Source organism: Falco punctatus (assembly GCF_963210335.1).
Source record: "Falco punctatus genome assembly, contig: scaffold_27, whole genome shotgun sequence".
NCBI lineage: Eukaryota > Metazoa > Chordata > Aves > Falconiformes > Falconidae > Falco > Falco punctatus.
The window spans coordinates 1,120,788-1,191,846 of record NW_027660117.1 but is presented as its reverse complement, the minus strand read 5'-3'; the positions used below and the strand labels follow the sequence as shown (position 1 = coordinate 1,191,846).

Genomic DNA, 71,059 nt, shown 5'->3' with positions numbered 1-71,059 from the left:
GTCTTTCCGAGTTCGGATGGAACATGGGCTAACTTCCCTGTCTCTGATGTGATTTGTTTAACTCCCTCACCATTGCCATCAATTTTCAAATAACAATTGGAAACATTTAATTTACCACAAACACTTCCTTCTTCGGCTAGCAGGTAATCGAGAATCATTAGAATAGTTTGGCTCCTGATCTGTACTTACAGTTTGGATTTTACCATCTGGTATTAAGGATAATTCCTTCTTTCCTACCTCCTCTGCTGCTGCAGAGTGTCATCTGCACATCCCATAACAAGTCACCGTCATGGTAAAACACACAGATTTACATTAGTAGAACTGCTACAGAGTGTATTTTATTTGAGTTTTTCTGCCAATATTCCCCATAGCCTTGCTGAGCAAGGGATATTGTTTTACCTGAACTAGGCAGACCTTCCCCTTATCATTTTTACTGTAACAGGTAAAGCATTTTTTCCTTACCTGGAATTTATTTCCAGATATGCCTGGTTAAAGATTTCTTTTCCACTTAAAGATTTTGGTGAATTTGGCATTCTTACTTGTTTTCTTAGTTTGTACTTTAAAGGTTTCAGGATGTTTTCCTGGTGGCCAGCAGCTCCCACAACTGTAACAAATTCTTTTCACTGAGGTTTAACACCAAATAAGTTGGTTTTGTATTCACCAACTTTTCTACATCACGATTACCTTAGTAAAAATCAACTCGAACCTTTATCCAGTCCTATTCACAACTGACTTTCAAACATCTAAATTTCCCCATCAGAGATTCACCTTTACTCTCCTCAGACCCGCTGCCTGCCCTAGAGGGGCCGTTACCGGTCCTATTGTGCTGCAAATGCTGCAGCAATCGGGGTGACATTGTCAGGTCCTTCTGCTCAATCGTCAGCAACAGCAACCCCCTCCTCCCCACCAGCAGAAGGGTTCGGGGCAGGAGATGCTCTTCCTGCTCTGCAGGTTACACAAGCCTGCCTCTGCAGCAGCACTTCTGTTTTAACTCTTTCTTACCCTGAATGCACATCTGCTACTTGTTGCTTTAAGTCTGTGTTATTACATATCAGCCTTCGCAGGCAAACAGCAAACACCCTGCCATGCGTCCAGCGTGACTCAGCCGCACCTTCGAGGGGGTACGGGGCTTTGTACAAACTCACCCCAATACTTTAACACTTTCACAGGGTTTTTTTACTCTCCACACCCCACACACCCCCCCCCGGCTTCAGATCTTACATACATTAGCACAAGTTTTTTTATCTTACAACGTGTTTCATTCTGGTTGCTCCATAGAAGGAACCACAACCTCCCCTCTGATCCTTTTCCATTGCTAATATTAAGGGATCTTGTGGAGCTAGGTTAATACCACACTCTTTTGCCACTCTGGGTGATTCCTCAGAGTGAAAAACATACCAGCATACATTACTTCATCCCATTTTTCCTCTCGCCTTAAAAATAACATTAATTTTAGCAAAACATTATAATTCAGTGTGCCGTTTAAGGGCCATTTTCTCTGTCCCCTAACTTATACAGGGGCCACCACTGATTGCAGTACTTAGCCAAAGTTCTCTTATTCACGCTTCCCCCAGCTGCCCCCCCCATTTCCTTCCAGTGACCTTTCTTACTATTATCTCAATCGCTATCCCAGCCACAGAGACTCTAATTTCACTTACAGCTCTCTCTCTTATCCCAAGGCGTCCAAACCTTACAGTCAGGGCGTTCAATTTCTTGTCGCCACCATACATATAATAATTCTTTACACCATATACACTTTAAAACATACAGAGGTTCACATTCACCCCTCGGATGTTCAAGACAATAACCACATACCAACATTTGTAATATACTGAATACAGAAATGTTCTCACATTTCCAGCATAAATGAGTATAACAATTATTAATAACCTTGTAATTATTAATTAAAAGGCCACTTTTCTCCACATTCCAGCTTATAAAGCGGCCACCATTGATTACAATATTTTATCAATGTTTTCCTATTCACATTTCCACCAGCGGATCCTCCAATATCCTTCCAGTGACTCAAAACACACCCTAGCGGATTTTTCTTTAAAATCCCACCACTCTGCTTTCCTCCCATTTTTCCCAGCTTACACTCACAGAACACACTTATCACTTACAGAATTACTACTTACAAAATGCAACACACAGGTATCTTTCTACAGCAACACCAAGAGCTCACTATTATTATCAAAAATATAGCCAAAATCACAGTAACAATTATCAAAGTCAAATTCCACATTCCATAAATCCGGTAACCAAAATAAGCAACACTGCAGCAAATAAGCTTGAAACAATGAATATTCCATTAACGCCTATACATATTCATTACCTGAACCCGCCTACCCTCGCTTCGTATGCTAATTAGCTTATCAGTCTTTCACGCTTGCGCAGATTCTTCCAAAAATTGTGGGCCGGGGTCTTTAGAATGTGTGCAGTGGTCTATGGGAGGAAGGCTGTAGGTCTTCCTCATGGTGTACTTTTCACCTTTTGCTCATTTGCAGTGTTCTTATCAGTCTAAGGTAATTTATGCCCTTGCTGGCCATCTGCTTTTCTTGCTTAATTATTTCTTTCACCCTTATCTGTCCTCTCCTGCTGAAGTGTTCCGCTAAAGTTTTTCCCATGATTTTGCCACAAACTGAGTTTTGAGGAGCGCTTGCCCTAAAGGGTTGTCTGGATTTACCCCAGAGTACAGCTGAAGGGCTTTCCTCAGTCGTTCCAGCCACTCAGTGGGGCTCTCATCTTTCTTTTGCATTTCATTAAATGCTTTATTGATATTCTGGCCACGGGGTACTGCTTCTCTAATCCCCTGAATTACTATAGTTCTCAGGTCCTGCATGTGAGTTCTATGCGCTGGATCCTGATTATCCCAATTAGGTCTTTGGAGTGGCCATTTAATATCTGCTTGGGGTCCCTGGGTTTCCTCGGTAGTAAATAATTGACAAAGGATAGATTGCATCTTATCCCAAGTATAAAGGTTTGGTCCCAGAAATTGATCTAATCTTTCTGCCACTCCGAGTGGGTCCTCAATTAAGTGTCCCATCTCGGTCCTTTTAAAATCTCATAGGTCAGCCGAATTTAGAGGCACAGAAATATATCCGATCACAGGTTGAGGTCCCCCCCCATGGGCTTTTCTCTTAGGGGGTATATTTGAGCTGCCCCTTTTTGACTTCTAGTTACGCGTTTAGGAAGAGGGGGAGACCCTTGTTCCGACTCTGGTGGGGGAGTGGGCGCTCTGGGGACCTCTGCAGGAGCAGGAGGAGGAATGTAAGGAGGGGGGGTTAGAAGGGTTTCGTCTAACTCTCCCTTCTTTTTCTTTTGTTTAGTTTTTTTATTTCATTCAGCAGGTAAAGTCTAGCTCCCGGTTTTTTAGCCACACCTCCGCATATTGACTCTCCTCCGGGTTAAGTGTTTTTTTTTTTATTATTAACCCAGAGGTTTAATTGCTGTCTTACCCAATCTTCTTCTGACCCATAGACTGGCCAAAAGACATTTTTAGAAATCTTCTTCCCTCCCCATATCTTAGTACAATATTCTATCACTTTCTGCTTATCTTTCCCTAGGGTTCCAGGGAAATATCTCCAATTGTCCAAGATATATGCCAGAGGGGTATTCTTAGGTACAGTGGGTACCCTTCCCATGGGAGTCGAAGGCTTGCTGCCCTTCGCCCCCATCTTCTGGAATATCCACAAACATACACTCACTCGCTCCCCTTGTTCCTGGCCCAGTCCCTCGCGGGAGATGGGAGACGCAGTACTTAAGAGTCCGCACTCGCTTGGTTCAGTATATCGAACCTCTCACTCGTTATATTCCAGGAAACCCAATCCCGCCCGAACGGCAAACCTTGCGAACAAATTCGCAATATACTTACGCGTCCTGCGTCTTCGTCCGGACTCTCGTGCACAGAATTTTTATGGGATTTTACCGGTTTCTCCTTTGCTCATTATTCTAGAATTTAGGTTCGTCGGTAAGGTTGGAGTAAGCTGTTGGTCGCGGGGCCGCGAAATGTCGCGGGGCGCCTCCCCGGAGGACCAAAGCCCACTGTTCCTTATCCGAGTCACGGCACCAGAAATTGTTATAAATTGAGACCACAACGGATCATAATCCAATTAAAATTTTATTAATTATAGCAAGTAGAATATGAGCAAAGACAGCGCTGGACGGCAGGGGAGTCTGCGCTCCGCCAACTGCCGCCCTGAGCAGTTCAAACAGTCCCTTTTTATACATCTTTACCCGTGTTCATGAAGTAGTGGAGGTATTGACCCTTCACTCATATATCCTTATGTGGGGTTGTCTGTCTTGTTTCTGGACATCTGGCGGTTATCTTATCTTTCACAAGAGGCATCCTGGACATCTGGCGGTTATCTTATCTTTCACAAGCAGTGTCTGGTAGCTGTTTGCATAAGCGTTTTCATATATTTTGTTGCCTAAACTTTACATTGAGCTTAACATAAATCTTAATAAACAATACCCTAGTCCATAGTTTCTCACACCCACGGTGGCCACTGCCTCCCAGCAGTGCCTGCCAGGTGGCCAGGGACACTGGCCCTGAGGGATGGAGGCCAGACTTCCCAGCCCAGGGATGGATTTCACGCTCTGAACACTCCGAGGTTGCTTTTAAAGAGGACACTTCCTCAGCAGAGAACTGGGATTATTTATTGTTTATTTTCCTCCACAGCAGCCTCCTGCGGGGACAGGCACAGCCATCCCTTGGGGTGCGTGGGGATGCCACCTCCTCAGCCTGACAGAGATGAAGTGTTGTAGGTTGCTTTCTTCAGGGTGTCCAGGAAGAACTGCTCCTTCTCTAAGAAATCATGGTCCTAAGAGAGGGATAGATGGCACGGATATCAGAGTGCCACAGAAATGGGGTCACAGGCCAGGGTGCTGCTCACGAGTGATGGGAGTATCCCAAACCCTCCTCCGTGCGGCGAGCAGCGGGCAGGTACCCATCTGTGGTAGCCCCCGGGGTGTATGGGCTCCCCACAGAGCCCATAACCTCACACCGAGTGAGGCCCACAGAGGAAGGCTCAAAGAGCATCCCTGCCTGGGGAAGGACCCAGCAGGGAAGGAGGGGGCTGAGGATGGGGACATCATGAAGCCAGAGCCCAGCAGAGCTGGCTTCTGCCACCCAGGGATGGGGCAACGCCATCAAGCCAAGGATGTTATCAACCAGCCTGAAACAAGCCGTGAGGACGCACCAACCCTTGCTGCTGGTATCACTCTTCTAGGTGCCCACGGCTTCTGCGAGCCCACCCAGCCCAGCAACGATCTCACACCCACCCTGTGGCCGTCAGGCTCAACCCAGGCTTCACCCAGCCCTGCTCCCACCCAGCTGGTCTGAAGCCCTTTCCAGCCCTGGTTTCCCACCACCTCACCTGCTGGGCCCTGTGCTTCAGCAGCAACAATGTGGCGTAGAGCTCGGTGGGGCCAGCCCCAGTGTCCCTGCTACCGCCTGGGCTATGCCAAGGGAGCGCGCTGGTGGGAAGTGGAAAACCTGGAACAAGAGCCCAACCGTGTGGTACCGCTGCCGTTAGAGGAACAGCAGACGGACAAGTGTCCCTTTTTTTGCTGCCTGCATGTCCCTGCAGCAGGGTCCTCCCCAACCTCCCACTGCAAACGGCCTTTAACCCACCTGCCTCTCCCTTCCTGCCCCCTCTGCCCCCTCCTGGCACTGCCCTGGCTCAGAGGTCTCTGCTGAGCTCCTTCAGAGGATGTGAGGAGGCCAACTCACATCTGAGTGTGTGATGAGCCCCCAGGAACATCCCAAGCCTCCTGAGAAGTGGAATACAAGTGCAACTGGCCCCCAGCATGTCCCGTCCCCCCCCTCCCCCAGCAGCGTGCAGGAAGCCTTACACGGTGTGCTGGAGAGGCCTCTCCTAGGGGCACTGAGGCCCTGGTTTGTGTTCAGCAGCATCGCAGAGTTGGTGGGCAGTTCCTCACGTATCTGTTCGAGCTGTCTCCTCTGGCGAGCCATGCTCAGCCGCTCCTGCCCCATCCCCGGGAGAAAGAGAGAGAAACTGTTGGCAAAGGTTCAGGCCCTTGGCACAGCGGCCCCAGGCCAAGAAGGAAAGGCAAGGGAGTCTTTGCCTCGTGAAGACGCTGTTCCTGCTGCTTCAGCTGCTCCAGCTGCTGCTCCATGACCTGCAGCCTCCTCTGGTGCTCGGACTCTATCCTGCACGCCTCTTGCAGGGCTTGCTCCCCTTCCTTGTACTTCTGGGACGAGAGCTGCAAGGCAGAGCAGCTGAGGAGGCTGGGGACAGGGACCCTCGCTGCCCTGGGGCAGGGCTCCTTTGTGCACCCCCTGTTCCCCTCCCAGGACAGCGCTGGGATTCAGCACTCAAGGAGGGATGTGAAACCCCAGCTGTGAATTGCAGCGCAGATGCTTCACTTACCTTGGTCGTGCTTTTAATCTGCTCCTCCTGCTGCTGGATGCGCAGTGTGGCCCTGTCCACCTTCTCCTTCTCCAGCCTCAGCTCCTGCCAGGACTTGTCCAGCAGCTCCCTGTCCCTCACCAGCTGCTCCTCCCTGGTTTTCAGCTCATGGCTCCAGATCTTCAGCTCTGCCTGCTCCTAGGATGGGCATGGGGAAAATCAATGCACTACCTGCCCTATCCTGGACACTATCTCATGTCCCCCCAAGTGATGGGAGAGATCTGCCCCTGTTTTCCTTCTTGTGTTTGCCAGTTTGGGGTGCAGAGCAACACCACCAGGTACCCAACCAATGCTCTCATCCACCCACCCTTGGGCACCAGGGTTGGCAGAGCTGGGATTGTACAGGCACACACACACACACACACTCCTTCCCCAGAAAGGACGGAGCCCCTCACCCATGCTACACACTCTAAAACATGCTCAAGGCTTGGCAGTTTGTCAGCAGTGCAAACACCCAGCCTGAATGGTTATTTTCCACCCTGGTAGCCCTCAGAAATGCAGCCCTGCCACAGTCTGTGCCACACATCTCCTCTGGACAGCTCCAGGGGGGAGAACTGGCTCCAAACATGTCCCCATGGCATGGGGAGGTTCTGTTTAACCCACCATGGGGGTTTCCTCTCACCAGACTTACAATGGAGGCGGCTGTGCCTGGTCTGGCTGCCCAAACTCCTCACAGGCAAAGGGGAGAGACAGAGGTGACTGATGCTTCAGTCAACATCTAAAACAGGCTGGTGGAGGCTGCTCCTGGAACAGCCCGATTCTCACCACCGCAGTGATGTCTCTTAAAACTTGTTTTAAACACCTGAAGGCAGGGCTGAACATCTCCCCGGTGGGCAGGACCCATCCGTGAGCTGCCAGGTGGTGCTGGAGGCCATGGAGAGGGGCTCTACTGTGGTACCTTGGCCAGGCTCATGATGGTGCCCTCTCTCTGTGAGTCCATCTTCAGGGCTCGGTCCATGTTGCGCTCCATCTGCTCCTTCCTCAGCTGCTGCTGGGTGTGAAATTCAGCCCACTCGGCTGCCAGCTTCCGTTGCTCCTGCGAGCACTTCTGCATCACGGACTTCTGCTCTTCCAGCAGAGCACTCTGGGGAGCGTTGCCAGAGAGGGAGAGAAGAAGCACTAAGTCCCATTCACCACAGGATTTTTCTCCTTTAACCCATCTCTGTCGTGCAACATCTAGGGGCTGGTTCAAGCCCACGGTGCCTGGTGTGAACCCTGTCACCGTGAGCTCTGGTCCCGTGTTCCTCAAGAACCAGCACGTGCCATGCGCACACACCGCGGCCTCCTGCATCCGTGAGCCAGAGGGCTGGCCTGACTGCGATTCCCCCTGTGTGAGGCTGAGGAGGCAGAGAGCTGCAGAAGGATGCTGCAGCCCAGCACCCAGCTCTTGCCTCCACCACACAATGCAGTGCAGCCCTGGAGATGTCTGCCCCACCTCACCTTCGCCCTCTCCAGCTCTGCTCGCTCCATGGACAGCTGCTGGGTCATGACTCGCCGCTGCTCCTCCAGTGAGTGCTGCAGTAATTCCACTTTGGATTGCTCTGCCGTTGCCCTCCATCGCTCCTGCGTTCAGACACAGAGGTGACAGATGCTATTCACAACCTCCAGGCCAGGAACCTCCAGTTGGTGAGACACATACCCCATACCCAGACAGGAGGGCCGACCCGGGCAGAGGACACAGTGTGGGCTCACCTGCTCCAGCAGCCGAGTCTGCTCACTCAGCCTGGCCTCCATTTTAGCGATCACCTCCTGGAGTCGGCTCCGCTCCTCCTCCATGTCCCTCTGCTGCTGCGATAGCCTGTCCTGGAGCACTTGGGGAGAGGCACGAGCAGCATGAGGCGGGAAGTTCTTCCCTTCTATCCACACCATGTTCACAGAAAAACTGTGTGTTTGTGCTCATCACCCCTGGCACATCCCCAGGACACTGCTTTGTAAAGGGAAGACCCCGAGATGTCCAGTGACCAAGGCAGGCAAGGCTTTGCCAGCCTCAGCTCCCAGCCTCTGGCTGACTCAGAGCAACTTCTCCTTGTTTTCTGGGTACCCCCAGCTCCGGTGGAGACCCCGCAGCCGTTCCGGCACAGAGGAACAGCAGACATACCCTTGAGCTGCTCGTCCCGCTGCCGTACCCCCATGGCCAGCTCCTGGGAGGTGGTGTGGTGTGTGGCCTCCACCTTTCGCGAGAGGTCATGCAAGTTGCTGGAGAACTTCTCCATCCGCTCGATGATGCCATTCAGAGACCTGCAGAGAGAAGTGAGGGGAGGGTCACCCCTGTGGGACACACTTCATCTCACCGCAATGGAGAGGGGGATATTTGGTGGCCCAAAGGCCGGGCAGCCCTGCCCTGAACCTCTCTGGGTCACAGCAGAGCAGTAGGAAGATGCAGCTCCTGCTTCCGGGGGGCACTGACGGGTATTACACAGCTCAGCATCCCCGCAGGCAGTGGGTGGGAGAGGGGATGGCCCCTGTTGCCATGGTCCAAGCCTGGTTCGTGTAGGACAGGGAATGCTGTGGCCAGGGACCAATGTGGGAACACAACTGTCAGTACCTGGTGTACGATGTGGCGCTGGTCACTGCATCGATCTCCTGGTCTTTCAGCCGCTTCAGCCGCTGGAGCTGCTCTTCGTGGTCTTTGCGCATCTCCTGGACAGACACCCTGCGGGACACGGGGAAGGAGCCTGCCACAGGCTGGCACAAACCAGTGCTCCCCATGATAGGCATTGTGGGAGAGGCTTGGTTGTGGGGCTGAGAATCAGGTGCCAGGAGCTGAGCTGGCATGGGGGTCTGTCCTGGGGCATTCCACCGACAGGCATCCACATTTGGGATGGGCCCAATTTTGGGGTTATGAGCTCCTCTACCAAAAACTGATTTGTCATTGACCCAAACTATGTGGACATCAGTGACTCACTGAACTCACTGACCTGAATAAAAGAGATTTGGGGGAAGATAAAACATTGGGTTCAGCATCTTTCAAAATACAATGCATTCACTCTGAAACCACGTCTCCAGTCAGATCTCCCTGTGTCCACCTACAAAGCAAATCCCCGTTCCAAAAGGCACCAAGCTGCCCACAACCCAGTGCTTCTGGAGTCTGGTTTCTCCTTTCACCATGTCCCCAAACCACTCCCTGGTTCCTTCGCTGAGACTGTGGGTACCAGCCACACGTGTGTGCCACTCGTGCCACTCTCACCTCTGCAGCTCTTGCAGACGCTCCATCTCCAGCTTGTTCTGCTGCTCCAGCGTGGCCAGGCGCTGCTGGTGCTGCGCCAGCAGCTCTGCCCGTGCCCACTCCGCATCCTGGCTCTGCAGCAGGAGCTGAGCCATCAGCTGCTCCTTCTCCAGCCGCAGCCTCTCCTCCCGCTGCCCGTAGGTGTCCTCCACCACCTTCACCTGGTTCCTGCCCCGAGAGGTCACAGCCAGGAAGAAGTGTTGCTTCCACAGCAATACCCAGCACTCCCCCCCCCCCCCCGCAGAGCGCACACAGGGGTTTGCGAGCAGATCAGTGTTGCTGTGTGCATGGCGAAACACGCAGACCTGAGCCTTGAACCCTCCTGCTACTGCCCACTGTGCTGCCTGGTTGGGGGTGCGCTGGCAATGGGACCAGCCCCTCCTCCTTGTCACCCAGGGGACAGTGGTGGTGAGAGTGGACTCCCATGTTGGCTCACCTGTGGGGCTGCTCTCTGCCCCCACCACGTCCACATCGACATGGCTCTGCGCCCACCTGCCCCAGGGGCGGATTTGGGAAGCATCCCAGCACTCCCACCCCAGGAGAGACAGAGCTGTAGGCGAGGAGGGAAGCACAGGTGAGAGGCTGGTACCTGTGGGTGCTCTCAAGGAGATTCAGTTCCTCCTGGTGCCGCTGCTGGAGATTTTCCAGCAACAGTTTGTGCTGTGTCTGCTCCAGCTCCAGCATTCGGACCTGCCAGGCACCCGGAGAGAAAGTCCTTGTGCTGCCCTGGGGACAGAACTCCCACAGCAGCACTTGGTGGCCATAGGCGTCTCTGGACAGGGAGGTTTCACCTCTCTCCCCTGTCACCCTGATGCTATTGGGACAGGATATGGCTCCTTCTCCTCCCTCTGGGTCACCCGTGGTCCCCCATTCAGCAGGCAATGGGGCTCACCTGGCTCTCCAGCTCTGCCACACGGGCCTGGGCGCTCAGCAGCGCTGCCTGGCAGGCTGATGCATCCTCATGGAGCTGGGCTGCGGGAGCCCCCTGCCTCGTCTCATGCTGCAAGCCCGGGGCTGAGAACTCTGCCTACAAGGATGGAGAGAGAAGATCGAGGCCCTTCAGGATCAGTGGCTTTGTGGTGCGGCCATCAGCCTCCAAAAGAAGGCACCTGCCTTACCTGCAGCTGCGGGGCAGCCTGGACATGTGCCCTGGGTGCAGGAACCTGCGGAGACACAGGGATGCTCTCAGGGAGGTAAAGCCCTGGGGAGAACATCTCCTCCTAGCCTGGAAACGGCGATCCATCTCCAGCCTACTGCAGTACCACCCCCACCCCCTCCCCAGCCCAATCCCCGTGCTGGCGTGGGTCCCTTCTCCCCAGGTGACACTCGGCAGCCCCCACCCCAGACACAAGCATGCTGCGCTCTTCCTTCTCTGGGGGCAGAATCAAGGCTGAGACCACAAGCCCTCTGGGAGACAACATGTGTCCCACCACCAGGGCAGGGCGAGGAGCCCAGCTGGATGAGAAGGAGAGGCTTCAAAGACCAAGCAAGAGCTGCCTTCTCTGTGAAAGGCTTCAATTCTCCTTCAGTTGTCTAGAAATAATCTCAGAGCATCTTCAACACTATACTGGGGAAAATCAACTGAAGAAAAAGTCCTTTATCACCTGGAGCCTCTGTTGTCTAGTTAATATAATATGTATATATGCCTGGGGAACTGTGTAAATGCTGCTCAGGCCATGCAGGGCTATAAACACACATGATTTACAAAGCATCCATAGCACCCATGCTTTGGCCTGATAAACGCAACTTGTGGCACCTCGGGGAGCTCCAAACTCTTTGCCTCCATGGACACGGCTTCCCAGAGATGCAAAGTGGGGCACATCCTTCCTCAGGCCGAGGGAGCACGGACAGAGCGGGATGGCGGCGAGTCGGCAGCGGAGGGCTCGCGATCGCTGCCCTGATCCTGCACCGCTCGGGGCACGGACCCAGCACACCTACCTGAGTGAGCGGGGCAGGGCCTGGTGCCTCCTGCTTTCCTGGGAATGAGCCTGTAGAGGCTGAAAATTGGACAAGTCCATGATTTGAATATAGCAATGGGAACCATCCCCTCCCAGCAGGATGAGGGCCTGGGTCTCCTGGGCACAGCGATGAGGGTCGCGCTCCGCTCTGGGAGCTGGCAATGAGGGCAGAGGGTCAGACAGGCTTGTCCGTGTCTGCATCCCCACTCCACACACAACGGTGGGACTCTGCTCTGCAGAGTAAATCAAGGGACAAAGCACAGCTCCTCCTCCATCTCCATCACCTAGGGAGGAGACTGGGTCCCCTAAGCCACTTTCAGCGGCCTCTGAACCGGCGCACAGCCACAGCCCAGAGCAGAAGGGGGTCTTTCCAGCACATAGCACTGGTGGGACAAGTGTGGGGGCAGCAAAGGGAAGACAGATGGGGCAGCGTGAACTTATGCACACCCATTGCTCCGGCAAAGCGAGTCCCTCACAGCCTTCCGAAACCCCAAAGGCAGCACTGCGGAGCTCAGTGTGCCCCAGCACACCAGCTGACATGGGGATGGTGGGATCCTGCAGCTCAGCAACCTGCTCCGACAATGGCTGGTCAAAGCCTGGGCAGCATTCATGTGGCCAAGGGAAGTGCTGTGGTTCCTGCCTTTTTTTGGGGGGTTGGTTTTGGGTTTTTTTCAGGGCAGGGAGACCCTTCTCCGCATACCAAACTGTACAAATCTCTGCTGCCCGAACCGTACAACCACAGGAAACGCACCCAAGGCACCGGCATTTCTGGAGGGATGCCCCTTCGCAGGATCCAATGGTTGAACCGAGGCTTGTTTCGTGGTGCTGAGCCAGGGGACCGGCTGCCTGCGTGGGCACAGAGACACAAGTGACGCACAGCAGTGTCACAGCGCAGGGAGAGGCACGCAGACATTATCCCGCTTGGCATTTTTGCAAGTTTAAAGCTTGGCTGTCGCACTGCGATCGAACAGGCAAGGGCCCGACGATCCTTCAGCGCTGCCTTCCTTCCCGGTTACACAGGTCCCAGACCAAAGTGGTCACGGCTGGCTACCAGCCCTCCCCGCTCCCCCACCTACACATGCAGCCGCTTCCCACAGGAATTCTCCCTTGTGGAGGTGTCTGAAAGGTGAAGGAGGCCTCACCTGGAGCCATCTGCACTCGCTGCCTGGTCCTGCGGGACAGCTGCCTGCTGCGGTGCTCCTGTGGGGCTGGCTGGCTGGCTGCAAGCAAAAAACATCCCATGGGGGAGAGCCCAGGAGGCAAGGAAAGACAAGATCCTTTCCCTCAACACCAGTTCCTGCCTTGCAGGTGAAAACCTATCCCACTCAGCTGCGGCAGGATTCAACCTGTTGGCTTCAGAGGGAGCAAAGACACCTCAGAACCTCCATCTCTGGAGGAACACCAGTTCCTCCTTGCTGCATCCACCCCCTTCCCCTGGGCAACATGCCCCTGCCCACGACACACGCGGCTGCTTCTCTGCAATTCACTTCTGAGTCCCATCCCAATGGCACAAGCCTGAACCTGTCTGTGCCAACTCAGCTGGAGGAGGTGGTTTTCCTGGAACTAGGAGGAACGAAGGGGAAAGAAGGCAGGAATGAGGAGCATGCGTGGAGCTCGTGGGGGTATGCTGATCCAGGACAATCCCACAGGACCTGGGGCAGCACGTGCAATCTCAGCCATGACTAGAAGGAGAGCCCAGAGGTGCGATGGCCCTGCAGGCTGCACCAGTGGGAGAAACCTCTGCGTTATTAACCCAACCCGAGGCAAGAGAGCACTTAAAATGGATTTCTTAAATCCGAGCAGAGGATTTCTGAGACGTCCTGTTGGAGCAGCTGCATGATGGGAGCCCTGTGGCCACCAGCTGTGCTTTTACCTGACAGGAGCGTGGGGATCCAGCCCTCCTTCTGGGGACTCCAAGGGCTTGGCACTTTGCTCCTGAGCCTTCGCCTGTGCTTGGGCTTTCTTGCGAGACAAGGCAGCGCTCAGCCAGTTGTCTTCCTCCAGCGGGTCAGGTTTAGCCAGCGCTGCCTCTGCAGCCGGGAGCTGGCTGGTGGGGCCGGGCTGCTGGGCTGTGCCAGGGCTGGGGTAGCTCACTGCAGGATTGGCTTTTGCTGCAGATGTTGGCTTCGCATCCATAAAATCCTCATCTTTCAAGCCCAGCCAGTCACCTCGAGTCCGGCTGCTCCGCACAGGGCTGTGCCTGGCTGAAGGAGGAGATTTGGAGCGGGGTTCTGGTTTTGGTTCGCTGCTGTTCTCGGCTGGAAACCTGCTGCAAGGAGAAGCAGTCACATACGTGCCTGTGAGAGGACCCCGGGGACCCTGCCCGGGGACCCTGCCCGGGGACCCTGCCCGCTCTGCCGCGGGGGCAGCGTGGCTGCTGGCTGGAGCTCCACACGCAGAGCACAATACCTCACAGGCTGCCTCCTCGCCGGCTGGCCCTTGGGCATGGAGGCCACCGTCGGCTGGTACGCTCCAAAGACAAAATCCTCCTTGTCCCAGCCGTCTTCCTTCTCTGTTCAGACAAGCAGCTTTGAGTCAGCGCCTAGAGGAGCGGCTGTTTGCAAAGACACCAGCCCTCCTCCTCCTCCCCTGCAATTCCCACTGCGATTGCTGCCTCTGGGAAGACACAGCTGGAAACATCTTCCCTGGAAACCTGCAAGCAACGTGTCTCCTCCACGTGGCTGGGAAAAGTTGCTTTGCTGAGAATCAGTCCATGTCCAAAGGCAACTGAGTTACAGCTGCTGTGCAAATGCCCCCAGGCTGCCTCGAAGGCAGGGTACAACACTTTTGCATCAGTCACCTTTGCCCCAGAGCTGACTGGGAGCCCATTAGCCACCCTGCTGACCACTACAGAAAGGGTATTTCCCCTTCAAGGACATTAGAAATCAATCTCGCCCTCCCAAGCCAACGCCATCACCTCTGCAGACCTTCCCAGCATCCCTGGCCACGCTCACCTGGCTGCTTTTGGTACTTCTTATCCAGTTTGAACTCTCTGCGCTCTCCTGTGCCTGGCTGTTCCAGGATTTTGGCCACGGAATTTCGTCCCAGCAACTCATCCAGCTTGGAGCGGGCTGGCCGGAGCACCTCTCTGTTGGTGACACAGTGGCAGATAGGTTTCCCTGGGAGGCAGGGCTGTTTCTTGTCACACAGCCTTGCCAGGGTGCTCTGGCTCTTCTCTGTGAAACGAGGCTGCTCTTGCCCCTTTCTGGGACCCACAGGCAGAAGCTCCAGCATCCCCCCCCCCACAGCATGCTGGCACCATCCCAACGCACAAGCCATCCCCTGCTTTACTCTCACTGCCTCTTCATTGCCCTTACTTTTCTGCCTTCTTTCCCTGCTTCTCAGCTCCTTTTGAGCCACTGCCAAGTCCCAGCGCATGCATCAGGTCGTCATCAGTATCTTCAAAAGTGAGCTCAGCCCTCCTCTGGACCGGGGCCACGGTGTGCAGGGGCATCTGGGGTGGAGGTGGCTCTGTGGATGGGATCACACATGGTAAAGGTTTGATCAGGGCTTTTTTTTTTTTTAAACAGGAGATCAAAGCATCCCTGCCTGCTCTTATCTCTCAGGACCATTTAAAAAGTAATTTTTAAGATCAGCGAACAGATCTCACAGCAAGTAACACAGCGGCAATGCACTACTGCCTGGTCTGCAGCCATGCATCCACTGCTGGGACACTGCTGGGTGCCACTGACACTGGGGTTTCCAGCTCTGGATAACGCCAGGAGCTTCTTTAGCTTTGAAAGTTTCCAGTCAGATAATTCCTGTCCCCTTTTGCCTAAAGTCCCTCTCTACCAACACACCTTAGACCTTGCCCTAACCCACCAGCTGCTACTTGCATCCAGAGTAGATTTATCAGGGTGAAAGGTGATTTTAGGGGACCCTCAGACCCATTAGCATCCCTGCTGCAGGAACAAGAGGGACAAGTGCCTGTAACACAGCCACAGCTGGATCCCACCCAGAGGTGCCCCAGTTGTGGTGTGGCACGGACTGGTGCTGCTCTCAGACACGCAAATCCTGACCCAGAAAATTTGTTCTCATTTGGCAATGCGTGCAGAACGGGCTGGATGAGGTCAAAGGTAAGATCAGAGCCTCCATTCCTGGAAAGGAAAGCTCAGCTCCATAATCTGCGGCGCACTGCAAGTATCAAGCACTTGGTGAGCTGTGGCACAATTAACCCTGTTACCAAGCTGCTCTATAAATTACGTTACTGGCTAATAAGAGGTAGGACTAGGTGGCTTTCAATGTAATCATTTTGGATCTCACACAGACTAATCCATGCTGCTGATTTATGTAATACAAAGAGGATGCACTGAGAAACCCCACTTACCTTTCTCTTTGCTCTGTTCTGGTTTTTCCTCAGAGCTGCTTTTAGCACCTGTTGGAGCTGGTTTCTTGGGAGCATCCTGCTCCTCATCAGACAAAAGTCCTGCCAAAGGATCATCTAAATCTGGGAATTACCCAGCAGGTACAGGAAAAGAGAATAACAAAACAAACAAACAAACGCAACGTTATTTAGAAGAAGAGCTCTGCACTACGCCAGCCACTGTTCCCCCAACGTGCACGTGGGGACAGCAGAGTGTATCTGCCCAAAGCCATGAGCGCGGGTCCTGCAGGGACCTGGGATACCCTTGAGTCTCCGTGAACTTCAAACACTCAAAGACTTAGATTTCCGTTCAGTTTTTCCACGTTTTCATCCTCCCGGAAGAAAATAACTCAAAAATTTGGGTGCTTTAATGCCTGAACACAGCTTAGGCAAAGAAAAAGGGGAGAAAGGCCACCTAAATCACCTAAAGCCCATTAGGGTTTTTGTTTTTTTTTTTTTTTTTTTTTAACAGATTTTAACAGATCCTGATCTTTGTTAAAGCACAGGCTTTGAGAACCAGATTTCAGCTGTGCCAGGAAACCACTCCCCTGTTCAGAAGCTGGACAGAATCCCCCCTGACACAGGGGCTCCCAAGTGTTACAATCATTAAAAACCAAAGCACATATAAAAATGCAAATGCCCCCAGGAATCACCCCCCAGTCCTGTCCTGGGGAGGGCCTCGAATGCAGAGGTTTTTTTCCCTTTGGTCACCTCTGAAGGATTACATTTGCACTAGCATCATAGGGGTGAAGGACTCCGTATCTTATTAACCAGTCAAGCCTCCAGCTAACCGAGGAGGCAAAGAGCACGGGCAGATCCCCCAGTGCCCCCCCGCAGCCGCGTGAAGTGAGATCCCACCTTCAAAGTTAAATTTCTTGTTGTGTCGGGGAGCGGCAGGGGATGAGAGCGCCTTCTTTTCCATCGCAGGCACTTTCTCTCCTAGAAAGAGAGGCCACGGCTCTCAGAGACAAGGTACTGCAGAAATGCCCCGGTCCCACCCTAGCTAAGGGTCGCTTTTTGGGTGGCAGCCCCCTAAAAGCACCCGCTGTGATGGACAGACCCCCCCACAGCCCTGCCAGGTGCACATCTCTCCGGAGGGGTCTCCTTGCAAGCAGAGGAGAAAAGGGCCAGGGGAAGATCAGGGCACTTTAGGGGCTGGCAGATCTGAAATGCAGCTCCTCTGGCTCTCCTTGCCCCCAGAGCAGGGGGCTCCCCACCAGAAACACTTTGCACCGCCCCAGGGAACAGCCGAGTGGTGTTTGGTGGGAGGTGGCAGCGGCTGCTGGTGTGAGTGACGTCCAGGGATCTCCTAAGGGATAACACATGGCCAGAATAACACTCCTGCAAAAAGCAACCAGGAAAAGCATTTTAGGGAACAAATCCACTTTTTGCTCCGTATCCCAGATAAGGATAGGAAAATATCCCTGCTCGTTTACAATCAGGGTGTGAAAAGAATAGCAGAATCTCCTTTTTACCTTCCTCAGGAGCTACCAGCTTCCCTGTTTTTTTTACTCCTCCTCCCAAGAAGTCACATTTCCCAGGACCTTTCACAGTTGCCTTCCCTGGCCCAGAACTGGGTTTCGGGATTCCCAGGAGATCAGCTTCCATGTCGTCCATATCCTGGAAAGCAAGAGGACAAGGATGGGGAGCAGGGTGAGAGCTGCTTCTCCCTTCGGAGGCTGGTGCTGGAGGCCATGGCAGCGCGCTGGGGCGGAGATGGAGGGGATGGATGGAGATGGAGGGGATGGATGGAGATGGAGGGGATGGATGGAGATGGAGGGGATTTAAGGACTTGCCTTCAGGGTCTGCAGCACAGCTTGTGGGTCTGTGTCGGAGACACTGGATCCCTGCATGCCAGGGAGGGGAGACATCAGAGGGGAAGAGATTTTTGGAAACTCCTCACCCCTTACCCCATATCCCTTGATATCCGTTTTATGAGATAGAAGAATACATGCCCAACTCCTCCTGGTGTCCTCCTCTCTGGAAACCCCCTGTGCCCCAATTCCTTTGCTGAGATCCTGCTGCCTCTAGGAGAAGCATCAGGAAAACCCAAGGCCGTTGCTCTGGGTGAAGGTCCTTCCTACAACACTTTACCCAAAGTGCACGCAGGAAGGCTGGGCTGCAGCAGCACGTGCCCCCCAGCTTTGCTCCATCTCACCCAAGGCACCAGGAAGCCCTTCTTCCACCACCACCCCCGCCCTGTCCTGTCTTCCCCACCCCACTGGGATGCTGGAGAGGGGTTACCTCTTCAGCCAGACATCACAGCTCATCGCTGGCACGCCACTGCTGACCTGGCTGGGGTGATACCGCCGCAACCTTGGCCCGGCTCAGCCCCAGCCCTCGGGACTCCCAGGCTCTTTCCTGAACCTTGGACTCACCTCTGCAGAATTTATGTCCTTCGCAGGGAGTCTGTCGAAGAAATCATCTTCTAAAATGGACCTATGACACAAGCCCGGGGGTTAGCAGCACCACACGTGAGCTCGGCCAGTGTGTCCAGGGACAGCCAAGCCAGGCCAGGCAGCGGGAGGCAGAGGAGACCACACAGGGCTGCCATACCAGCCGCATCGTACAACGCAGAAAATGAGGCTAAAATAGCACTGGGATAAAGGACGGCAGTGCTGGGACTGCTCTATTTAAGCAACTGTTACAAAGCAGATTTACAGAAGATGTACAAGGCTGGGGGACACCCAACTCTTGCTGGAAAGCTTCGGGCTCTGGGCTCCCAGTTCCCAAAGGCATCACAGAAGATAACTCGCCTTCCCAGGCAATCACTGTTGGGGCAGGGAGGGAGGTGGAAAAGCCAAGGATGGGGCAGATCAGAAGGATTTGGGGAGGACAAAGAGATCTTCAAGTGAGATCTCTCACAGGAGAGGCTGTGTCTGAAAGGCACTCACTTCTTTCTGGCCTGCAAGCCAGTGTCCTGGGCTCTCCTACTGCTGCCCACAGCCGGCTGGGAAGCTTTGGCAGATTTAACAGAGGTTTCATCTGGAAACAAGACAGGGAGAGATGAGGATGATGGACACGGGCATATTCCTGACCTAGGCACTCCAAAGGGGGATCTGCTGTCTACCCCGGGGCCACAGAGGCTTTTAATCAGAGGTGAACTTCACTTTGCCTCCCCAAAAGCTGATGTCCAGCCTATTCAATGGCCTCTGACTCCGAGAAGCCCTGCTCCCTGCTCCATCCCCTCCTCACAGCTGGAGCCCCCTTGCAGATCAATGGCTGTTGCACCAGCACCTCCTGCTCCCAGGAGGGGAGTAAGAATAGAAGGACGCTGCCCTTTCAGCTGAGAAGAAGGTTCGTTTTACCATCATAGCCCAGGAGGTCACCAAGCACATCATCGATGGAGCCTGAAATGAGACAAATTAAGCTGTTGAGGCAGGTGAGCTCACCAAGCAGGCAAAGGAAAGCTCCCAGTTTCAGTATGGCTTGCTCTTTGGAAATCTGCTAGAATAAAGTTTTGGTCTTAAGCATCATCAGCGTCAGGCCTTCCTTGTCAGTCTAGAGAGAACTGCCAGGACCTGATCAGTATTTTGTGGATAAAAAATTTAGCTTCACTTAGCCAGAAATGGGGTATCTTTATCAAATGAACCAGCTGCTTTGTATTCAGTTAGTCACTGGCCACAAGCAGCACTTAACCTGTGAGCTCTCACCCCGCAGGATCTCGAGTCCCTGGGCAACCCCAAAAGCACTGCTTCAGTATCAGGGGCTGCAAGAGGCCTCCAAACAGTATCCCTCCAAACAGGGATAAGGTGATGGGAAGAACTGAAACAAATGCTTATATTCTCCCCTGAATTTGGGAAAGCCCACAAGAAAGGAATGTGGGACCTCAATAAACAAATCCGCTTGATGTGAGAGGCAGGTGAAAATTTCTGGTTCAGGAACGACATGATGATGCACTCAACCATCTGCAGCTTTCAGAGAAGGATCATGAAACATTTCAGTAGCCAGGACTGCCACCTGAGAGTGTGTCCCCCCCCCCCTCCCCCGCCCCAGGCATTCCCAGCAGATCGAAGCACCTACGGACAGCAAAAGGAAAGCCTGCAGCATATGTACGTACCTCTTAAACTTTTCTTGGGTTTTGTAGCCTGGGGAGAAAGAAAAATTCCCTCATTAGAAAATGAAGCAAGTCTGTCCTGGACTTTCTCAAAACACACTAAAGCCAGAGGCAGGTTTCTCCAGAGCATCCCATAAACAGCAGCGAGGCCCTCCTCCTGCCCGTGCTGTTTGGGAAATGACACGTGAAATGCAGAACTACAAAGGTATTTCCAACTTCAGAGACACGGGTGAGCACAGCCCCTCCCGACTGCCAGCTGGGCAGGACCCTCCAGCCCTTGGGATCACTTCTGCCTCCAGGCAGAGCTGCCAGAGCATCAGATCCGGATTTCCCAGCCCCGCCTCAGCCCCGCACCGCAGGGCCACGCTCACCATCAGCGTCCGTTTACGGATTCTTCTTCCACGTTGCAGGGGGACCCGGCACCACTGGTCACATCCACACCCACCTCCTGCCTGAAGGGAGAGGAGGGTTCCCCGATGTGCCACCATGGCCGGAGGCACCTCTCCCACAGAGATGTCCCTCTCCGGCTCGGGGGGCTGCAGCCTGCCAGGCTGGCTCCGCGCCGCGCCCACCCCCCGAGCCCCTCTCAACAAGGCTCCATTTGAGTCTGAAAAACACCCCCCCCCCGCTCCCCAAACCGGCTTCGTGCTCCTGCAGCCCGGGGGGGACATCACACCCCCCCCAGGGAACCAGGGAGGGTGAAGGTTCCGGCCGCCCCCGACCCCAGCACAGCCCGGGGGGTCCCGCTTAGCCCAGAGCCTGCGGAGCAGCCAGGGGCAGAGGGAGGGAAACCCCCCCACCCACCCCCCCTTGGGTCCGGGGCACCCGCGGGGACCTGGGACAAGCAAAGCGCTGCTGGAGGCGAGGGGTGCGCGGCCCGGAGGCGCGGAGCCCCCCACTTACCGCTCAACCGCCCCCCGGCTCCGCCTCTGCGCATCCCGTTGCCATGGCGCCCGCTGCCCCCTGACCCCGGCGCCCCGCGCCAGCGCCCGCCAGACCCCGAGCCCGCAGCCCCCCAGGGCCGAGCCCGCAGCCCCCCGAACCCGCAGCCCCCTCACCCCCAGCCCCCCGAGCCCGCAGCCCCCCAGCCCGCACCGGTAGCACGCCGGACACCCGCCCCCGGAAGGCCGCGGCTCACCCGGCACGGCACGGCCCGGCCCGGCCCCTCCCCCCCGCGGGACGATGGGATGTGTAGTCCCCGCCGGGCCGCCGGAGCTGGGGGTGCCCCCAGCGCTGCACCCCCCGCACGAGGGGCTGAGAGCGGCTGCGGTGCCCCCGGCCACCCCCAGCACGTGCCCTGGCACAAAGCGGGGCTTTAACGCCCTGGCCTGGTGTTTAATTGTTGTTAATTGGCGCCAACAAGGAGCAACGCCAGCCCTCCTTTCGAGACCCCCGGGCACCAGCGGGAGCACAAGGAGCCAGCCCCAGGCCAGGCACCGGGGGATTACAGCCCCCAGCCCCGCCATGGGGCACCCAGCGCCCAGCCCCCTGTGGAGCACAGCAGGCTGGGCGCAGGAGACCCCGGCAGCCCCCCGTTGTTATAAATTGAGACCACAACGGATCATAATCCAATTAACATTTTATTAATTATAGCAAGTAGAATATGAGCAAAAACAGCGCTGGACGGCAGGGGAGTCTGTGCTCCGCCAACTGCCGCCCTGAGCAGTTCAAACAGTCCCTTTTTATACATCTTTACCCGTGTTCATGAAGTAGTGGAGGTATTGACCCTTCACCCATATATCCTTATGTGGGGTTGTCTGTCTTGTTTCTGTCGGTTCCTGGACATCTGGCGGTTATCTTATCTTTCACAAGCAGTGTCTGGTAGCTGTTTGCATAAGCGTTTTCATATATTTTGTTGCCTAAACTTTACATTGAGCTTAACATAAATCTTAATAAACAATACCCTAGTCCATAGTTCCTCACAATCCCCCCTTTTTCTTTTTATCCTATTGAGCTTAACATAAATCTTAATAAACAATACCCTAGTCCATAGTTTCTCACAATCCCCCCTTTTTCTTTTTATCCTATTGTTTATTAGACGCTACTTTCATTCTCGGCACTGCAAGTAAACCTTTTTCCACAATCCCAACATTTATCGTAACACTCACAAGGTAATACGTCACAATTACATTAGGCATAGTTGGGTAATACATATAATAATAACATACAAAACCAAAACTTAAAAATAAAACTTTTTCTTAACACATTCCCTTTTTTTTTTTTTTTTTAACATGTGTCACTATCATGGCTAGACTATAGGGATTTCGCATGCGCGGTCTTTCCAGATTTTTCCAACACATTCTGTGGGGCTTTAAAATCGCGCATGCGCATGTTCAAAGGTATACACGGACCATTCGCGTGATCAACAATGGCTACTGCGTGCCCAGATGAAGTCCCAAACCCATTTCCTGAGCTTACCACTCCGGTAAGTCTGTTAATGGTAACATTCATGGCACTATGGCCAAATGACAGGTCCCTGTTTTCAATGTAAGGTTTTCTTACCACCAGACCACCATGTCACCTGCCAGAGAAGAAGGGTCTAGAGTGGACATTTCGCCCTCTGAACATTCTGTAAGGTGAGTGTTCTCAAAATGTTTAACCTATATGGTTTGTAAGAAACTATGGACTAGGATATTGTTTATTAAGATTTATGTAAAGCATAATGTAAAGACTAGGCACCAGATATCCAGGATGCCTCTTGTGAAAAATAAGATAACCGCCAGATGTCCAGGATGCTGCTTGTAAAAGAGAAGATAACCGCCAGACAGAAACAAGACAGACAACCCCATATAAAGATATATGAGTAAGGGGTTAACACCTCCACTACTTCATAAACACGAAAGTAAAAAGTATAAAAAGGGACTGTTTAAACTGCTCAGGGCGGCAGTTGGCGGAGCGCAGACTCCCCTGTCGTCCAGCGCTGTTTTGCTCATATTCTACTTGCTATAATTAATAAAATTTTAATTGGATTATGATCCATTGTGGTCTCAATTTATAACAATTTCTGGTGCCATGACTCGGATAAGGAACAGTGGGCTTTGGTCCTCCGGGGAGGCGCCCCGCGACATTTCGCGGCCCCGCGACCAACAGCTTACTCCAACCTTACCGACGAACCTAAATTCTAGAATAATGAGCAAAGGAGAAACCGGTAAAATCCCATAAAAATTCTGTGCACGGGAGTCCGGACGAAGACGCAGGACGCGTAAGTATATTGTGAATTTGTTCGCAAGGTTTGCCGTTCGGGCGGGATTGGGTTTCCTGGAATATAACGAATGAGAGGTTTGATATACTGAACCAAGCGAGTGTGGACTCTTAAGTACTGCGTCTCCCATCTCCCGCGAGGGACTGGGCCAGGAACAAGGGGAGCGAGTGAGTGTATGTTTGTGGATATTCCAGAAGATGGGGGCGAAGGGCAGCAAGCCTTCGACTCCCATGGGAAGGGTACCCACTGTACCTAAGAATACCCCTCTGGCATATATCTTGGACAATTGGAGATATTTCCCTGGAACCCTAGGGAAAGATAAGCAGAAAGTGATAGAATATTGTACTAAGATATGGGGAGGGAAGAAGATTTCTAAAAATGTCTTTTGGCCAGTCTGTGGGTCAGAAGAAGATTGGGTAAGACAGCAATTAAACCTCTGGGTTAATAATAAAAAAAAACCCTTAACCCGGAGGAGAGTCAATATGCGGAGGTGTGGCTAAAAAACCGGGAGCTAGATTTTACCCGCTGAATGAAATAAAAAAACTAAACAAAAGAAAAAGAAGGGAGAGTTAGATGAAACCCTTCTAACCCCCCCTCCTTACATTCCTCCTCCTGCTCCTGCAGAGGTCCCCAGAGCGCCCACTCCCCCACCAGAGTCGGAACAAGGGTCTCTCCCCCTCTTCCTAGACGCGTAACTGGAAGTCAAAAAGGGGCAGCTCAAATATACCCCCTAAGAGAAAAGCCCATGGGGGGGGACCTCAACCTGTGATCGGATATATTTCTGTGCCTCTAAATTCGGCTGACCTACGAGATTTTAAAAGGACCGAGATGGGAAACTTAATTGAGGACCCACTCGGAGTGGCAGAAAGATTAGATCAATTTCTGGGACCAAACCTTTATACTTGGAATAAGATGCAATCTATCCTTTGTCAATTATTTACTACCGAGGAAACCCAGGGACCCCAAGCAGATATTAAATGGCCACTCCAAAGACCTAATTGGGATAATCAGGATCCGGCGCATAGAACTCATATGCAGGACCTGAGAACTATAGTAATTCAGGGGATTAGAGAAGCAGTACCCTAATTGTTACTGTGATTTTGGCTATATTTTTTATAATAATAGTGAGCTCTTGGTGTTGCTGTAGAAAGATACCTGTGTGTTGCATTTTGTAAGTAGTAATTCTGTAAGTGATAAGTGTGTTCTGTGAGTGTAAGCTGGAATGTGGAGAAAAGTGGCCTTTTAATTAATAATTACAAGGTTATTAATAATTGTTATATTCTAAAGACCCCGGCCCACAATTTTTGGAAGAATCTGCACAAGCGTGAAAGACTGATAAGCTAATTAGCATACGAAGCGAGGGTAGGCGGGTTCAGGTAATGAATATGTATAGGCGTTAATGGAATATTCATTGTTTCAAGCTTATTTGCTGCAGTGTTGCTTATTTTGGTTACCGGATTTATGGAATGTGGAATTTGACTTTGATAATTGTTACTGTGATTTTGGCTATATTTTTGATAATAATAGTGAGCTCTTGGTGTTGCTGTAGAAAGATACCTGTGTGTTGCATTTTGTAAGTAGTAATTCTGTAAGTGATAAGTGTGTTCTGTGAGTGTAAGCTGGAAAAATGGGAAGAAAACAGAGTGGTGGGATTTTAAAGAAAAGCCCGTTAGGATGTGTTTTGAGTCACTGGAGGGATATTGGAGGATCCGCTGGTGGAAATGTGAATAGGAAAACATTGATAAAATATTGTAAAATGGTGGCCGCTTTATAAGCTGGAATGTGGAGAAAAGTGGCCTTTTAATTATTAATTACAAGGTTATTAATAATTGTTATACTCATTTATGCTGGAAATGTGAGAACATTTCTGTATTCAGTATATTACAAATGTTGGTATGTGGTTATTGTCTTGAACATCCGAGGGGTGAATGTGAACCTCTGTATGTTTTAAAGTGTATATGGTGTAAAGAATTATTATATGTATGGTGGCGACAAGAAATTGAACGCCCTGACTGTAAGGTTTGGACGCCTTGGGATAAGAGAGAGAGCTGTAAGTGAAATTAGAGTCTCTGTGGCTGGGATAGCGATTGAGATAATAGTAAGAAAGGTCACTGGAAGGAAATGGGGGGGCAGCTGGGGGAAGCGTGAATAAGAGAACTTTGGCTAAGTACTGCAATCAGTGGTGGCCCCTGTATAAGTTAGGGGACAGAGAAAATGGCCCTTAAACGGCACACTGAATTATAATGTTTTGCTAAAATTAATGTTATTTTTAAGGCGAGAGGAAAAATGGGATGAAGTAATGTATGCTGGTATGTTTTTCACTCTGAGGAATCACCCAGAGTGGCAAAAGAGTGTGGTATTAACCTAGCTCCACAAGATCCCTTAATATTAGCAATGGAAAAGGATCAGAGGGGAGGTTGTGGTTCCTTCTATGGAGCAACCAGAATGAAACACGTTGTAAGATAAAAAAACTTGTGCTAATGTATGTAAGATCTGAAGCCGGGGGGGGGGGGTGGAGAGTAAAAAAACCCTGTGAAAGTGTTAAAGTATTGGGGAGAGTTTGTACAAAGCCCCGTATCCCCTCGAAGGTGCGGCTGAGTCACGCTGGACGCATGGCAGGGTGTTTGCTGTTTGCCTGCGAAGGCTGATATGTAATAACACAGACTTAAAGCAACAAGCAGCAGATTTGCATTCAGGGTAAGAAAGAGTTAAAACAGAAGTGCTGCTGCAGAGGCAGGCTTGTGTAACCTGCAGAGCAGGAACAGCATCTCCTGCCCCGAACCCTTCGCTGGTGGGGAGGAGGGGGTTGCTGTTGCTGAGGATTGAGCAGAAGGACCTGACAATGTCACCCCGATTGCTGCAGCATTTGCAGCACAACAGGACCGGTAACGGCCCCTCTAGGGCAGGCAGCGGGTCTGAGGAGAGTAAAGGTGAATCTCTGATGGGGAAATTTAGATGTTTGAAAGTTAGTTGTGAATAGGACTGGATAAAGGTTCGAGTTGATTTTTACTAAGGTAATCGTGATGTAGAAAAGTTGGTGAATACAAACCCAACTTATTTGGTGTTAAACTACAGTGAAAAGAATTTGTTACAGTTGTGGGAGCTGCTGGCCACCAGGAAAATATCCTGAAACCTTTAAAGTACAAACTAAGAAAACAAATAAGAATGCCAAATTCACCAAAATCTTTGTTGGGAAGAGATTTATTAGAACATCTAGACGTTTAAAGAAGGGGAAATGAATCCAAAAGTTAAAAATGATCAATTAACTAAAATGTTGAGCTTATCTTTAATTCAACAGAAAAGTGGAAGAGAAGACCTCCCTGAAGTAAAAGAAATCTTTAACCAGGTATATCTGAAAGTAAATTCCAAGTAAAGGGAAAAATGCTTTCCCTGTTACAGTAAAAATGATAAACAGGAGGCCTGCCTAGTTCAGGTAAAACAATATCCCTTGGTCAGCAAGGCTGTGGGGAATACTGCATAAAAAAAACTAAAATAAAATACACTCTGTAGTAGTTCTACTAATGTAAATCTGTGTTTTACCATGACTGTGACTTGTTATGGGATGTGCAAATGAAGCTTTGCATTGACAACAAAGTACAAAGAATAAGGCTGGTCAAGTGCCTCCTACCACAATCAAGGGCAAGACTGGGTTGGCCTCTGTGTTTGCCACCAAGAAGGATCTTGAGCTCTGCTGCTGGCTGCAACCCAGTAGGCGTTGAGCGGTGGGGACATATGCCATGCCAGACCTTGATGTGAGGAAGGGCCCCCTCTGTTATAAGAGGGTCGTCCAGGAAGGAAGAACATAAGATGGCCCATTAAGGCACTGATTTGGAAATTGGAAACCGCCTGGCCGACCATGAAGCCATACAAGTAGCAGAGGAGGTAGGAAAAGAGGAATTATCCTTAATACCAGGCGGTAAAATCCAAACTGTAAGTACAGATCAGGAGCCAAATTATTCTAACTTATTTGAGGGATGGTCGTATAGTGGTACCATCCAATTTAATATGGACCACAGCCGTAATAGAACATAATAAGATGCATTGGGGAGCTGATAATTTATATCAAAGTCTAAATCAGAAATTGATAGGGCAGAAATTGTTTACTGTAATAAAATAGGTGACTCAGCAATGTGAAATGTGTTTGAAAATTAGCCAGGGCAACAGTGGCAAGTTGATTTTTCCAGACTCCCAAGAATTGAGGGGGTACCAATATTTATTAAATGAATGGACACCCCAACGTATCATACAGTATTATAAACCTGCAACTTGGAATCCTAATGAACTTATTAACGGCGCTCGAGAACCTATCTACAACCTGAATCATATCATTCGTCTACAGGCTGTCTTGGAAATTATTATTAATCAAACAGCTAAAGCTTTTGATGTTAAATGCAATTTATCAACACAGGATGGTTCTGGACTACCTGCTAGCCAAAGAAAGAGGTGTTTGTGGTAAAGTAAATGTCTCCAATTGTTGTTTGAAAACCGATGACAATGGTGAGGTAGTTAAACAAATCACATCAGAGACAGGGAAGTTAGCCCATGTTCCCGTCTGAACTTGGAAAGACGAATATTGACTTGTTTTCCTGGCTTCTCGGGAGCCCCTGGGTAAAACGAATCCTATTTTATTTGTTATGTGGATTAGCCACCTTATTGTTTTTGCCATGTGTTGTTCCATGTTTATAAGATTAATTCAACACGTTATAACTAACATGCAATTTGCTATTATGGTTTCACCCGATGGCGTTAAACAAATGCGAGTAGTATGACAAAATGTACACACAAAATAACATTTTAATAGCCAACAAGAATTTGGAAACAATTAACTCTTAACAATTCAGATAATAATGTAAGCTGAGTAAAAAAAAAAATAGAATAGCAATAAAAACAAGCGCCAGGAACGCAAAGACGACGATATGGAAACGCCTTTTATACTTTTTCACCTCCGCCATAAGTTCTTGACGTGAGACAACAGAAAAACGCACCCTCTGCCTAAACAGCAACAGGGAAAAAAAAAAAAAAAAAAGATATATATATAAAATTTTGATCTTCTTTCTAATAAACCATATAGGTTAAACGTTTTGAGAACACTCACCTTACAGAATGTTCAGAGGGCGAAATGTCCACTCTAGACCTTTCTTCTCTGGCAGGTGACGTGGTGGTCTGGTGGTGAAAAAAACCTTACATTGAAAACTGGGACCTGTCATTTGGCCATAGTGCCATGAATGTTACCATTAACAGACTTACCGGAGTGGTAAGCTCGGGAAAGGGGTTTGGGACTTCATCTGGGCACGCAGTAGCCATTGTTGATCACGCGAATGGTCCGTGTATACCTTTGAACATGCGCATGCGCGATTTTAAAGCCCCACAGAATGTGTTGGAAAAATCTGGAAAGACCGCGCATGCGAAATCCCTATAGTCTAGCCATGATAGTGACGCATTAAAAAAAAAAAAAAAAAAAAAAAAAAAAAAAAGAACGTGTTAAGAAAAAGTGTTATTTTTAAGTTTTGGTTTTGTATGTTATTATTATATGTATTACCCAACTACGCCTATTGTAATTGTGACGTATTACCTTGTGAGTGTTATGATAAATGTTGGGATTGTGGAAAAAGGTTTATTTGCAGTGCCGAGAATGAAAGTAGCGTCTAATAAACAATAATAGGATAAAAAAGAAAAAGGGGGGATTGTAAGAAACTATGGACTAGGATATTGTTTATTAAGATTTATGTTAAGCATAATGTAAAGACTAGGCGCCAGATATCCAGGATGCCTCTTGTGAAAAATAAGATAACCGCCAGATGTCCAGGATGCTGCTTGTAAAAGAGAAGATAACCGCCAGACAGAAACAAGACAGACGACCCCATATAAAGATATAGGAGTAAGGGGTTAACACCTCCACTACATGCTGCTTGTAAAAGAGAAGATAACCGCCAGACAGAAACAAGACAGACAACCCCATATAAAGATATATGAGTAAGGGGTTAACACCTCCACTACTTCATAAACACGAAAGTAAAAAGTATAAAAAAGGACTGTTTAAACTGCTCAGGGCGGCAGTTGGCGGAGCGCAGACTCCCCTGCCGTCCAGCGCTGTCTTTGCTCATATTCTGCTTGCTATAATTAATAAAATTTTAATTGGATTATGATCAATTGTGGTCTCAATTTATAACAAACAGTATTTCCAAATTTCTACCTTCTGTAGAACACAGCTTTTGAAGTTTTCGCCTTATGTCCCCTGCAGATTGACCCAGGAATAAAGAAACTAATTGCTGGATCCCTACCTCAGACCCAGGGTCCAGCGGCGTGTTACGGCGCATCACATCCCTCAGCCGATCCAGGAACTCAGACGGGGACTCAGAAGGAGTTTGCTTAACTCCATATAAAGCTGACCAGTTTATAGTTTTGGGAATTGCTCTCTCCATTCCCTTCGAAATCCATTCCTGATATTCCTGTAATCTTTGCATATGTGCCGATCTATTAGCATCCCACTTTGGGTCTTGGAGGGGGAAATGTTCCTTAACATCCCCTCCTGTAATTTTATAATGATCTTCGGCCAAATTTCCTGCTGTTTTCAAAACTAGCTGTTTTTCAGTTTCAGTCAAATATTCCAATACTAATTGTATATCATTCCAATCGGGATTGTGTTGTTTTACGATAAATTGGAAATGCCTGGCTACACTTATCAGGTCACTTCTATAATCCTTTGCAATCTTTCTCCACTCTCCCAAATCAGCAGTGGAGAAAGGCACTTTAATTAGCATTGTTCCACCATCTGGCCCCACCGCCTCTCGGAGGGGTGCTTGTAAAATAGTCAGGGCAGACTTCTGCCGAGTGTGGGAAGATACAGGGCTATCAGGAGGATTTGAAGCTCCTTCCGAGTCCGCATCCTGGTCCCGTGCCCGGGGGGGAGGTTTAAACAAGTCATTTAAGTCTTGTTCTGGGGCTTGGTGGACTTTGTCTGCCTTTGTACACCTCTGCTTAATGCTGCAGGAAGAACAGCATCTTTTTAGTTTACTTCTACCCCCTTTATTTTCTCTCTCCAATGCGAGTACCATAGGGTCCTGTGGGGGTGTTATCCCACAGTCCCTTTGCCACTCTGGATGGTTTCGCAGCGTGAAAAACATATCTGCATATGACACTTCATCCCATTTCCCTTCTCTTCTCAAGAACAGCATAAGCTGTAACTGCGGCGAATGAAGAGACGGGACGCAGCTTGATGCAAGCAAATGTCAATTTATTGTACAGAAGCACGAGGTTTTATAGACTTTCAGAAGCTGCGCGTTTTAAACTAATTGGTTTTGAAGCTAAGCATTGCATACTAGGCAATCCCTGATTGGTGGTTAACTGCCAGCAATTAACAGCAAGGTGTTACCTTTCCTTGGCGCCATCCATCTCCCACTCCCCTGTGCTCTGCAAACATGCCTCATCATGTTAATTGTTGTCTAGACAAGCTCGAGCACATTCCCCTCAGCAAACGGATTGCCACGCATGGTCCTAGTTTCCAGACCGCTCCTGCATCTCCCCCTTCCTGTTGCATAAAAAGAACCTTTGAAACCGAATGAGTAAAAACAAGGTATAAGTAATAGAACAAATAAAAAAGCAACTAAGACATATTATCAATGTCAAAATAACCCGCTGTCTCTGTTCTGTACAATTTGACAATTGCCCCTTTTTGTTTTTGAACAGCTAGGACCAGGTTTGCCATGTTCTGCAGGGCCCTTGCAAACATGACAGCAACCAAGGTAATAGCAAACAAACAATACTGCCAGTTGAGTGAATGGATGCCAAAAAAGGCTGACATCTTCTCAGATTTTGATAACATGTTGCTGCAATAGGGCGCCTAAAATCCACGCAGCACATACCATCAAAATCCTCACAGCCATGTCCTTGAACCAACAACAAAAAGCAGTGGCAATTTTGACTCACATGCTTAACTGCCTACCAAACAAGGTGATTTAACTCTTTAATGCTTTCCCTGCTGTTATTCCGGATAAGAGAAAAACCGCTGCGACACGTTCCCATCATAGCCTCCTACTACATTAGCATCTACAGAAAGACAATGATCGACATTCAAAGTGTAAACAGTGTTATAAATTGAGACCACAATTGATCATAATCCAATTAAAATTTTATTAATTATAGCAAGCAGAATATGAGCAAAGACAGCGCTGGACGGCAGGGGAGTCTGCGCTCCGCCAACTGCCGCCCTGAGCAGTTTAAACAGTCCTTTTTTATACTTTTTACTTTCGTGTTTATGAAGTAGTGGAGGTGTTAACCCCTTACTCATATATCTTTATATGGGGTTGTCTGTCTTGTTTCTGTCTGGCGGTTATCTTCTCTTTTACAAGCAGCATGTAGTGGAGGTGTTAACCCCTTACTCCTATATCTTTATATGGGGTCGTCTGTCTTGTTTCTGTCTGGCGGTTATCTTCTCTTTTACAAGCAGCATCCTGGACATCTGGCGGTTATCTTATTTTTCACAAGAGGCATCCTGGATATCTGGCGCCTAGTCTTTACATTATGCTTAACATAAATCTTAATAAACAATATCCTAGTCCATAGTTTCTTACAATCCCCCCTTTTTCTTTTTTATCCTATTATTGTTTATTAGACGCTACTTTCATTCTCGGCACTGCAAATAAACCTTTTTCCACAATCCCAACATTTATCATAACACTCACAAGGTAATACGTCACAATTACAATAGGCGTAGTTGGGTAATACATATAATAATAACATACAAAACCAAAACTTAAAAATAACACTTTTTCTTAACACGTTCTTTTTTTTTTTTTTTTTTTTTTTTTTTTTTTTTAATGCGTCACTATCATGGCTAGACTATAGGGATTTCGCATGCGCGGTCTTTCCAGATTTTTCCAACACATTCTGTGGGGCTTTAAAATCGCGCATGCGCATGTTCAAAGGTATACACGGACCATTCGCGTGATCAACAATGGCTACTGCGTGCCCAGATGAAGTCCCAAACCCCTTTCCCGAGCTTACCACTCCGGTAAGTCTGTTAATGGTAACATTCATGGCACTATGGCCAAATGACAGGTCCCAGTTTTCAATGTAAGGTTTTTTTCACCACCAGACCACCACGTCACCTGCCAGAGAAGAAAGGTCTAGAGTGGACATTTCGCCCTCTGAACATTCTGTAAGGTGAGTGTTCTCAAAACGTTTAACCTATATGGTTCATTAGAAAGAAGATCAAAATTTTATATATATATCTTTTTTTTTTTTTTTTTTCCCTGTTGCTGTTTAGGCAGAGGGTGCGTTTTTCTGTTGTCTCACGTCAAGAACTTATGGCGGAGGTGAAAAAGTATAAAAGGCCTTTCCATATCGTCGTCTTTGCGTTCCTGGCGCTTGTTTTTATTGCTATTCTATTTTTTTTTTTACTCAGCTTACATTATTATCTGAATTGTTAAGAGTTAATTGTTTCCAAATTCTTGTTGGCTATTAAAATGTTATTTTGTGTGTACATTTTGTCATACTACTCGCATTTGTTTAACGCCATCGGGTGAAACCATAATAGCAAATTGCATGTTAGTTATAACGTGTTGAATTAATCTTATAAACATGGAACAACACATGGCAAAAACAATAAGGTGGCTAATCCACATAACAAATAAAATAGGATTCGTTTTACCCAGGGGCTCCCGAGAAGCCAGGAAAACAAGTCAATATTCGTCTTTCCAAGTTCAGACGGGAACATGGGCTAACTTCCCTGTCTCTGATGTGATTTGTTTAACTACCTCACCATTGTCATCGGTTTTCAAACAACAATTGGAGACATTTACTTTACCACAAACACCTCTTTCTTTGGCTAGCAGGTAGTCCAGAACCATCCTGTGTTGATAAATTGCATTTAACATCAAAAGCTTTAGCTGTTTGATTAATAATAATTTCCAAGACAGCCTGTAGATGAATGATATGATTCAGATTGTAGATAGGTTCTCGAGCGCCGTTAATAAGTTCATTAGGATTCCAAGTTGCAGGTTTATAATACTGTATGATACGTTGGGGTGTCCATTCATTTAATAAATATTGGTACCCCCTCAATTCTTGGGAGTCTGGAAAAATCAACTTGCCACTGTTGCCCTGGCTAATTTTCAAACACATTTCACATTGCTGAGTCACCTATTTTATTACAGTAAACAATTTCTGCCCTATCAATTTCTGATTTAGACTTTGATATAAATTATCAGCTCCCCAATGCATCTTATTATGTTCTATTACGGCTGTGGTCCATATTAAATTGGATGGTACCACTATACGACCATCCCTCAAATAAGTTAGAATAATTTGGCTCCTGATCTGTACTTACAGTTTGGATTTTACCGCCTGGTATTAAGGATAATTCCTCTTTTCCTACCTCCTCTGCTACTTGTATGGCTTCATGGTCGGCCAGGCGGTTTCCAATTTCCAAATCAGTGCCTTAATGGGCCATCTTATGTTCTTCCTTCCTGGACGACCCTCTTATAACAGAGGGGGCCCTTCCTCACATCAAGGTCTGGCATGGCATATGTCCCCACCGCTCAACGCCTACTGGGTTGCAGCCAGCAGCAGAGCTCAAGATCCTTCTTGGTGGCAAACACAGAGGCCAACCCAGTCTTGCCCTTGATTGTGGTAGGAGGCACTTGACCAGCCTTATTCTTTGTACTTTGTTGTCAATGCAAAGCTTCATTTGCACATCCCATAACAAGTCACAGTCATGGTAAAACACAGATTTACATTAGTAGAACTACTACAGAGTGTATTTTATTTTAGTTTTTTTTATGCAGTATTCCCCACAGCCTTGCTGACCAAGGGATATTGTTTTACCTGAACTAGGCAGGCCTCCTGTTTATCATTTTTACTGTAACAGGGAAAGCATTTTTCCCTTTACTTGGAATTTACTTTCAGATATACTTGGTTAAAGATTTCTTTTACTTCAGGGAGGTCTTCTCTTCCACTTTTCTGTTGAATTAAAGATAAGCTCAACATTTTAGTTAATTGATCATTTTAACTTTTGGATTCATTTCCCCTTCTTTAAACGTCTAGATGTTCTAATAAATCTCTTCTCAACAAAGATTTTGGTGAATTTGGCATTCTTATTTGTTTTCTTAGTTTGTACTTTAAAGGTTTCAGGATATTTTCCTGGCGGCCAGCAGCTCCCACAACTGTAACAAATTCTTTTCACTGTAGTTTAACACCAAATAAGTTGGTTTTGTATTCACCAACTTTTCTACATCACGATTACCTTAGTAAAAATCAACTCGAACCTTTATCCAGTCCTATTCACAACTGACTTTCAAACATCTAAATTTCCCCATCAGAGATTCACCTTTACTCTCCTCAGACCCGCTGCCTGCCCTAGAGGGGCCGTTACCGGTCCTGTTGTGCTGCAAATGCTGCAGCAATCGGGGTGACATTGTCAGGTCCTTCTGCTCAATCGTCAGCAACAGCAACCCCCTCCTCCCCACCAGCAGAAGGGTTCGGGGCAGGAGATGCTCTTCCTGCTCTGCAGGTTACACAAGCCTGCCTCTGCAGCAGCACTTCTGTTTTAACTCTTTCTTACCCTGAATGCAAATCTGCTACTTGTTGCTTTAAGTCTGTGTTATTACATATCAGCCTTCGCAGGCAAACAGCAAACACCCTGCCATGCGTCCAGCGTGACTCAGCCGCACCTTCGAGGGGATACGGGGCTTTGTACAAACTCACCCCAATACTTTAACACTTTCACAGGGTTTTTTTACTCTCCACACCCCACACACCCCCCCCCCCGGCTTCAGATCTTACATACATTAGCACAAGTTTTTTTATCTTACAACGTGTTTCATTTTGGTTGCTCCATAGAAGGAACCACAACCTCCCCTCTGATCCTTTTCCATTGCTAATATTAAGGGATCTTGTGGAGCTAGGTTAATACCACACTCTTTTGCCACTCTGGGTGATTCCTCAGAGTGAAAAACATACCAGCATACATTATGTAAGAAACTATGGACTAAGATATTGTTTATTAAGATTTATGTTAAGCATAATGTAAAGACTAGGCGCCAGATATCCAGAATGCCTCTTGTGAAAAATAAGATAACCGCCAGATGTTGCTTGTAAAAGAGAAGATAACCGCCAGACAGAAACAAGACTGACGACCCCATATAAAGATATATGAGTAAGGGGTTAACACCTCCACTACATCCAGGATGCTGCTTGTAAAAGAGAAGATAACCGCCAGACAGAAACAAGACAGAAGACCCCATATAAAGATATATGAGTAAGGGGTTAACACCTCCACTACTTCATGAACACGAAAGTAAAGTATAAAAAAGGACTGTTTAAACTGCTCAGGGCGGCAGTTGGCGGAGCGCAGACTCCCCTGCCGTCCAGCGCTGTCTTTGCTCATATTCTACTTGCTATAATTAATAAAATTTTAATTGGATTATGATCAATTGTGGTCTCAATTTATAACAATTTCTGGTGCCGTGACTCGGATAAGGAACAGTGGGCTTTGGTCCTCCGGGGAGGCGCCCCGCGACATTTCGCGGCCCCGCGACCAACAGCTTACTCCAACCTTACCGACGAACCTAAATTCTAGAATAATGAGCAAAGGAGAAACCGGTAAAATCCCATAAAAATTCTGTGCACGGGAGTCCGGACGAAGACGCAGGACGCGTAAGTATATTGCGAATTTGTTCGCGGGTTTTGCCGTTCGGGCGGGATTGGGTTTCCTGGAATATAACGAGTGAGAGGTTCGATATACTGAACCAAGCGAGTGTGGACTCTTAAGTACTGCGTTTCCCATCTCCCGCGAGGGACTGGGCCAGGAACAAGGGGAGCGAGTGAGTGTGTGTTTGTGGATATTCCAGAAGATGGGGGCGAAGGGCAGCAAGCCTTCGACTCCCATGGGAAGGGTACCCACTGTACCTAAGAATACCCCTCTGGCATATATCTTAGACAATTGGAGATATTTCCCTGGAACCCTAGGGAAAGATAAGCAGAAAATGATAGAATATTGTACTAAGATATGGGGAGGGAAGAAGATTTCTAAAAATGTCTTTTGGCCAGTCTATGGGTCAGAAGAAGATTGGATAAGACAGCAATTAAACCTCTGGGTTAATAATAAAAAACCCCTTAACCCGGAGGAGAGTCAATATGCGGAGGTGTGGCTAGAAAGACCGGGAGCTAGACTTTACCCGCTGAATGAAATAAAAACTAAACAAAAGAAAAAGAAGGGAGAGTTAGACGAAACCCTTCTAACCCCCCCTCCTTACATTCCTCCTCCTGCTCCTGCAGAGGTCCCCAGAGCGCCCATTCCCCCACCAGAGTCAGAACAAGGGTCTCTCCCCCTCTTCCTAGACGCGTAACTGGAAGTCAAAAAGGGGCAGCTCAGATGTACCCCCTAAGGGAAATGCCCATGGGGGGACCTCAACCTGTGATCGGATATATTTCTGTGCCTCTAAATTCGGCTGACCTACGAGATTTTAAAAGGACCGAGATGGGAAACTTAATTGAGGACCCACTCGGAGTGGCAGAAAGATTAAATCAATTTTTGGGACCAAATCTTTATACTTGGGATGAGATGCAATCTATCCTTGGTCAATTATTTACTACTGAGGAAAGAGATATGATTAGACGAGCAGGAATGAGACTGTGGGATGCTCAGCATGCCCAGGGACCCCAAGCAGATATTAAATGGCCACTTCAAAAACCTAATTGGGATAACCAGGATCCGGTGCATAGAACTCATATGCAGGACCTGAGAACTATAGTAATTCAGGGGATTAGAGAAGCAGTACCCCATGGCCAAAATATCAATAAAGCATTTAATGAAATGCAAAAGAAAGATGAGAGCCCCACTGAGTGGCTGGAACGACTGAGGAAAGCCCTTCAGCTGTACTCTGGGGTAAATCCAGACGACCCTTTAGGGCAAGCACTCCTCAAAACTCAGTTTGTGGCAAAATCATGGGAAGATATCAGAAAGAAGATTGAAAAGTTAGAAGACTGGCAGAATAGAGGGTTGGATGAATTATTGAGGGAAGCTCAGAAAGTCTACGTAAGGCGGGAAGAAGAGAGCAGCAAGCGACAAATAAAAATGATAGTAGCAGCAGTCAGAGAGGATCACAAAGGGCGAACTGGTGAACACAGATCTGCTGGAACGAAACAAGGGAACGTAATAGTAAAAAAGGAACAGAGATATTGTTTCTACTGTGGAAAGAAGGGACATATAAAAAAGAATTGCAGAGAAAGGATCAGGGATGAGGAAATATTGAAAACGGAATAGGAGAGTCAGGGGCTTTATATTTTAGGGGACCGGAGTCATCATGAGCCCTTGATAAAATTAAAAATAGGACCCCATAAACAAGAGTTCACCTTTTTAGTAGACACTGGAGCTGAGAAATCAACTATTAAGCAAATACCTGAGGGATGTAAAGTTTCCCCTGAAAAAGTACAAGTAATTGGGACAAAAGGAGAACCCTTTAAAGTAAACAAAATCAAAAATGTGGTATTCGAAACTGAAAATAAATTTGGAATGGGTGAACTCTTGCTCGTCCCTGAAGCAGAATTTAATCTGTTAGGACGAGATTTAATTGTTGAATTGCAATTAGAAATTAAAGTAAAAAATCAAGAGCTAACAGTATCTGCTTATCCTTTGACAGTGGATGATCAAAAACAAATTAACCCTGATGTCTGGTACTCTCCGGACACAATTAGTAGACTGGAAATCCCACCGATTAAAATCCAAATTTCCGAACCCCACATACCTGTGAGGGTAAAGCAATATCCCATATCCCTAGAAGGACGGAGGGGATTAAAACCAGAAATTGATCGATTGTTAGCACACGGAATCTTAGAGCCTTGTATGTCACCCTTTAACACTCCCATTCTGCCTGTAAAGAAACCAAATGGGAACTATCGGCTCGTACATGATTTAAGGGAAATAAACAAAAGAACTATCACCCGGTTCCCTGTAGTAGCAAATCCATACACCCTACGAAGTAAGCTAGGACCCCATAAATCCTGGTATAGTGTGGCTGATTTAAAGGATGCCTTTTGGGCCTGTCCACTGGCAGAAGAATGCCGTGATTATTTTGCCTTTGAATGGGAAGACATAGAGACAGGCCGTAGACAGCAATTAAGGTGGACCGTGCTCCCCCAAGGGTTCACTGAGTCCCCTAATCTGTTTGGACAGGCCCTGGAAGAGCTCTTAAAAGAATACCAGGTACAAACGGGAAACGTGCTGTTACAGTATGTAGATGATCTGCTTATAGCAGGAAATAATAAGGAGGATGTAAGAAAAGAAAGCATTCGACTCCTAAATTTTCTTGCACAAAAGGGCCTACGGGTATCGCAAGAAAAGTTACAATTTGTGGAGGAAAAAGTGAAATATTTGGGGCATTATTTGTTTAACGGCAAGAAGATATTAGATCCAGAGCGCATTAAAGGAATTCTGGAATTACCTATGCCTGTCACTAAGAGGCAAATTCGGCAGGCATTAGGGCTATTTGGGTATTGTAGGCAATGGATAGAAAACTACAGCTTTAAAGTTAAATTCTTATATGAACAACTGTCTAAAGACAAAATACCCAAGTGGACCCCTCAGGATAAAGAGCAGTTTGCCAGTCTCAAAAGGGAGCTAAGTCAAGCACCGGTTTTAAGCCTCCCAGATTTAAAGCGGCCATTCCATTTATTCGTTAACATACATGAAGGAACGGCATTCGGAGTATTAACTCAGAAATGGGCAGGACAAAAGAAACCGGTGGCATACTTATCAAAGCTGTTAGACCCTGTGAGCAGGGGTTGGCCGAGTTGTTTACAAATTATTGTTGCTGCTGCCTTATTACTTGAAGAAACGAATCGTATTACCTTTAATGGAGAAGTTGTCCTATATGCACCTCATAATATAAGGGGGGTGCTTCAACAAAAAGCAGAAAAATGGCTTACAGATAGCCGACTGCTAAAGTATGAGGGAATACTCATAGAATCTCCAAAACTATCCCTAAGGACTATCAAAGCGGTTAACCCTGCAGAATTTTTATACCCAGGGGAAAGTACTGAGTTAGTACATAATTGTCTTCAAACAATTGAACAACAGACACGCATTAGACCAGACTTAGAAGAAGAAGAACTACAATGTGGAGAAGTACTATTTATAGATGGGTCATCACGAATAGTGGAAGGTAAACGATTGTCTGGATATGCCATCATTAAATCAGAGAAAGGAGAATTTAAGACAATAGAATCGGGCCCCCTAAGTGCCAGCTGGTCGGCTCAAGCCTGTGAGCTGTATGCATTGTGGAAAGCATTAGAGTCACTGAAGGGAAAGGATGGAACTATATATACAGACTCACGCTATGCGTACGGAGTAGTACACACTTTTGGGAAAATATGGGAGGAAAGAGGATTCGTTAACTCACAGGGAAAAGAACTGATACACCCAGAATTAATTCGGCGAGTTCTGCGGCATTAAAAATGCCAAATAAAATAGCAGTTGTACATATAAAGGGACACCAGCGAGGTACAAGTTACCAAGTTAGGGGAAATAATGCAGCTGATACAGAAGCAAAACGAGTGGCAGGCAATTATAGTACGATTTTAACTATACAACAAATACCTGTTAGTAAAAATTTGAGGTTTGAGTCTGCAGAAAAGGAAAAACTAGAACAAATGGGAGCTAAGGAACAGGATGGTAAGTATATATTGCCAGATGGGAGAGAAGTTTTACCAAAGGGTATAGCACTCGAAATATTTTCAAAAATACACAGTAAAACACACTGGGGAACCCAGGCGTTAGTTGATCATTTTAATCAACTGTTTGCCTGTATAGGTGTATATAATGTAGCAAAAGCAGTTACAGCAGCCTGTGAGACCTGTCAAAAAGTAAACCGAAACAACATGAGGCATAACCTCTTGGAGGACGTTCCCCAGCATACAGACCCTTTTCACACATGCAGGTGGATTTTACTGAATTACCTAGGGTAGGGCGTTACAAATATCTCTTAGTACTGGTAGATCATTTAACCCATTATGTTGAGGCTTTTTCTACCTCCAGGACAACAGCTAACCAAGTTACTAAAGTGTTACTTGAACACATTATACCTCGATATGGAGTACCTGAGGTAATCGACTCAGACAGAGGAAAACACTTTGTGTCAAAAATTGTTAAAGATCTAACAGAAAGCTTGGGTATTAAGTGGGAATACCATACGCCATGGCATCCACAAAGTTCGGGAAAAGTTGAAAGGATGAATGGGGAAATCAAAACTATTCTAACTAAATTAATGATAGAAACCAAATTATCATGGATTAAGTGCCTACCCATGGCACTATTAATTCTCAGAACTAGACCCCGAGCGGATGTGGGAATATCAGCATTCGAAATGGTGTATGGAATGCCCTATAGAATTGAAAGCCCACAAACAAATATTTTAATTCGTGATCGTGTGATTAATGAATATGTTTTACAATTAGCAGAACATCGTAACAAGCTTTGGGAACGCGGACTGATTGTGCAACGACCCCCGTTGGACTTAAAAATTCATAATCTTAAACCTGGGGACTGGGTATTGGTTAAAACGTGGAAAGAAGAAACCCTAAAACCCAATTGGGAGGGACCTTATCTTGTTTTACTTACAACAGAAACAGCTGTCCGGACTGCTGAGCGTGGATGGACTCATGCCAGTCGCATTAAAGGCCCAGTGACGAGACCCCACTGGAAAGTAATTAGTACACCAGGTGACACCAAGATAACATTGAGAAGATAAAGTTATGATAGAGATTTTACTTGATTATTTTGACGCATTACCTTTTGGTATAAAGTGTGTATTGTTGTTTATATTTGCTATAGTTATCTCGCTTTTTATCTATTATATATGGAAATGTAAGAAGTGTAATTGCTAAGCTCATGGAGCCACATGATATATGCATTTTGGATATACGAATTAGGTGTAATAATTTGAACTGCAATTGTTATCCATTTGCTTATTTTAAATGTAAGGTATGCCAGGGTAAATGGTGGACACACTGTGAATTCGGATACTCTCCGGCAGGAGTTTGCACACAGTGTTGGAAAAAATTCAAAGAGCTCTCACTAAGTGGAGACTAAAACAATTAGAGTCTAAAAAAAAAAAAAAAAAAAAAAAAATTATTCGGGAATCCCAAGAGTGGTGGGAAATTTTTGCTAAAGGAATAAACCCTCAATATTATTGTTACCACTCCAACCAGTTCCCCTTTATAGCTGAAATCTTGGCTATAAAATGCAGAAGGGAAGTACAAACCGTGTTTTGCTTTGCCCCATTAGTTAAAAGCTGCAAAGTGGGAAGCCTATATAAACAGGCAGACAGCCTGAAGCAGCTGTTCTCCTGAAGAATTCCCTTGCTGCCGTGAAGATGATACACCCCGTGGCTCGAAGCAACCGAGTCGACGGGCAAGGCAGAGGAGGAACAAACTGTGGAGAAAAGAACCAGAACAATGGGACACTAAAGCAACAATGGCCGAACTTCCCCAGGACTGGTAAAAATATACCTAAATTGGCAAAATTGATAGACACCTTTTTTCCTGGTATACTGTTAGTTTTGTTATTGATAATAACCAAAGCAAAAGGGGGAAACCCACATGAACCATTTAAGTGGGAACTAATATCTTGGGAAGGAACGAAAACAATAGCCACTTTTAGCAACCCAGGGCCACCTGAATTCGTAGTGAAACTTTGTGATTTAGTACCAATACCTTGTGAAAAAGGACCTCCATTTTATTTATGCCCGGCCTCTGGACAGCCTTACTGTCATTATCCCGGACACTATTATTGTGGTTATTGGGGATGTGAGACAATAGCCTCGGGCTGGACAGTAAAGGCTCCTGATAAATATATAAAAGCAACCTGGACTCCTAACGGATGTGTACCTGAACAAACAGGTGTAGATCTTACAGGTCTGCGTGACGTGGATTATGTAGCTCCACGTAACAAGAAAGTCTGTACTCACATCAAATTTCAAGTATTGCATCCCCTAGAAGACGAATGGTTGGTAGGACGAACATGGGGAATACGTGTCTATGCAGGAATTCCTAAAGATTGGGGAGGGCATTTTCTCATAAGAAAAATTAAAATACCACATGATTCACTCCCTGTTGGGCCGAATAAAGTATTGAATTCACCCACTTTTCCTAAGAAAAAGATTGTCCCCACAAGTGTTACAACCACTCGTCCAAATTCCCTATCAGTAACAGATAGAACAACTAATGACACAGTGACTGAGTCCTCTTTAGTTAGGGATTCAGGAGTGTCAGAATCCAAAGACCCCTTATGGGATTTAATGCAAGCCTCTTATCGTACCCTTAATGAAAGCAAACCAAATTTAACTAAGGAATGCTGGTTATGTTACAATGTTAGACCACCATATTTTGAGGCAATCGGAATACCAGATAGGATTCAATGGTCTAGTGGTTCAAACCCACAAGAATGTCCATGGGATGACCAGAAGAACCATACGCAAGGAATTACTATTCAATTAGTAACAGGTCAAGGAAAATGTATAGGTACAGTGCCCGAAAAATATCAGTCTTTGTGTAATCAAACAATCACTAAAGTTAACATAAAGAAACATAAGAATCAAAATGACAAATGGGCTATCCCAACACCAGGAGCTAAATGGGTTTGTTCAGACATCGGAGTAACGCCTTGCCTATCCCTAAACGTGTTTAATCAATCTCAGTTTTGTGTACAGGTGATTATTGTTCCTCGTCTGATCTATCACACCTCTGAGGAGGTGTTATGCCACTTTGAAGGAGTCCTGAATAGACAAAAACGAGAGCCAATTACAGTGGTAACCCTAGCTACACTGCTGATAGCGGGCGGAGTTGGAGCAGGTACAGGCATAGCCTCCCTAGTAAAAGGTCAGGAATTACAAAGTTTGCAGATGGCTGTAGATGAGGATTTAGCAAAAATAGAACAATCTATCCAAAATTTAGCCACTTCAGTAAAGTCTTTATCAGAAGTAGTGCTGCAAAATAGAAGAGGATTAGATCTATTGTTTTTAAAGGAAGGAGGGTTATGTGTAGCTCTTAATGAAGAATGTTGTTCTTTTGCTGACCATACGGGAGTAGTCCAGGACACCATGTCTGAACTCCGGAAAAGGTTAGATCAACGTAAGAAAGATCGTGAGGTGAGCAGGTCATGGTATGAAAACTGGTTTAATGTTTCACCTTGGCTAACTACTTTGTTGTCTGCTTTAGCAGGACCGCTTATTATATTGATTCTGGGACTTATATTTGGGCCTTGTATATTACGCTATATTTTACACTTTATTAGAGAACGATTTGACATAGCTAAATTGCTTATTTTAACTATGAAGTCTAGGGAAAATATAAGAGTGTATCTATTAATGAGGATGAAGATTGTTGCGAATGTGTTATGCCACGTGAAAATTGTGCCTATTGTAATTGTGAGGTATTACCTTGTGAGTGTTATGATAAATGTTGGGATTGTGGAAAAAGGTTTATTTGCAGTGCCGAGAATGAAAGTAGTGTCTAATAAACAATAATAGGATAAAAAGAAAAAGGGGGGATTGTAAGAAACTATGGACTAAGATATTGTTTATTAAGATTTATGTTAAGCATAATGTAAAGACTAGGCGCCAGATATCCAGAATGCCTCTTGTGAAAAATAAGATAACCGCCAGATGTTGCTTGTAAAAGAGAAGATAACCGCCAGACAGAAACAAGACAGACGACCCCATATAAAGATATAGGAGTAAGGGGTTAACACCTCCACTACATCCAGGATGCTGCTTGTAAAAGAGAAGATAACCGCCAGACAGAAACAAGACAGAAGACCCCATATAAAGATATATGAGTAAGGGGTTAACACCTCCACTACTTCATGAACACGAAAGTAAAGTATAAAAACGGACTGTTTAAACTGCTCAGGGCGGCAGCTGGCGGAGCGCAGACTCCCCTGCCGTCCAGCGCTGTCTTTGCTCATATTCTACTTGCTATAATTAATAAAATTTTAATTGGATTATGATCAATTGTGGTCTCAATTTATAACACATTACATAGCTCTCTCTCTTATCCCAAGGCGTCCAAACCTTACAGTCAGGGCATTCAATTTCTTGTCGCCACCATACATATAATAATTCTTTACACCATATACACTTTAAAACATACAGAGGTTCACATTCACCCCTCGGATGTTCAAGACAATAACCACATACCAACATTTGTAATATACTGAATACAGAAATGTTCTCACATTTCCAGCATAAATGAGTATAACAATTATTAATAACCTTGTAATTATTAATTAAAAGGCCACTTTTCTCCACATTCCAACTTATAAAGCGGCCACCATTTTACAATATTTTATCAATGTTTTTCTATTCACATTTCCACCAGCGGATCCTCCAATATCCCTCCAGTGACTCAAAACACATCCTAACGGGCTTTTCTTTAAAATCCCACCACTCTGTTTTCTTCCCATTTTTCCAGCTTACACTCACAGAACACACTTATCACTTACAGAATTTCTACTTACAAAATGCAACACACAGGTATCTTTTTACAACAACACCAAGAGCTCACTATTATTATCAAAAATATAGCCAAAATCACAGTAACAATTATCAAAGTCAAATTCCACATTCCATAAATCCGGTAACCAAAATAAGCAACACTGCAGCAAATAAGCTTGAAACAATGAATATTCCATTAACGCCTATACATATTCATTACCTGAACCCGCCTACCCTCGCTTCGTATGCTAATTAGCTTATCAGTCTTTCACGCTTGTGCAGATTCTTCCAAAAATTGTGGGCCGGGGTCTTTAGAATATAACAATTATTAATAACCTTGTAATTATTAATTAAAAGGCCACTTTTCTCCACATTCCAGCTTACACTCACAGAACACACTTATCACTTACAGAATTACTACTTACAAAATGCAACACACAGGTATCTTTCTACAGCAACACCAAGAGCTCACTATTATTATAAAAAATATAGCCAAAATCACAGTAACAATTAGGGTACTGCTTCTCTAATCCCCTGAATTACTATAGTTCTCAGGTCCTGCATATGAGTTCTATGCGCCGGATCCTGATTATCCCAATTAGGTCTTTGGAGTGGCCATTTAATATCTGCTTGGGGTCCCTGGGTTTCCTCGGTAGTAAATAATTGACAAAGGATAGATTGCATCTTATCCCAAGTATAAAGGTTTGGTCCCAGAAATTGATCTAATCTTTCTGCCACTCCGAGTGGGTCCTCAATTAAGTTTCCCATCTCGGTCCTTTTAAAATCTCGTAGGTCAGCCGAATTTAGAGGCACAGAAATATATCCGATCACAGGTTGAGGTCCCCCCATGGGCTTTTCTCTTAGGGGGTATATTTGAGCTGCCCCTTTTTGACTTCCAGTTACGCGTCTAGGAAGAGGGGGAGAGACCCTTGTTCCGACTCTGGTGGGGGAATGGGCGCTCTGGGGACCTCTGCAGGAGCAGGAGGAGGAATGTAAGGAGGGGGGGTTAGAAGGGTTTCGTCTAACTCTCCCTTCTTTTTCTTTTGTTTAGTTTTTTTATTTCATTCAGCGGGTAAAGTCTAGCTCCCGGTTTTTTAGCCACAGCTCCACATATTGACTCTCCTCCGGGTTAAGGGGTTTTTTTATTATTAACCCAGAGGTTTAATTGCTGTCTTACCCAATCTTCTTCTGACCCATAGACTGGCCAAAAGACATTTTTTGAAATCTTCTTCCCTCCCCATATCTTAGTACAATATTCTATCACTTTCTGCTTATCTTTCCCTAGGGTTCCAGGGAAATATCTCCAATTGTCCAAGATATATGCCAGAGGGGTATTCTTAGGTACAGTGGGTACCCTTCCCATGGGAGTCGAAGGCTTGCTGCCCTTCGCCCCCATCTTCTGGAATATCCACAAACATACACTCACTCGCTCCCCTTGTTCCTGGCCCAGTCCCTCGCGGGAGATGGGAGACGCAGTACTTAAGAGTCCGCACTCGCTTGGTTCAGTATATCGAACCTCTCATTCGTTATATTCCAGGAAACCCAATCCCGCCCGAACGGCAAACCTTGCGAACAAATTCGCAATATACTTACGCGTCCTGCGTCTTCGTCCAGACTCCCGTGCACAGAATTTTTATGGGATTTTACCGGTTTCTCCTTTGCTCATTATTCTAGAATTTAGGTTCGTCGGTAAGGTTGGAGTAAGCTGTTGGTCGCGGGGCCGCGAAATGCCGCGGGGCGCCCCCCCGGAGGACCAAAGCCCACTGTTCCTTATCCGAGTCACGGCACCAGAAATTGTTATAAATTGAGACCACAATTGATCATAATCCAATTAAAATTTTATTAATTATAGCAAGTAGAATATGAGCAAAGACAGCGCTGGACGGCAGGGGAGTCTGCGCTCCGCCAACTGCCGCCCTGAGCAGTTTAAACAGTCCTTTTTTATACTTTTTACTTTCGTGTTTATGAAGTAGTGGAGGTGTTAACCCCTTACTCATATATCTTTATATGGGGTTGTCTGTCTTGTTTCTGTCTGGCGGTTATCTTCTCTTTTACAAGCAGCATGTAGTGGAGGTGTTAACCCCTTACTCCTATATCTTTATATGGGGTCGTCTGTCTTGTTTCTGTCTGGCGGTTATCTTCTCTTTTACAAGCAGCATCCTGGACATCTGGCGGTTATCTTATTTTTCACAAGAGGCATCCTGGATATCTGGCGCCTAGTCTTTACATTATGCTTAACATAAATCTTAATAAACAATATCCTAGTCCATAGTTTCTTACAAACAGTATCGTCTTCTTTTGGATTAACATTATACATAGGTGGAAGGGCACACCAAACAAGAACTGGTTCAGTCAAAAAGTTCGAAACATAGCATGCCTTCTCTGAACATACCTCTGGGGTCATTCCCTTCAGTTCCCTCTTTTTTTATGCAAAGAGAAACACTTTTACCATAACAGAGAAGCCCCTAGAAGCCCCTATTTACATCTCTGAGCCCGGACACAAACCGCAGCTGTGTGCTCCACCATGCTCAGGGCAGGAATCATTTATGCCGTTACACAGCTATGTATCTCTACAAGCGTGCAGACACCTATTAAACACTAGATAACCATGTTTATCTTTCCTATTCTCCTTCACAATACCTAGCTGTTCTCTCATCTCTTGTTAGGTCAAAATATTCTCCAGTTTCCTCTCCTAGCTCTCTCTTCAGACATTCTCTAACCTCTTTTTTGCTTGTTAATTGCGAGGAGGCAAAGGGGGTGTGTAGCTGGGTGACCATGACCTGCTTTATGTTACAGTCAACTAAACACTGAATACAGAAAAAAAAACCCCGTATGGGAGACATAAGGCAAACATCAATAAGGTGGTTAAAGATAATTATAATAAATCCTGTAATACTTTTGAGTCATGACCCAAAGTTTCCCAGCCGTGAGAAGAGACCAAAGGCATCCCGCCCCTGGCTCTGTTGCAGATCTTTGTTTTAAGGCTTTTGAGTTTTGTATACTTTTGTAAATTAATTCACAGTGATCACTCAGATTCACGTAACACATCCTATCAAAGTCTTCACACTTGTGTCCCTGTGCTAATAATAAAAATCAATAGCAACTCGGTTCTGTAGCAACGTATGATGGACAGAATCAACATCTGTTAATAAGCCAGAAAAAAAAAAAAGTATTTGTAGTATTACTTTGTTTAGCAAGCTAGCAGCCTAATTTACTAAGCAAGTTAAAAGCGTGTACTATTCTTACAGAAGAGATTAGAGAAGCAAAAATCTGTTATGCTGCATTCCAGAACTCAGCCTGAGAATTACAGTCTGCTGTGAGCTCTGCGTTACAACCATTTGACACATGTTGGGGTTGCGGTTGTGAAAGTTGCCTGTTTACAATTTTCATTGACATTATCACAGCTAGTTGTTTTAAAAGCAACCCTTGAGCTTCCTGATGTTCAACTTGCTGCAAAATATTCTGAAGCCAATCAATCAAGTTAGTATTAAAGTTAGTGACTCTCTAGGACCCGGCAAGACTGTGGCAAGACTCCCGCATCCGGACTGCCTTAATAGCCATTCCTTCATTTGCAAACAGTTGTCCCTGGGATACCTTGCCTGAGTCACAGAATCGGCACAATTAATTTCTCCAGCCAACTGCTCATAGTTAACAGCAATTCCCCGATTAAGGTTTTCAGTCAAGGCCACTACACATAGCTCACAAAAATCAGATAACCACATCATATACTGTATCAGTTAGTACCATACAAAGCAATGACTTCCAATCATGCAGTGTGAGTGTATAAGGCTCTGCCATCACTTCAAGAAGGAACATAGCAAATGTATTATGAATCCTCCCTTCCCGCACTGCTTTGCTTAACTCTTTAACAGCCTCGTATTGCACAGGCTGCCACTCTGCAGGTTGATTTGTCTGACAAAATACTGAACATGCCATAGCGACTCCCAAAACCCATCACTGAAGTGTTTCCCACTTGCATTCCTGTCACCAATCCCTCAGACTCCCTTTCACCCTCCCCAAAAATACAATCAATGCATCAGGAGAGACAAGGGGGTGGGGGAAAGGTCTAGCTCCTTTTCCAGATCTATAGGACCTGGATCAAAAGGTTTATCAGTGTCAATGGAATCATTGTCCGAGTTGTCCTGTTCCCGTGCTTGGTCCTGTGTTGTGAGGGTCGCTGCAATCAGTGACAGAAGCTTTGGGGGCAGAGGAGGTGTGGACGGAATCGCCATCACTGACGGTGTCTTGAGAAGAGTCGCGCTGTCGGTGGAATTTACAGCTTCCTCTGGTTTAGCACCGTTAGTAGAATTAGTCCACACTTGGCAAAGAGTAGTCAGAATTTGCCACCAAGATGCTAAATGCATTCCCGACACGGAGCTCCCCTCCGCGGCAGCATCATACAATCGGCTGCTGTATGTACACACTTTCATTCTTTCAAAGTCTCTAAAGTTTCTTGGCTGCTCACCTGTCTCGATGAATACAGGTGTTATCCTCGGGGTTTAGGTTGTCCGCCTGGTCCAGCCAGCCAGACGACCGTTCAGCCAAGCCGTCTCCTCCGGAACACAGCCCTCTTCACGAGCTGTCTTTTTTATCGACCAGCTCCGTCCTTATTCTTCCAAGGCTTCGGAACACCACCGTAGGGGTCACCATTTGAGGAGACTGAGGCACGGACTCCCTGATCTGACTAGAAGACCCTTCATGAGTCCATATACGTCTCTTTCTGGGGACGAAGCCTGATTCCCCATTACGGATTTCCCACAGCTCACCTCTCAGCTCCGGAGGGATTTCAGGCCGGCTCCTGCTTCCTTTCAGCAGATCATTCAAAGTTCTGTGGGATTTGCTGCATGTCGCTCAGATAGGCGATTCGAGAGCCCTTCACGTCAGATCCTTAAACGCATCACGTCGGGGTCACCAATTTGCGGCGAATGAAGAGACGGGACGCAGCTTGATGCAAGCAAATGTCAATTTATTGTACAGAAGCACGAGGTTTTATAGACTTTCAGAAGCTGCGCGTTTGAAACAGATTGGTTCTTGAAGCTAAGCCTTGCAGACTAGGCAATCCCTGATTGGTGGTTAACTGCCATCAATTAACAGCAAGGTGTTACCTTTCCTTGGCGCCATCCATCTCCCACTCCCCTGTGCTCTGCAAACATGCCTCATCATGTTAATTGTTGTCTAGACAAGCTCGAGCACATTCCCCTCAGCTAACCGATTGCCACGCATGGTCCTAGTTTCCGGACCGCTCCTGCATGTAACAAAGTATTATAATCCAATGTTCCATTAAATGGCCACTTAACTTCGCCCTCTAACCTATACAATGGCCACCACTGATTACAATATTTAATGAGGGTCTTTTTACTTTCTGTGCTTCCCTTCCCAACAATATCCTTCCAATGGGCGAGTATACAACCCAGAGGACTCTTTTTTAGTATCCCTCCTTGGGTGTTACCCATTTTCAATATACTCTTAAGGAATTTAAACTGACTTTTAAATTCTCTTTTCACGCCTGTCAGCCACACTCTCACTTATTCTCACTCAATTCCACTCTCACGGACGTCCATGCACTCAGAGAAAATCACACACACATCACTTCACACAAACACTATGGTTCGACAAATTCAAATCGGTAGTCTATTCCAAATGCCTTATTGCCATAACCAAAATCAATACCAAAAGAAATCTAACATAGCATCGCTCCAGTTAACAACCTTTTAGCAGCTGGAAATATTTTGTGAATTACCAGAGGTCCGCTTACCCCTCTCCTGCTTCTCCTGGTTACCTCGAACTCAGTCGATCTATCCCCGAGATCGCTACCGGCCGCTCTATCGGCCAGCGAGTTTCCCAATTGCAGTCCCAAACCCTATAGGTACCCAACCCACGGGCACTATGCTGCACGCCAGACGTCTCTGCGCGATTTATCAGCAGCCCCGAATGTGCGTACGCTTAAGTCCCTTCGTTAAACATACCGTTAAATCTGCAGCTTCAAGAGGCTGTTGTCCACTCCCGCGGTGATCGGCCGGCAGCGGAGACGACTCCGAGTAAAATGCTCGGGGCGCGCCTAGGAGCATCCGCTCCGCAGTCGGTCCCGCAGCCGAGTGGAGATCCTCCTGGCTGGCTCGCCAGAACTGACGTGCGGAAAGCAGACTCCACAATCAGTAAGATTGTGAAGTAGGTATGATTATTCAGCGCTGGGCAGCACGGGGGGTAGTCCCGCCAAAACCGTGTGCGCCTGACATGAAAACTTGCTCTGTTTTTATAAGGCATCTCATTACATATTCATAATGTGTTGTAATGCGCCTATACATATGCATTACCTATCCCCGCTTCGTATTAAAATTAGTTCTGCGAGCCATTTCCGTATTTTTTTCTCGACTGAGTTTGCGCAGTGTTCCCTGGTGGTGGTCGTCAGGGGTCCTGAGGATGAAGGCAGGCGAGTCTTCCTCATGACCTCCCACATCTGGCGCAGGCTCAGTAACGTCCTGGTTTTTGTCCAAACCGCAGAACTGGCTTTGGCTTGTTCTTGCAAGGTTGTAATTGTTCTTTTGACTTATATGGTCATAAAGCTGGACTTACATGGTCATAAGGCTCTTTACTCCCGTATACCTTATCACAACACCCAAATAAACCATGTAAGATCTGGCAAACAGCTAAGCAGACTATTATAATCGTTAAAACTTTACCCTAAACGGCCAAGCAGACTATCATTACCCTAAACAGCTAAGCAGACTATCATAATAATCGTTAAACTTTACTCTGTCTCTTAACCCCCTTCTCTCTCAGACAGGTCGAGGAAAGGAGCACTTGTTCTTTACAGAGGATGAAGTAGCAGAAATAAATGTGTAAATAGGCATGACCATTAGGCCATTAGGGGTGTTTCTATGGGTATGTCTGCTATGCCCAGAATGGTGTAAGAACAGTAATCCGCTTTGCAAATTTGGCTGTATGACCATATCACTATGTTTAGAGGTGCAGGCATCAATAGATGCAAGTGTTTTCACAGAATTAAGAAAACCATCTTGTCCATGCAGTCCAGCCATAAATGATGCACAGAACAACAAATGATAGAAAAAAAATGTATTTTCAGATGCATATGAGTAAATAGAGTATTCTGTGCTGTCCTGCACACGCATGTGTGTACATGTATTCGTAGCCAGTGAGTCGTGGCTCCTAAGCCTGATTTAAAAACTGAATGAGTTCATTATAATCCCCTCCCCCCCCAAAAAAAAAAATAAAATATCTGAGGAATCAATCTAATCTGCTTTACTAAATAAACGTATGAAAATGCTTACCAGGGATAAACCTGGGGACTCTACATATTTCTCTCTTTTTCCTCCAACAGAATGAAATCACCTTTGAGACAATAAAGGAGTTGGAAGAGGAGCCAGTGTGTCCCATTCAGTGTTCTCTGTGTATCTGCGTGCACCGCTTCCCCTGTTTGGTTTCTGATCTAGACGGGAAGGACAGGGAGGGTGTAAGGACACTGCAACTCTCTCTCCAGAAGATTGGCTTTTGTGCTGGCTTCAGGCAGTTCTGAGCTCTTTGGGGCTTAAATCTCCCAGAATGGGTGTGATGTTGAGTTGTCTACTCCAGGGCAAATGGAGAGGAGGAGGGGCGCCTGGAGGGAGGACCACTGGCTCAGGGGACACCCTGAGCATCAGAAGTTGTTGGAACCACTGATGACTAGAGCTGTGACCAGGGGGGACCTCTCAGATTTCTCTGCATGTGGTACCCCAGTTGCTGGGACATACATTAAGCAGAGATTGTGCGGTGTGGTGGGAGGGTGACTTGGTTTGCAAAGGGGGAGCTCAGGCCAAACCCCTGCCAGGCAGGTAGAACTGCAGATCCTCCCTGTGCTTCGTGTTCACCTTGCCTATGACAACGTGCCACAGAAAAGCTGAGCACAGCCCTTTGCTGACGCCCAGCAGCTTGTGCTCCCTGCTGTGCCCCTCTGAAATGTTTTGGTTGATCGTCATTTCATGGAGAGCTCTATTGTCCCCGCAGCCAGGGCTACTGCAGCAGTAGCAAACCAGGGCTTCTAGTTACTCCCCGACACCTGCCTTCCTCCCCCTCTGCATCTCCCCAGCTCTCACAGAGGAGGGGTTGCCAGTGGTGCCTTCTTCAGGCAGGGCACATCTGCAGCTTCCATTGAATACCCTCTTTTCCTTTGAAAGCCCTGCCTCCTTCTGGCGGGTGGGGTTTGCTCATTTCCATGGGCGCTTTTGCAGGTGGTGGTGACATGGGAAGGAAAGGGACATACAGTGCTGGAGGTAAAGAGCCGCTGCGCGTCTGTTTACACCGTGTTTGTACAGCTGAGGTGGATACAAATCGGGGGTGGCTTTGCTGGAGAACTTTGCCAGGGATATAACTGACCGCCTGTTTGGGAGTCCCAGAGCAGCACGTTCGGTACCAGGAGATCGCTGCGCTGCCTGCCCTTGCCGTTGCTCTTGCGCATGCGGCAGTAAATACCTCCTCTGCACAAAACTGAGTCCGGGTAGAGTCCACGGAGACAGTTTTGGTAAGAATCCCAGGTGCTGCAGAAAAGCAGTCTGAGGTCTCAGCTGAGCTGTACTGCTTCAGAAGGGAGATTAGCCATAGATAGGTACGTGCTTTCTTTCTCAAAGAGGGGAAGGATGGTGTGGGATAGTCCTTTGCTCGGTGGTCCTGTGGGCATGTGTACTGGAGAGGAGCCATCACAGGCCACCTCTTCCTGAGCAAGCCACCACTGTGGGAGGCACTGAGATGCTCAGCAGAGGCAGTTTAGGAGCGACAGGGGTGGTCTGTCCTGCTGCTTGGAGGTAATCCCCTCCATACAACCCTGAGATGCAACGTACCCAGCTAGAAGGAATCCCAGTAGAGGTGGACAAAAAGATGAACACGTGCAGGTATTGCTCCCCAGCAACATGCGAAAAAATTCATCAGCAGTACATATCCTGGCATGTATCCGTTCATATGGAAGGTGAATATTTATGGTTTTTAGTGTAAGTCAAAAGTTGTTGGACAGTCTGGTTTGCCTTGGAACGAAACCATACAACTAAATTTCGCGAAGCAACCCGTGTTTCAAATCCGTGGACAAGGTGAAATGCCATGTGCATGAGAGCGTTTCTCATCAGCGCGGATCTTTGCTGTCTCTAAAGCAGTGCAGGCTGGGGCTGTGGGTGCTACTGGAGATACACAGCCCGCCTGCACTGCAGGAAGGTCATCCTGGTCTGACTGTCAGATGGAGCTGTATGTTGTACAATATTGTACGTGTTGTGCCAAGCTTTCTGCAGGTAAAGAAAGAAGCAGTCATGTGTTTGACAACAGCAATCATAGGTGATGCTGTGAAGAAATTCAGGGAAAATCTGCGGTGCATGGGATTTTGACTACAACCAAGCTGTAGTTCTGACTTGTCTTGGTCACTTTAATTAGTAATGTGTCATTAATTTAAAAATAACCGGTGCAGTTAAAGAGCATGGGTGTTGGTCAGAAATGCCTGGTTTCTCATGTGTAAATTCAGCAAGTCAGACGCACTGATGCAAGTGCCTGGATGAATCGGTAAAACAGGGCTGGGCTAGCCAGGGTTGGCACGGGCAGCGTGTGCAACATGTAGTTGTTTAGGCAATAGCTCTAATTCAGAGTTATGATGGAGGTGCTGAATGTGCTTGGTTTTGAAAGCACGCAGTGTTCGTTAGCTTCAATGGAAACTGCAGGATCCTGCTGTCCAAATCAATGAAACTGTGAGATACAATCCACTGTTCAGGAAAGTCAGAATATGTTTTTAAGGAAGTCTCTGTTGGTAGGTAAAACCGCTGCTGAAGCGATAGCAGCGATGGAGCGTGTGTAAAAGAGCCTAGGGAGACCTGCAGCCTTCTGGAACCAGGCAGAGTATTTCCTGTTCACTTTAGCTATTGGTCACGAAGGGAAGATGCTTCCTACAAATTAGGGTTTGTTCTAATGGAAATAGGTGACTTGTGAATAAAGAGGGCAGTGCAGAGTTGTCTTTTTTCCCCATTTTTGGAAAACAGAATGCATTATTGTTCCAGTTTAACAATAGGTTAAATGGTTCCAGTGCAAGTAGTTATCTCTTCATTGCCATAAAAAGAAATCCATAGAACTCTATCGGTTCTGATTCTGAATCAAAGAATGAAAATAGCTTCTGAACAGGGTCCTGACTAATAATTCATGTGCTGTGATATCTGCATGGTGTTTCTTCATTGCCTTTCACTAAAATTCCTCTTTCCTGTGAAACCAGTTGTGTTTGTGGGTTTGGGATCTTTTTTTCTTTCCTCCCCTTGTTCGCGAACTGCTTGATTTTTTTCTGGTGGTGTTACAACGAACATTGTGCAGTCCTCCTAACGCTTTGTCCATCAGTACTGTTTTCACTTTTTTCTTGTTCATGTTTTAAGAGACACTATTGTTTTCTTTCTAAGGGCTGTATTTTTGTTATGTCTTGCATCATGAGTGAATTCAAAGTACTTTCAATGGCATAATACACTTTGTAGTGTAGTTTTGTGAAAATGCTTCTCTATGAATTAAAAAAAAGATCATTTTATATTATTTCAGGGGTAAACTCTGAATTAATCAATCTTGGATGTGGTGTTTCTGTCTTCTAGAAATACGTGAAGCTTAACTTTGTTTTTATAGGTTAAGAAGGAAAAAAGCAAACAAAGATGTTCAAAAGTGCAGGCCGTGGCAAAACAGGAATGTGTGGATAAATTAAATAACATCACTAATCGGCAAATGAAACAAAAGATTACTGTAAGGAAGAATGACTGTTTGAAAATGGAGAATGAAAACACGATAGAAGAAAAAGACAAAAAGAGTTTTTCATCTGGGGAGAGCTCAAAATTGATTAAAATGCCAATGAAAGGGTAAGCTAAGGAAATAATCTCTAGCTCTTATTTGTAGTACTATGTAAGTGTCTTAGGTTTTCTGATACTGTGGTAGTTGAAGTAGTTTCCTCAGTGGTGAAAGCCATAGTGAGTAGTCCACTGCTTCTCAAAAAATGAAGAAAAATTCTTTTTAGACAAAATGAAGCGCACGATGGAGGTTCAAATTTATTGCCTGCTCTAAAAAAAGAAAAGGGGAAAACAAAAGAAAACGCCCACCTAAATTCCTGTGATTTCCATGTCAACACTGAGGTAAAATGCATCTTCAAAACCAGAACTGAAGACTGGAAAAAGCAGTTATTTTTGTAGGAAATGGCCACCTAGAAAAGAAAAGTAGGAACTTGGGGTTTGCTACTACTCCCTTTTCTAGGTGATTTTAGTGATCTCCGTGCAGTTGGTGTTTTCCTTTTCATTAAGTTAATATGCCCTTTGTCGGGAGAGGGGAAAAGATGATATTACCAAACCAATCTCAAAAGTCTAAAGAAGGCACACGTATTTTTATGCAGACCTAAGCAGGAGCTTTTTCTGTCTGTCCTTCAAAGGAATCTCTGCTCTAGATGCTTTCTGTAACGTGGCTGTTGGATATAGTCCAGCTTAACCTGGATCCAGCTCAGATTCCACGTGTCCCCCTCACTCTAGGGGAAGGGTTTTAAATACTTGGGCATATTCCACGATCTTTACAGTCAAGTCTGTGATTTTATCATAGCTATTTTTTGTCTCGGTTGTTTCTGGACATCATCTTAAGTATGTCTGTTTCACAGAAATATTTTTTTATAAACCTACTCACTTGGTGTTTTGTTTTTTTTCTTTCTTTCTGTGTAATGCAGTAAAATTGCCCTGAATGCCAAAGGTGCAAAGGAAAGTAAAAGACAGCCTTCAAAGCAGAAGGCTCATCAGCAGATGAGCTCTTCCAGTGGCAATCATGGTCAAGTACCGGATGATAGCACTTCCAGTGAAACATCTGAGGATGAAGGAAGGTATGCATATAAGGAATGTTGAAAATAAAACTCACTTAATGATAAAAATTGGCCTGAGAGCTAGAGGCAAGTTTGGGGTTTTGTTGTGTGTTTAAGGTTTTTTGTAAACCTGATGCATATGAAGATTCTTGTTCTTTCGTGTGACCACCTGATGTTCTTTCTTGTTCTTTCTTGTTCTTTCCTGTGACTACCTGATGCGCTTTGTGTTGACAAACACTTCACTTCTGTTTAGAGTGCTTTTGAACATGCTGGCCAAGTCAACAATAAGGTCACGTGCACGAATTCTGATTAATTACATGAGTGTGTGTGCACAGGCATAGAAGTATTTCATGTGTTTAAAAAGGGTGAGGTATCTCAGTTTTTTCACTGCAGGTATCTCAGGATTTTTTGCCCTGCTCCCCGCTCCACCTTTTCTCTTGCAGCTGTGTACCCTCCTGACTTCTTGCCCACCCTGAACTTACTTGTGTGGGTTGTGGCAAAGTGAGAAAGAGAAGTTGTTGACACTGTTCAGCCCTAGCTAAAAATCTGGTGTGTTATCAACACTGTTTTGGTCAGAAATCTAACACACAGCCCTGTGTGGGCTGCTGTGAAGAAAATAAACTGCGTCCCAGCCAGACCCAGGACACCAGAGAATCCAAAATTACAGTTCATTGACCTGTAGGAGAAGGATTCTCGGTACTGAAGAGAGCTAAACCCCTGGTATTAAACAGGGAATGCACGTAAGCGTATAGCTACATGTCTGTAGCTGTAAGATTTCTGTCACTTTGCGTGAAGTTTAGGGAACAGTTATTTCAACTATTTGCTTAATATCTTGCGGAAAAATTAGCCTTCCAGTAGACATTAATAGCACACAATAATTGTTTCAGTCTTGAACTATATCTAGCAAAGTTACTATACCAGATTTTAGTTTAATTCAGTTCTGCAATTAAGTTTTCAAAGCAACTGTAGGTATTATTCATAATGCAAAGTAAGCATTTCAGTACTGAAATATATTTCTTGTTTTCTAGACCTGCAGCAACAACCAGGAGTGAAAGGAACGAGGTACTGTAAAACTAGTTTCTTGATAAACAGTCTCTATCAGCTTTTAATCACTTAGATGGGAGCAGTGTTTATGTAGTGATCAACCAGATGTACAAATTGCTGCTGGTATGCAGCTTTATTGTATTTGAGACAAATCTGTGGGCTGTGAAGGAGAGAATGAATCATTCCTGCATTTGTAATGGTCTGTAATACTAGACAGTGGAATTACAGAAAGTACTGTATTTTTTGTAGGTCAGCATACCAGTGGAAGTAACTGATGACCCTGGTTTAACTCACTCATCTGACCCACCTTCAGAGGATGTCCGGTTACAAGCTTCAACCTACAAGGAGACTATGCTGCTGTTGGAAGAGCTTAGTGTGGTTCATATGGGTATGTTTTCAAGTCTCTGTCTTCAGCTGTTACAAGTTCCCCTTAAAACATGATTTCTTTGTATGCACTCCAAAGTATGTTAATTTCATATTTTGATATAGTATCTCTTTGTGACTAGAGATCCCCCTCAAAAGCTGTGAAACTGTCACTTAACCTGAGATGTTGCCTGCATTGCCAGCCGACGTGCCTTACGTTATCATTGGTTCTCTGTCTAGTCAGAGCTGGAGAAGCAGTTTCTTGCAAAGTACAGTTCAGCTCCTTCTAATGCGGTCATCAAAAGTCAGCAAGAGCTTTTTCTTCTTTATATCCCCTTGATGTGGTTTAAGCCCAGCCACACCTAAACACCTAAGCACCACACAGCCACTCACTTGTTCCACCCCAGTGGGGTGGGGGAGAGCATCGGAAAGGGAAAAGTGAGAAAACTCATGGGTCGGCATGAAAACAGTTTAATAGCAAAAGCCACGCACGCAAGCAAAGCAAAGCAAGGAATTCATCCAGCACGTCCCATGGGCAGGCGGGTGTTCAGCCATCTCCAGGACAGCAGGGCTCCGTCACGCATAACAAATACTTGGGAAGACAAAGTGCCATCACTCTGGATGTCCCTCCCTTCCTTCGTCCTCCCCCAGCTTTATATGCTGAGCATGATGCCGTGTGGCATGGCACATCCCTTGGGTCAGCTGGGGTCAGCTGTCCCAGCTGTGTCCCGGCCCGGCTCCTTGCGTACCCCCAGCCTGCTGGCTGGTGGGGTGGGGTGAGGAGCAGAAAAGGCCTTGGCTCTGTGTGAGCGCTGCTGGGCCATAAGGAACACATCCCCGTGCTACCAACCCTGTTTGCGGCACAGCTGTAAAACATGGCCCTGTACCAGCGACTGTGAAGAAAATTAACACTATCCCAGCCACAACCAGCACACCCCTCAACAGCTAATGAGAAAGAGTACAGCAAAATAATGGCTTTGCTTAAAAATAATAAGTACATATATATAACAAATTTCAACTGTCATAAGATGCTTGCATATATGCACAAGGCATTATATAAACATAAGCATCACTTACTAGGGCTCTTAAACTATGCTAAAATTTCATTAGGCAAGTGTTAACCTTGGCTGAAGGCCAAACTCCCCGCCCAGTGCTGCCACTGCCCCTCATTGACGAAACGGGGTGAAAAAGCCTGTGGGTCAGTGTGAAGGCAGGGCTGTCACTTCCCAGTGACTGTCACTGGCAAAACAGACTCCACCGATTAAAATACATTTGGATAGTGAGAAACAAAGACCCCAAACCTGAGAAGGACACGTCGGCACCCCCCCTGCTCAAGCTCTGCTGCGCTCCTTCCCTGCCACCTCCCCAGGCAGCACGGGGAGGCTGCGGTCTGCAGTCGGGACGTAGCAGTTTCTCTCTGCTGCTCCTTCCTCGTCCCTTTTCCCTGCTCCAGTGTGAGTCCTCCCCCAGGCTGCAGTCCTTTGGGGAAAATCTCCTCCAGCCTGGGCCCTCCATGGGTCGCAGGTCCTTCGGGAAGGATCCGCCTGCTCTGGCACGGGGTCCTGCGCAGCACTGCGCTGTGGGTATCTGCTCCAGCATGGTTCTCTCAGGGGCTGCAGGGGAATCTCTGCTCTGGCACCTGGAGCAGCACCTCTCCCTCCTCCTTCGCTGACCTGGGTGTTCGTTTGCGGGGCTGGTTTTCACATGCTTTTCCCCTTCTCTGCCCGTGTGGTGGTTTCACCCTTTCCTACGTTTGTTTTTCCTGAGGAGCTGCCAGCACGGCTGAGAGGCTCAGCTGTGCCCTGCGGTGGGTCCATCGAAACCGTCCATGTCCAGCACGGGACGACCCCTGGCTCCTTCTCACAGGGACCTTCCCGCTACCGAGACCTGCCACCTGCACCTAATGCAGCAAAGCATTGAACAGCTTATACATTGGGCAGTATTTGTGCAGCTTTGTGTCTTTTCTGTCTCAAAACAGGTTCTGCTACTTTGCTGAAAATGCAAAACATACTTCTTGAATATGAACAGAGAATAGAACGTCAGAAAAATCAGTATAAAGCGCTCTCAAGAGAAGTAAGGAAATTGGAAGATGAAAGGGAGGAGTCACAGTTCAGAGCGGAGAAGACTCAAGATTTGAAATCCGTATTGGCTCACCAAGCAGCAGAATGGAAAAGGGATATCCAAAGCCTTAAGTATGTAAATTGTGGTCTGATAATGTATTATCTTGTCAGTGGTTTTGTTCCGAAAGACACTGATGGTGCAGGCAACAGGATGAGAAGTTTCCAGTCTTTTGGGTTTGGGTTTTTTGAATCCCGTGGGCCAGTTATGCTATGAAGTAGATAATGGGAGAGGGGAAAAACGTCCGGATACCAGCTCCATGTACAGTCTTCTGGATGTTGTTCTAACTTTGTTTTCTAGCAAGAAAAGAGCAAGAGAGTGTGTATGGGGAAATCAGATTTATAAGAGAGATTTGAGAGATGGTTGGGTGGTGGTTTTTTTTTTTTCATTTTGTCCTTGCGGCTTCAGTTGGCCTATAATACTAGGGTTTCTGGTAACTCCACCCAGTGCAAGTCAAACCAGAGCTTAGAGCATTTGTTTGCTTACCTGTTTGTTTGTTGGAAAGGTCAAGTTTGGGATTGCCCCTTTCCCCACACTCCTGAGCTAGACCCGGAGGCGTGAGGTTTCTCATCGCTGTTGACATCACGTCAGACAGGGGTGGCCAGCAGGCACCGTAGGCAGTTCAGCAAGGACAACTGCAGAGCCCTGGCCTGGGAGGGGAGATCTCCTTGTGGTGATCCCCGGTGGGACGGCGTGGCTGGGGAGCGGCCCAGGCAGAGAGCGAGCTCAGCAGGAGCCACCGTGAGCTGGCAGCTGGGGCGGCCCGCAGCGGCCTGGGCTGTATGGAGGGCAGCAGTGCCAGGGCACTGGGGGCAGTGAGTGCCCACCCCTCCGCAGGGCTTGCTGAGCTGTGTCTCGAGCCCGGGGCCCGGTGTTTGCCCGCCCAGCCCAGGAGATCTTGCCCAGTCCGTGTGAGGTCGGCAGGGAGATGCCGGGCTGGCCCGGGGGCAGGAGCACCAGCCCTGTGAGGGGAGGCTGCGGGAGCTGGGCCTGGGGGAGTTGGGCCTCCCAGCGCGGGGGAGGGGGGTACGAGGAAGAGAGGCCGGTCCCAGCTTGGCCTGGGTTTGACTTCAGCAGGTGTTCAAAATCCTCAAACATCTGTCAAGTATAAAGAAGTAGTATTTTCATTCTAAGTGAATTCTCCAAGCAGCGTTAAATTTATACTTTCAAAAGTTACACTTTTTGCGAAATTACACTAGAAATTACATGTAAAGCTTTCTCCTTGCAATATACGCCATTCAAATACAAATGTTTCTGTCAGTCTTTCAAGTAATTTTAGTGGTGGTTGATTCTTGTTTTGCGGAATTTCTAAAGCAGGCTTTCAATTGGCAGTTCTTCCCTTAGGTTGACACTTGATTTTTTTTAATTTTTTTTTTTTGTCCACTATTGTGAGTATATGGGAAAAAATAGTCAAAATAATGATCAAACGCAAAGCTGCTTTCTTGTTTGGGTACCGTGGGCACACCATGGACCGTTTTTTACCATGTCAGTGCTCATTGCTGATTGTTTCAGTTGGTAAAGAAGCTGACCTTCCATAAGGCTTTCCTTGTAAGTCAGCTTCAAAATGAAATTGCTGTAGTTTCTCCCAGAGGTAGATCCAACTGAGGTTTAAAACTGTTTTTAATCGTATTCAGCTTAAACCCCATGCATTTCTGAATCTGGTTTTGAACACTGACATCCTTCTTGAGTAAACAGAAGCTGCTTGTTCTGCCTGTGGGCAGCAGTTGTTTTAGACTTACAGAAGGCTGCTGAAAAATTGTCGGGTCTGCCATAGGTAAGTGGCGTGCTGATTCACCAGTATTACTTCTGGTCACTGAATCCGTAATATGTAGGCAATGCTAAGTATACTAAGAAAATGTATACTAACCATAGTAAGTTTACGATGCTTTGATCTGATGAGACAACAAACTCCTTTTTCAACAAAATGGCTGTAATATGAAGATGGGTTTTTTTAATTTTATTTTTCTAGTGTGCACACTGGTGTGTGTTTCCCTATACAAACTTACAAATAACGGATAAATCACCCAAAGTTTTTTTTCTCTATCTTGTACAACTGATACCATGCACAACGGAATGAAGTTAGAATTCTTTAAAAAGTTGAAAAGTACAGTAAAAATATGAACTCTGAAAACATTTAACATTTTTTATGGTTTGAGTTGTCTCTGCAAGTTCATCATGTTGGAATATCTACTTTTATATCAGTGCTTTTGTTTCTCAAATCCTCCGTTAAATCCCAGATGTTCTTTGAAACAACAAGAAGAAAAGAGGCTCAGAGTAGAAGTGCTGTGTGAGAAAATGAGAGAAGACCTCCGAAGGAAAGAAGATCAATATTGTAAAGAGATGGAGGAGAAACAGAAACTTGAGTTACACTCTAGGAATTTAGAAATGGAGTTAAGAACACTGAGAAAGCTCTTGAAACAGGTATATTAAATAATGAATTAAAGTCTTTGTCTTATTTTCTGCTTCTTTTCAATTGTATTCCAGTATGCCTAGAGAAGGAGGCGCTTTGTTCACGGAAGAGGCGTTGGATAACAATTGTCAGGTTTTGAGAACAGTAGGGTACAGTTGGTTCACAATTGGGCTGGTTTTTTTTTTTTTTTTGCTTTGCAGTTTATTATTCCTTTTTTCCTTTTTCAAAATTGAGGTTTCATTTGTATTTCAGGCAAAGCCTTACGTTTTTTTGAATTACTACAAAACATCCTGTATTTCGCCTTCTTAAATTTTCATAAGAAAATTTAAATTTATTTATTTATAGGTGGATTATCATAACGGTGGGGAATCAAAAATGTTTTCAAGTATGCAAGGGAGAATGGGAAGATGTATTGCTAGCTCTGTTTTTTCTTCAGATGCAAGCAGTTTTATTGTATTACTGTAGGTTGAAGAGGAACGTGATGAAACACAGAGACAGCTCTCTTAGGAAAAGAGGGCCAGAGCCCTTCAAGAAGGAATTTTGAACAACCACCTTGGGAGACAAATGGAACTAGAAGAAGGGACAAGAAGATCTATAGGAAAAAAATCAGAGGTAAGCAGATTTTTTTTTCTAATAATAAATTAAATTTCACCATGTTTGTTTTAAAGTCATAATAAATCTTACATAACTTTTTCTGTTTCTTGATGGTTTATTTACTGTTTACCAGTGTAACTTATCTGGGTAAATACCTTTCTTGTTTTCTCTTATGTCTAAAAGTTCTGGAAAGCAGCATCACTCCTGTATGTACCTGAATTACTTGTGCAAGTAGGAAACTAATAGAAGACACTGTTTACACCGTTTCTTAACCTATCTGTTATTTGTCATTTCACAGACATTTCGTCATCACTTTTTAGGCTTTCTAGCAGTGAAACACCTAGCTACCTATGGCAAGGTTGACCAGGAAGAAAGTTGTTTGACAGTGTTTGTGTTTCCATTGCTTTTTTTTTTTTTTTTTAAATTAGTTATTCCCTTATTGAACTTACTTCAAGTATGCCTTTCTTTTCCACCTCCACATAACTAAAATTTTATGATCGAATATCAGCAATGAATTCAACTCTCTGTAAGAGTTAGAGTAACTGGAGGAGAAAAAGCAATCATAAACACTGTATTAAAAAAGATCTTGAAAAGAGTTTACTGAATTTCCTAAAGAATGTGCAGTGCCTGGAAGCCTTTTTGTTCTTGGCTGTGCTGCCCAGTAAATGTAGGGTGAATGTGTTTAAGTGGAAAAAAGTTATACATACAATAAAGAGGAAATATACAGGACTATTGCATTCCGGGGGTGATTGAGTTTTATAGCTAACTTCCAGTAACACAAAAGGATAAGTGTTCAGAAGACATTTGAGAAGGAAAATACCCTTTCTGGCCTTGTGTTTACCAGATCTGTAGCACAACTAATTCAACCTTAAAGGCAGTATTATAAAGGCATGCACATACAAGAAAGCGCTGTCATTTTAAAAGCTTTGGTTGCTGGTTTAAGGGGGGAAAAAAACGTAACTGTATATTTGGGATGTTCATTTAGGTTTTAAGGATATGTTGCACTTCCGTTGTGTACGTACGTTGTACATGTGCATGGGTTCACAGAGTAGCTTATTGCCTGAAACTTCATCTTTGAAGTCATGCTTTAGTACTAGAAATGTTAAAATGCAGTTTATTGCTGCAGGTTTTTTGTAGATTCATTTCCCAATTGGCTCTTTATTCATGTTCCCTGTCCTTCAGGAATCCAGCACTGACAGAGAACAGGATCTGTTGTACAAGAATCAGTTACTACAAGATGAGATTGCTATGCTAAGGCTAGAACTCACTCAAGTAAGACTTAGGCACCAGGAGGAAGAAGGAAAATATTTAAAGGAAAATGAGACCTTGAAAGAAAAAAATGAAGCTCTCAAAAAGGAACTTAAACTGAACAAGGAAGCGTTAAGACAAATGTTTTTTCAGTTCAACACGGAGCTGGACTTACTAAAGACAGAATCTGCAGTGCTGACTTCCAAACTTGAGCAGACAAACAAAAGCAAAGACAGACTAGAGACAGAAATTGAATCATTTCGTTCCTCCCTGAACGCTGCAGTTCAAGAACTTGAACTTCATTTGTCATCAAAAAGCAATGCTGAACGAAGATTTCACAGAGAACGTGATGAATGCCTTTGCTTGCAAGTCGAGCTCCATCGTGACCTCTCTGGCGTGCAAGAAACCAACAAGAGCTTGTCTCTGCAGCTGTGTAAAGCTAAAAGCAAAGCTAATAGGCTAGAAAATGAGCTTCACCAGTTGAAGCAAATGCTCAGAGAAAAAGCTTTGCTTTTAGAAATGGCAAAAAAGAATTAAGTCAAGGCCAGTGTCGGGCAAAGGAATGTGATCATGCTTGACAACTTGAGAAAGATCCAGTAAGCAAACCTGTAATAAAACAGGAGTCCTTGCAGGAGCGATTGGCCCAGCTCCAGAGTGAAAACCTTTTTACTCCATCAGCAATGGGAAGAGATGCAGAACAAGAGGATCATGAAAGAAAAAATAGTGGATTATGTGCAGCACTGTTTTAATGACATTTTCAGCAAACTTAGAGCTGATACAGAAAAGCAAGTTTATCTAATAGAAGAGCGAAACAAGGATTTAAATGCCAAGTGCACTGATTTAAGGGAACAAGTCTTTAAATATGAGACTGACGTAGTAGAAAGACAGGTAAAGTATATGCGTAGAAAGAACAATTTAAAGTTTGTCCATTCTTGAAATTAGTTTGTTCCTACAATGTATCCGGTGTAAGTTATATGCATGGGACCAAAGAATACTGATTTGTTCTGGTTTGTTATGTTCCTCTCGGAATTGCGGAAAGTTTTGGCAACGGGGATATTAGTCCTCAGATCTAAGCAGAGAACAGAAAAAAGGTATCCAAGTCTAAGCTTTGATCAAGAAAGGTGATTCTTCTCTAGAACTTTTTTTCATCTATTTTCCTTAGTCCATGTTATGCCCTATAGAATAGTCTTAAGTATTTGATGGTGTTGATGTAAGTATTGCACTGATGACATGAATGAGAGTGGTATAAAAGGAGGAACCATCCAATACACGAGGGCTGAGAAATGAAGGTACAGAGAAGTGAAGTGGTTGGGGATAGATTTATATGAAGCTTCTATAGAGGGGAAAAAATAGGTTCTCTGTAAGCTGCTATCAAGAGTGAAGAGTATTAGTAATGTCCAGCTGTTGATTTCTGTATGTGTTTTGAGGGTTCTGAGGGGCCTACCTGTTCCTCAAAGTTCATGTCAGACGGTGACCTTAAGCTTTCCCTTTTATGATGTGTAGCCACACTCCAGCAGTACTGTCAATCATTGTAAACTGTGACTTGCTTTGTATTCTTACTACCAAAATAATGGGTTCCTTTTGAAGATCATGTGAGAGAGTGTGTGTATATGTATATAGCTATATATATATATGAGCTATGCAGATTTTTGTAAACCTAATCTATCAGTACTTCTAAAACGAGCTGAGTAAGAAGACTACAAGAGGATGTGATTCAACATACCCTTAAAGTGTATCTCAAAGGAGCTTTCAGATATTTGTATTCATTTAATTGTATTTGTATAGTGAAGAAACAGAAGAAAGAACAATCTAACACAAAGTCCTGCCTTCAGTCACCAGAGTAATATTTGCAGTCAAACTGTGGCTCTTAGATCACAACAGATTTCTTTGGGTTTTGTCAGGAAAAAAATACCTGATTGCAGTGTGTTCCTGTGTATTGTTCAAGGAAGAACGATACCTGAGCCTTTTTTATGTGTTAGGAAACAGAAATCCTCGTGAACAGCTGCTGATAGTCAAAGGTTCTCAGCTGAGAAAGATGACGAGAGGTCATCATCCATGCAGATGCCTGCTGCTGGCAGGCAAAATTTCATACTTTTGGGTTCAATCTAGACAGGTCTAATTGTATAATAAAATAAGTTAAAGGCGTATTTCATGTTCTTAGAACTTTCTTCATGCTAATTTAACTGTTTCATTAGGGCATGTTTGGACAACTGCAGCAGGAGCTTGCTGATGCACCTAAAAAGCAATCTATGCCAGAAGCTTCACTTGAAGTTACTACACGCTACCACAGTGACCTGGAGAGAGACAAGCTGCGCTTGCAAAAGGAGTTGGAAAGAAAGTTGAAAACTAAGGTACTTAATGTCTGTAACTATATGAATAAATCTGAGTGTAGCTGTTGAAAGTAGGAGCGAATGTTGTCCTTTTGCACCACCTTTTGCAGTGTTCTTACGAAAACTGAAGTATAGAGGGAACCAGAGGAGCTTTGCAGGAAAGCTGTAGGGTGATTTTGTGTGTGTGTGCATGTCATCTTATCCCCCAAAGTTGTAACCTCATCCTGTCGCTTCTAGAGTATTCCTTCTTCCCACCAGCTCCAGCTGCTGTTCTTGGTTATGGTTCCTAAGGTGTGTTTTACACTCCACATCAACCTTGGCCATAGGTCTTGGATGGGTGGAGGAGAGCTTAGGCCTGTTTCTGTGTAAGTTACTGCATTCTCCTGCGCTCTTGTCTTTTCCGGCCACCTTACTTTTTCTTCTGCCACTGTTGCCTTCACAGACGCAGAAGCAGAACATGCTGGCTCTGACATCCAAGGACTTGCACAGCACGTGGGAGGAGCACTTGAAGTCAAGATCCCACCTTGAAGAGCGCGTTGCTCAGCTGGACGAGGAGAAGGCTGAACTGTTGCAACAGGTGAGCCCAGAAAATTCTCCGGGCACCGAGGCAATACCCAGGAGAACCACATGCACCTTCTGGTCAGGTTCTTACATATCATTGCTTTCTGTTATCCCTGCCATTCAGGCTGCGAGTACCTTATCGTTTGGGGGTCACGGAGGAAGCAAATAAAAGCTAGATGGGTATCTTTGTGTAAGTTCTGGAGTGGCTCTGTTGGGAAGAGTTCCCAGTGTGGTTTGCTATCAGTTGAGCACATCGAGCAAGGCCACAGTTCCCAGTTCTTCCTTGGATTTTGTGTGGTCATCTTCTGACCCCTTGGTTTCTAGGCAGGTTTATGTTTCCAGTGCGTGTATGGAGGAGCTGCTGTATGTTTTCAGCGTAGCGGGAGCTTAAAAGCCTTGCAGAAAAACATACTGAAGGAATGCTGGGTAAATGAACGAGTGCTTGGGAAACAAGCAGCGCCTGCCAGTTGCCAAGGGGCAGCCTTCCCCTTTTCTCCTTTTCTGTAGAGGGAAAATGGAAGAACAAAGTCAAAACAGCTGCCAGCTCTCCTCTGGTGTGGCTGAGAAAACACCAAGAGGAGGAAAACCATCATGTGGCTAAGTAAATGCCCACACAGAAGAGGTGGAGGTAATGGCCGAGGGGAATAAAATGTTGAAGAACTCCAAAAGATCAGATTCCTCCACAAGCCCCTGCCTGCTGGTTGGTGGAAGATCCCATGAAAGCTTTGGATGGATTGATGTTCTCCCATGAAGTGCATACCTACATAATCCCTACTATGAGCAGAGGCACTGCCAAAAGTGTTCTCCAGCATCTTTTCCACCTGTTATGTCTAGAAGAGGATGGCCTTTGCTTCAGGCGAGGGCATCTGTTTCTGTAGTTACATATTGGTCTGTTTGATGTGAAACCTGAAGTGATGGATGGAATAGCCTCGGGAATTCCGTCCCATGGCATTCTGTGGAACGTGGCTAACGGATAGAGATGTCCAGCAGCTTCTCTGTGGAGAGCGCTAGATGCACAGACTGTACGTAGGTATTTTTCCTGTGCTCTGTGTGCGTGATATATCTTTCTTTTCTCTTTTGAAAGTGCGAGAGTGAAAGAAAGGAAGTGAAGAAGCTGGTAGAGTTGAAACGCCCAGTTGAACTACGTCTGGCCCAAGTAATGAAAAGAAACCTCGATCTGCAGAAAGACTGTAAGAGGTACGGCTTTTTAGCGTGGTGAAGAGGTATCCCTGCGTAGGAGTCATGTTTTATTAAACTTTAGTGTAAAAATAGGTGTACCTAACTGTGAGCAGATGCCAGCCTCGTGTTAGTTCTTGCAAGGTACTTCTGTACACCAGCCCCTGGTTTTCAATAGCTGCCAAAACAACTGCAGATGCAGGTTGCCCTGCAGTTCTCCTGGGAAAAAGGGAGTCTTTCATTCCTCTTTTCAGGTGAAATCTGGACTCTCCAAGTGTATGTGGCACAGGAATACTGTTTTTTCCTGGTAATTCCTGGTGCGTCAAGTACATTAAAGATAAAGCAAGCTGTGTCTGTGCTGTTTACATGAGAGTATGTGAAAAAGTCCAGTTTTGTTTCTTTTTGCTTCATTGTTTTCATGACTAGTTTGCTGTGCAGGTTGAAGAGGCTGCTGAGCAGAGCTACGAAGGAACTAAGGGTGTATGAGGCGAGAGGGGGACTGTCCCAGCTTAATTTGCAGGGAGAAGTGAAGAAAATGGTCAATGAAATTGGCAGATTAAGAACAAAGGTGAGCTTTATTTTGTTTGGGTTATTGTGGTGGTTTTTCTTTTGTAACCTTTATTCTTTCTTTATACTTCTTTTCATGTTGTTGATTTTGACTACTTTTTTCTTGGCTGTATTTCTGAAATTATTTGGCTGGTTTTTGATGTTCCTTCTATGGTCACAGTAGTAGGCGACTGTAATACTGATGTAGCTCTTAGGGGTAAAGATGGAAGTGTTACGTACACAGCAGTATCTGCGAGGGCGCATCAGGGGTAGGCTGTCCTGCAGAGGAAGGGCAAAGCAAGAGCCACAGCAAGGCTGGCAGGGTCTGTGACCACACAGGCCAGGGATCAGCCCCACAGGCCCTCACCAAGAAGAGCAGAAGAGTTCTGGGGACAGTTCTGGGGACAGTTCTGGGGACAGTAAGCAGAGTCCTCCAAGAGTGCAGATCACCAGGCCGGTCCATAGGGATGGGCAGGTCTGCAGTCCTACTGGGACGTCACGTCCATGGGTGAGGGCCAGGGCTGAGAGCAGTGAAGGCCCAGCACAGGCCTGGCTGCAGCTTGAGGCCGTGGCAGCATCGTCGGGCTCCGACGGATGCATTCCCTCTCGGAAGAGAGGGGAGTAACGCCACCATCACTCGGAACAACTCTGTGCAGTTGGCCTTGCCCAAGGTCACCCCCTGAAGCCTGTCTCAGGCACGAGTTGAGCAGGAGGCAGGTGGGGGTTTGCTTTTCGGAATGGTGTCTTTGCTTCCCAGGGCACGATGCAGTGTGAGGTGATGCGGAAAAAACCCTGTAACTTGTTGCTTACTAGTAGCTGACTCAGTCCGTCTTTCCCTTGTCATGGAGACCCAGAAGTAGAGTTCCCAGAAGTGGTTCTGAGGTTGCTCTGCGTAATAGATTCTAGTTTTTAATTTTGCATCCTTTCTGTCTAATAATAAACAAACAGTTCCTGTTGTGCCCATAACACTATATCCACAGGACCCATCAGCACTCTCTTACCTTCCAAGCCTGAAACTGAATTTCAGCCCAGCCAGCTACCAAAGTCCCTACCAACTAAAACTGGGTAATCACAGGGGGGTTTAATACCATTCTGAAACATTTGACATTGCACAGGAACTGTAGGGTCTCCTGGTCTTGGCTGGGGAGTGACCTGTAAAAAACCCAAGTTTTTGTGGCTGAGCATGCGTGCACTTGGAAAAGGACTGGAGAAGAAATACTTCCTCCTGGAAAGAGCACAGAGATGGATTGTGTTTACTCTGTATTGCCACCTTGTATATAAATTCCTGCCTTTCTTCTAATGTTTGGAAGAAAACAAATACACCCAATTAAAAAGTGCATTTTGCTCTCCATTCCCCCATTAAATGGTCAGACTGATTACAGAAGTGCTCTTGAAATGGCTGCTGCTCATAGCCATTTCCCAAAACTCATACAATTCAGGTTTTGCAACCTGAATTTACTTGGCTGTGTTTTCAACAAAAGTCTTTTTTCTGTCTTTTTAAAATTATTATTATTATTTATTATAGCTTTTCCTTCTAGAGATCACGTCTACAATAACAGATCGCTGCTAATACATTGAGGATCAGCTAAGGAAAGTGACTGTACATCAGCCACTTTGGTCGGGAGAACACTGCCAGAGTGAACAGGCTTGATAAAGCTGTGAAGGCTCATTCCAGAAAGGAAAATGAAGGTTTTAGGAGCTGTACCATTATTAGCAATGAAGAAAAAGAAGGTATTTCAAAGGGCTGAATCTTCTCCCTAAAAAGTGGTACCAGATTCCTGTCCTGTTGTAATCAATATTTTCAGCGCTAATCACAGTGAAGTGTGTCCCTCTCTCTGATTTAGGATTTCTTTCCCATCTCTCTGTTTTTCACAAACTCATTGGCAAGAGACAGTTTCTAAGAGGAAGTAGTGTGCTGGCAAGGTGTTCCATCAGTCAAACCATCTAGGGTATACTGGACTGTGACATCACCCCAAAACCTTATGGTACTTATAATAAGGTTTCACCACGCTGAACTACCTAGCGGCATCACCGCAGCAGTACAAAAGTTGGGAACCATCCTCCTAATCTATACCAAAGGCATGACCTGTCTTTTGATTTCTGGACCACGTTTCCAT

The 71,059-nt window shown here is 46.2% G+C and overlaps 4 protein-coding genes across 4 annotated transcripts; 2 read left to right on the top strand and 2 right to left on the bottom strand.

Annotated features, from left to right (window-relative positions):
* Positions 1-4,637: 4,637 nt before the first annotated feature.
* Positions 4,638-10,344, bottom strand: LOC308057966 (fas-binding factor 1 homolog; the record flags this gene model as incomplete). Its single annotated transcript, XM_080411973.1, has 12 exons — positions 4,638-4,823; positions 5,379-5,497; positions 5,857-5,989; positions 6,091-6,228; positions 6,396-6,572; positions 7,333-7,518; positions 7,875-7,997; positions 8,127-8,245; positions 8,533-8,672; positions 8,980-9,087; positions 9,622-9,828; positions 10,250-10,344. 12 exons carry the CDS (start codon positions 10,342-10,344, stop codon positions 4,740-4,742), a joined length of 1,629 nt encoding a protein of 542 aa, XP_080268099.1. The 3' UTR covers positions 4,638-4,739.
* Positions 10,345-10,531: 187 nt separating this feature from the next.
* On the bottom strand, positions 10,532-20,490 carry LOC308057965 (fas-binding factor 1 homolog; the record flags this gene model as incomplete). Its single annotated transcript, XM_080411972.1, has 17 exons — positions 20,410-20,490; positions 20,042-20,069; positions 19,290-19,331; positions 18,876-18,966; positions 18,360-18,420; positions 17,457-17,828; positions 16,840-16,920; positions 15,946-16,065; positions 14,936-15,089; positions 14,573-14,706; positions 14,028-14,130; positions 13,492-13,887; positions 12,761-12,838; positions 12,370-12,464; positions 11,599-11,657; positions 10,779-10,823; positions 10,532-10,687 (listed from the first exon to the last, which is right to left on the bottom strand). The coding sequence occupies exons 6-17, from the start codon at positions 17,596-17,598 to the stop codon at positions 10,532-10,534; spliced, it is 1,563 nt and encodes a 520-aa protein (XP_080268098.1). The 5' UTR covers positions 17,599-17,828; positions 18,360-18,420; positions 18,876-18,966; positions 19,290-19,331; positions 20,042-20,069; positions 20,410-20,490.
* Positions 20,491-38,229: 17,739 nt separating this feature from the next.
* LOC308057942 (protein NYNRIN-like) lies at positions 38,230-41,055 on the top strand. Its single transcript, XM_080411954.1, has 2 exons — positions 38,230-39,909; positions 40,860-41,055. Exon 1 carries the CDS (start codon positions 38,683-38,685, stop codon positions 39,688-39,690), a length of 1,008 nt encoding a protein of 335 aa, XP_080268080.1. The 5' UTR covers positions 38,230-38,682; the 3' UTR covers positions 39,691-39,909; positions 40,860-41,055.
* Positions 41,056-66,267: 25,212 nt separating this feature from the next.
* LOC308057964 (ankyrin repeat domain-containing protein 26-like) lies at positions 66,268-68,439 on the top strand (the record flags this gene model as incomplete). Its single annotated transcript, XM_080411971.1, has 3 exons — positions 66,268-66,680; positions 67,102-67,236; positions 68,305-68,439. Exons 1-3 carry the CDS (start codon positions 66,528-66,530, stop codon positions 68,437-68,439), a joined length of 423 nt encoding a protein of 140 aa, XP_080268097.1. The 5' UTR covers positions 66,268-66,527.
* Positions 68,440-71,059: the final 2,620 nt, after the last annotated feature.

Bases quoted from the DNA above. Each gene is read 5' to 3' on its own strand.
- LOC308057942 (XM_080411954.1), top strand. From the start codon at position 38,683: ATGCCTGTCACTAAGAGGCAAATTCGGCAGGCATTAGGGCTATTTGGG.